At 50.8% G+C, this 69,166-nt stretch overlaps 1 protein-coding gene, 3 long non-coding RNA genes, 3 other non-coding genes and 2 pseudogenes across 10 annotated transcripts in view; 7 read left to right on the forward strand and 2 right to left on the reverse strand.

The window, feature by feature from the left end:
- Nucleotides 1–10,555, forward strand: part of LOC134509668 (NACHT, LRR and PYD domains-containing protein 12-like) — an 11,589-nt pseudogene extending 1,034 nt beyond the window's left edge.
- A 6,247-nt stretch (nucleotides 10,556–16,802) lies between these two features.
- Nucleotides 16,803–17,802, reverse strand: LOC134509752 (uncharacterized). The gene is made up of 2 exons (XR_010069407.1): nucleotides 17,227–17,802; nucleotides 16,803–17,095 (listed from the first exon to the last, which is right to left on the reverse strand). It is a non-coding gene; the product is annotated as an uncharacterized LOC134509752 (long non-coding RNA).
- A 124-nt stretch (nucleotides 17,803–17,926) lies between these two features.
- On the forward strand, nucleotides 17,927–33,904 carry LOC134509695 (medium-chain specific acyl-CoA dehydrogenase, mitochondrial-like; annotated as a pseudogene).
- Nucleotides 33,905–37,180: 3,276 nt separating this feature from the next.
- On the forward strand, nucleotides 37,181–48,100 carry LOC134509737 (uncharacterized). Of its 3 annotated transcripts, XR_010069390.1 has the most exons (6): nucleotides 37,181–37,323; nucleotides 37,877–37,962; nucleotides 39,433–39,498; nucleotides 40,994–41,129; nucleotides 42,483–42,702; nucleotides 47,184–48,100. It is a non-coding gene; the product is annotated as an uncharacterized LOC134509737 (long non-coding RNA). The 3 variants fall into 3 exon arrangements; XR_010069391.1 differs by lacking the exon at nucleotides 40,994–41,129 and having other exon boundaries at nucleotides 47,184–48,093; XR_010069389.1 differs by having other exon boundaries at nucleotides 40,994–42,702; nucleotides 47,184–47,907.
- LOC134509771 (small nucleolar RNA SNORD45) lies at nucleotides 38,387–38,471 on the forward strand. Its single transcript, XR_010069425.1, has one exon. It is a non-coding gene; the product is annotated as a small nucleolar RNA SNORD45 (small nucleolar RNA).
- On the forward strand, nucleotides 41,300–41,381 carry LOC134509767 (small nucleolar RNA SNORD45). Its single transcript, XR_010069421.1, has one exon. It is a non-coding gene; the product is annotated as a small nucleolar RNA SNORD45 (small nucleolar RNA).
- LOC134509761 (small nucleolar RNA SNORD45) lies at nucleotides 43,494–43,578 on the forward strand. The gene has a single exon (XR_010069416.1). It is a non-coding gene; the product is annotated as a small nucleolar RNA SNORD45 (small nucleolar RNA).
- A 1,124-nt stretch (nucleotides 48,101–49,224) lies between the features above and the next one.
- Nucleotides 49,225–66,066, reverse strand: LOC134509733 (major vault protein-like). The gene is made up of 11 exons (XM_063322341.1): nucleotides 65,974–66,066; nucleotides 64,820–64,994; nucleotides 64,017–64,212; nucleotides 63,195–63,318; nucleotides 62,989–63,120; nucleotides 61,951–62,046; nucleotides 61,036–61,268; nucleotides 60,177–60,302; nucleotides 59,560–59,718; nucleotides 58,327–58,662; nucleotides 49,225–56,959 (listed from the first exon to the last, which is right to left on the reverse strand). Exons 2-10 carry the CDS (start codon nucleotides 64,936–64,938, stop codon nucleotides 58,405–58,407), a joined length of 1,443 nt encoding a protein of 480 aa, XP_063178411.1. The 5' UTR covers nucleotides 64,939–64,994; nucleotides 65,974–66,066; the 3' UTR covers nucleotides 49,225–56,959; nucleotides 58,327–58,404.
- LOC134509751 (uncharacterized) overlaps nucleotides 65,970–69,166 on the forward strand; it is a 9,296-nt gene continuing 6,099 nt past the window's right edge. Inside the window, exons 1-3 of one of the 2 annotated variants that reach the window (XR_010069405.1) lie at nucleotides 65,970–66,091; nucleotides 66,548–66,640; nucleotides 67,872–68,031. This is a non-coding gene — a long non-coding RNA (uncharacterized LOC134509751). Of the gene's footprint in view, nucleotides 66,092–66,447; nucleotides 66,641–67,871; nucleotides 68,032–69,166 lie in introns of those variants that run through there. The other variant, XR_010069406.1, reaches the window with a different exon arrangement.

The following is a 69,166-nucleotide window of genomic DNA, read 5'->3' on the forward strand; positions in this document are numbered from 1 at the left end:
GCCCTACTTGGTTAAACTTAATGGAGCCGTGTGAGGAGGAGCTGGTTCCCCCCACCTTCCCTAAATAAGAGGTAGATAGAATTGCTCAGGTGGTTACTCAGTGCAAGCCATTGTAAAGGTCTTTGGAAATCTAAAACCGTCGTGTAGAACAAGTGCTGCATACTGGGAATGTGTTGTGGGAATAATTTTGAGAGGCTAATGCGAAGTTTGCCTTTATTAGAAGGTGGTGCTCATGTTTCTCATTGGTGTAGATTACAGGCAGAAGTACAGAGACCATGCAGCAAGAGAGTTCTGTACTTCTAGAGAGGTGAACACTCGCCAGGCTGGGAACATGTCTCTAAGCAGCAGATATGCCAAGCTGATGAAGGTTGCAAAGACTCAGAACAGAACTGAACAAGAACACAAGGTCCTGTGTTCTTGACATGAGACATGAGGAGGCCAGTAGGGAAGGTGCTGACCCTACCATCACTGTGGAAACTCTTTTTCAGCCTGATAAAAGAGGGCAAATACCACAGATCTTTGTGCTAGTGGGAGCTGCAGGGATTGGAAAGACGGTGACATCAAGAAAGATCATGTTAGACTGGGCAAACAGAGCCCTTTATGCGCAGTTTGACTATGCTTTCTACATAAGCTGTAGAGATCAACCTTTCCTAGCAGGAGGACATGCTGAGTCTGGGTGACTTGATGTCAGATTGCTGTCCTGATTGACAGGCACCACTTAGAGACATCCTGGCTAATCCCCAGAAGCTTCTGTTCATCGTTGATGGCTTTGATGAAATGAGGTTTTCCTTGGAACAACCAAAATGTAATTCATGCTCAAGTGCTGAGGAAAAGAAGCCCATGGAAATTATTCTGAGCAGCGTATTGGAGAAGACTCTCCTTTCAGAGTCCTCCTTACTCATCACCACAAGACCAACAGCTCTTCAAAGCCTGGAGCAGTGTTTAAAGACAGAGTGTTTTGCAGAGATACTGGGGTTTTAGGAAGCTGAGAGGGAGGAATATTTCCACAAGTTCTTCATGGATGAAGACAAAGCAAAGAAAGCCATTAGCTTTGTCAAAAGAAATGACATTCTTTTTACCATGTGCCTTGTACCCGTTGCGTGTTGGACCATCTGTGCTGTTCTTGAACAAGAACTTGATGAAGGGAAAGATCTTTCACAGGCTCCTACAACAATCACAGAGCTGTAGGTGTCCTACCTTTCCAGATTACTCAAGTGTGGGAAAGAAGATCTGAAGCAGGATCTGAAGAAGTTCCTGGGCAGACTTTGCTGCCTGGCTGCTGATTGAATCTGGAAGCAGGAGAGGCTCTTTGAGGAAAAGGAGATTGAGGAACATGTCTTAAATCACCCAGTTCTCTCCTCCCTTTTTATGAATGAGAGTGTTCTGAGAAAAGATTGGGAGTGCGTGACTGTCTACAGCTTCATTCATCTGAGTTTTCAAGAGTTTTTTGCAGTGTTGTTCTATGCACTGGGGGATGATGGGGATGCAAGGAGACACTCAAGGACTCCTGAGAAGACAATAAAGGTAGTGCTTGAAAATGAGAGTGAATGTAAAACACGTTTGATAGTGGTGTGATTCCTGTTTGGCCTGTTCAACAAGGAACTAAAGAAGAAGCTGAAGGAAATAACTGGATGTGAAACTTCACCTCAAATTGAGGAAGATTTGCTGAGGTGGATTCAGATAAGCCAAGGAGTAGCTTCAGGTTCTGATAGAGTGATTTATGACTTGATTATATTTCACTGTTTGTTCGAGAGTCAAGACGAAACATTTGTGAGCCGTGCATTGGAGCCTTTCACGGGGATTGCTCTGAGAGACATCAGCCTGACCCTGATCAAAGGGTTTTCTCCTTCTGTGTCAAACACTGGAAGGGACTGGACTCCCTTCATCTTGAATGGTACTTCCTTACATGGGAAGACCATGAAAATGAGGTTATTCCAGGACCCCCAGAGAGACCTTGTTTGTAAGTATTGTATTGTTTGACCACCACAGTGACAAAGTTCCTTGAGCCACTAAGTTGGTCTTCTCTCCCTTTTTAATAACTAAAAATGCTAGAAAAATGGTAGTTTGCTTTCCCGTCAAACTAATGCTATTATAGCGAAGGGACTCTTCTCACGTTCCTATTAACAAAACTCTTCCCCCGACCCCTTCCTCATTTTATTCCGGATTGACTAAGGCTGTTGTGGAGACCATGCTGATGGAGTTGAGACCTGCTTATGTGAGCAGCTCCATAAAGGACCTGCGGAGCTGTGTAGCCATCCACTGTCTCTACAAAGCCTCTTCTAGGTCCAGGAAAGGATCAAGCCAGAGTGGTTTTTCCTCTGCAGGAAATACAGGTGCTTATCTCCACCACATTGCCCTAGTAGAGGGAGGCACTGCAAAGATATTTTTAAAAGCCTTTTCATTTGCACTTCCTGAAAATGCAAACCTGTTTTTTTTTTTCACTACCCCTTTCCCTGTAGCCCTTGGTCTGAAAGGCTGGAAGGTTTGACTTGGATTCAGAGAGGGACCTAGCAGAGAAGCAGAGCAAAAAGCTTGGACCACCCTGTTTGAGTCTGGAAGGGGTTAAGCTGCAGGCTTCTCCCTTGATGCACTTGACTCTGTTGGCGTCGTGCAGGCTGGCAGTCTGTGGTGGAGATCTGCTCACAAGAGTGCTATGCTTGATTGGGAAAAGGGCTCTCGTACCCAGCTAGGAGAGATCTGTTCACCTCTCAGCAGTATGGCAAGGCAAGTGCCCACGAGTCCTGAGTGAGCTGGAAGAGATGCTCAGCACAGCAGAAAACGAGCCCGGACTCCTGAGACGGGGCAAGAGATGTCTCATGTTGCAGAAGGCTTTTCAGGAGTTTGGTACTGGAAAAACCATAACCCCTGTAAAAGCATGTTTTTTGCCTCTATCCCCTCTCCTCTGTGGGGTGCAACCTCCTCATTGTGGTGAGGCTTTCTTGTGGCATTGGGCACTATCAAAGCACAGTCTTCTTTCACGGCACTGTAGGTGCACTTCCAAGGTCAGCAGTGGGACTGGCGAGGAGTTTGAGGAGGTGTGGTAGTATTGGGCACTACCCTGCACCTGTTTCCCCATCAGTGTCAGGAAGAGAGATCCCAGAGTTCCCTCCCCAACACCGAGGAAGTGTGGTGAAGAATGCCTCAACAGCACAAGCAAGTCAGATGCAAGCGCAGTGCGAGAAAACAGGTCTGTTGTCCTGCTCCACGTTGCAGTGATCGTGTGTGGGGCTGGTGAATGGGTACGCCCAAACAGCATGCCCACCTGGATTCTGGGCCAGCTGGGGCTCTGAGTGTCCACAGACCTGGTCAGATACAGCCCCTCACGGGCTGTATCCCATAGCCAGCCTTCCTGAGGTAGCTTCTTGCCCTTGTACTGGGGCTATTGCTCATGGCACCAGCTGTCAATACCAGGCTGGACTCGACCCCTGTGGTTTTTCCCTGTGAGAGGTGTGTCTGTTCCAGCAGCTCTGATAACCCCCGTCCCCTCTTTGGTGCGTCTCCCTGCAGCCTGTGGCAGTGCCAGCTCACCAGCCTCGCGTGCAGGGACCTGGATGCAGCACTGAGCACCAGCTGGAGCCTGAAGAAGCTGGACGTGCAAGACAGGCAGATGGGAGACACTGGGCTGCGGCTGCTGTGCGAGGGGCTGAAGCATCCCTCCTGCTGCCTGGAGACACTGTGGTGGGAGACCCGGAGCTCCTCAGGGTATTTCCCTGGGCAGCACTCTGTGGGGCTGGGGCTGGGCAGCTACTTCTGCCAGCTGGGATGTGGAGATGGAAGCGGTGTCTCCCAAATGGTGCTCATCAGAGAGGTGCGCTGAGAGAGGATATAACACCTAAGAGGGAAGGCAGCTCTTCTGCGATGATGGGGTGGGTGAAAGTGCTGCTGAGCTTGAGGTCCCCACTGTTGTACTGGGACATGGGACATGGCTGAAGCTAGGGTGGTCGCATGGAGCTAATGTGGGAGGAAATGGATCCCAAAACACAGGCAGGTGGGCTGGACAACTAAAATGGTCTTGCTTGCCCTCTCTTCCATGCAGGAAAAGAACAGCTGGGCAGAAGAAGGATGTCCTGGAGAGGCCAGTGGAGGTCTTTACATCAGCCTTTGCATGGCGGGATTTTGCAACCCTGCCATGAATGAGCAAGCCCAGCAGTAAGGGTTGGGTTGGCAAAGGGGGAGTTAGTGTTGTCACGTTTTCGGTTGAAGGAGTGCATCCTTACGTGTATGTCCTGAAGGCAGGCAGGGTCTGAAGGATTGTAGGAATAGGCCTGTTTTCCAGACTCTCCACAGCTCCAGCCATTTGCAGAAGGGCAGTTAACCAGCAGGGTCTTGTCCAGATCCAGAATCATAAAGTACTTTAGGTAGGAGGGTCCTCCAGAGGTCATGTAGGACTTCTTCACATTCAAAGCTGGGCTGCCATAATGAGTTGTTCAGGGTCCTGTCCACTGGGTTAGGAATGTTTCCAAGGATGAGGATCCCACAGTCCCTCCGGGGTCTTGTTCCATTGTTTGACCACACTTATGGTGGAGGGACGGGGGGCAGAGAGATCTGAAGTCTAATGAGTTTCCTGTGTTGCGACTCGTGGCTGTTGCCTCTTATCCTTCCATTAGGCAGCACTGAGAAGAGCCCTTTGTTCCCTTCTGGAAAGAAATGGGTTCAGAGGAGGCCAAGGGCTGGGCTTGGAGCAGGCGGTGGCTCCAGCGCCGAGCCCTTGGCCAAGCACTGGATCCCATGAGTGTGGGCAGGGTTTCTGGCCGTGGTGTGTGGGCATAGGCCCTTTGAGAGGCACGTGGGTGGTTACATCTCTCCGGGTGGCTGTGATGGTCTTGTGGCTCCTTTTCCTGCATCTCCCTTGCAGCCTGCGACATTGCCAGCTGACCAGCGCCGGCTGCGGGGACCTGGCTGCCATGCTCAGCACCAGCCCACGTCTGCGGGAGCTGCACCTGGGTGATAATTATTTTGGAGATGCTGGGGTGCGGCTGCCGTGAGAGGGGCTGAAGCAACCCACCTGCCGGCTGGAGATCATGGGGTGAGGGACCCAGGGCCCCCTGGGGCATTTCCCGGGCATTTCCCTTGATGGGGTCTGGGATGGCACTGGAGCTGGGACGCAGGGATGGGGAGAGGCTGCCATGGAGGTGAGCCTGCAGCGCTGGCTCCCTGCTCATCCCATGCTCCCCACCTGCCTGCACAGGGAACGAGAGGAGTGTGTGAAAGTGGTGCCCTTCCAGGTGCCTGTTTCCCCAGACCTGGTGTCTGCTGAGCCCGGGGTGTTCAGTCCCACGTGAGCAGGCACCAGAGGAGGGCAGAGGACACATCCTTGTGAGAAGTCCCTCTTCTGCCATGGGCAAGTCATCCTGGGCTGGGCCACAAGGCTCCCTCCCCGTCCTTGCCTTTACTCCCATCTCTACATTGGCTGCTGTGTTGAGCGTTGGGGCTCTTGTGCAGGCCCTGTGCCATCTCTGCCACCTCTGCCTGGGTGTTTGAGCCATTTCGGGCATCTCCTGTGGCTCTAGAGTGCTCTGCCAAGCCATGGGAATGAGCGGCACAATTACTGCTTCCCTGGTGGGATCTTAGTGGGTGCCCACTGAGAGGACTTTGTGAACAAAACAAAGTGCCCAGAAATTCTAAATTTGTTTTGTCTGTAGCCTTGGGGAGAGCCCAGTGACTGGGGAAGCTCAGGGTCGCAGACTAGTGGGACTGAACTGGGAAGGCTGGTGGGTGGGTGGGTATGGCTTGTCTCCTGGTGGCTGTGACAGTCCCACAGCTCCTGTGTCCCTCCCCTGCAGACTGCAGTGGTGCCAGATCACCAGCTTGGCTGCCGTGCTCAGCACCAGCCTGAGTCTGTGGGAGACACTGGGGGGCAGTTGCTGTGCGAGGGGCTGAAGCATCCCTCCTGCCGGCTGGAGAGGCTGTAGTGAGGGACTCAGGGCTCCCTAGGGATTTTCACATGCTGTTAACACTCCCTCTCCCATCAGTCCTTTTTCCTCACAGCCTTCTTGGCCCTGGGGCTGCCATCACAAATTTCAGGGCTCAAGTACAGGCCTTGTATCATGATGGGCCCAAAGTAGTGGGAAGGATGGTTGGGGATAAGAACCAGCAGGAATTATTGAGAAGATGGGTCTGATGAAAGGTTGCATCCAAATTTGCAAGAAGAGAAGAGCTGGGACATTGGATACATGGGGAGTGTCGTGGTTTAGCCTCAGATGGCAACAAAGAACCACGTGCCGCTCGCACGTGCCTTCCTAATACAGGAATGTATTAGTTTGGGGAGGAATAATGAGGAGAAATAACTGGACTCCAGACGATCCAATGTGAATCAACAGAAGCCGTTTATTAAGCACAGATCATCATCTTTTATACCCTGTGTTGTAGCTGTACATGCTACTTGCTTATTTCTGATTAGCTAGTTACACCGTCCACGCGCTGTCCATGAAGTTCATTCACAGATCAGATTGGTTACAAGAATTCACATAGTAAATTGCTTAGTCATTAGCACAAGATGTTTTCTACCTTCTCAGTTCTCATTTTTCCCATATACTAATTCCATCTTCTACCACCTGTTTTGCTCTTAATCTAATCTCTCATAGTAGGGAGGCTGGCTCACATGGCCATTTTCTCTCAGACACATTCCTACAGAATAACCCCATGCATCATGTTAGGGGCTGACCTGCTGGAGAGCAGCTCTGTGGAAAGAGACCTGGGACTCCCAGTGGACAACAGGATGACCATGAGCCAGCAATGGGACCTTGTGGCCAAAAAGACCAATGGCATCCTGGGGTGCATCAAGAAGAGCGTGGCCAGCAGGTGGAGGGAGGTCATCCTCCCCCTCTACTCTGCCTTGGTGAGGCCGCACCTGGAGCGCTGTGTCCAGTTCTGGGCTCCCCGGTTCAAGAAGGACAGGGAACTGCTGGAGAGGGTGCAGCAAAGGGCTACCAAGATGCTGAGGGGACTGGAAGACCTCTCTTATGAAGAAAGGCTGAGGGATTTGGGTCTCTTCAGTCTGGAAAAAAGACGGCTGAGGGGGGATCTTATCAACGCTTATAAATACTTAAAGGATGGGTGTTAGGAGGATGGGGCCAGGCTCTTTTCAGTGGTGCCCAGCAACAGGACAGGAGGTAACAGGCACAAACTTGAGCATAGGAAGTTCCATCTCAACATGAGGAGGAACTTCTTTCCTCTGAGGGTGGCAGAGCCCTGGCACAGGCTGCCCAGAGAGGTGGTGGAGTGTCCGTCTCTGAAGACATTCCAAACCCGCCTGGACGCATTCCTGTGCAGCCTGCTCTGGGTGACCCTGCTCTGGCAGGGGGTTTGGACTAGATGATCTCCAGAGGTCCCTTCCACGCCCTATCATTCTGTGATTTTGTGAACAAAACTGCTGATGTAGAGGGCCTGATGTTCACTCTTGGGATGTTTTGGGTTGCTTTCCTTTCGGCTTACCTTTGGGCTTGTGCTATGGACTGGAAGCCTACAGACAGCCGGAGCGCATTAGTTGTGCTCCCAGAGTAGAACTTCTGGGGCCAGCTCATCACAGAGGCACCCAGTTCCCACCCTCTGAGGCTGCTCCACAGGGTGAAACGAAGCACAACAACTGGGCCAATCCACAGGTGTATCTCAAAAACATGCCACTGACAGGAGTGAAAAGACTCATGGAAATGCTCAAAGAGAAAGTGCCCCTGCCATTTCCTTCCACTACTACCACAGTCCTCTGTCGGCTGATCTGTGTGACTCCTGGCTACCTGGGCATGGCTACAGTTATCGATCTCCAAACACATGCCTCAGTGTTTCCAGGCAGTTCCTCTTGCTGGGCTGTGCGCTCTCAGCCATGCTTCTCTGTCACAGTCACTGCTGGTGGGGACACTCTCTTGGGATACCTTTGCCCAAGGAAGCTTTAAAACCCAACCCAGAAGAAAAGGTTCTCTGAACGAGGTGCCCACCTGCCCGTCTCTGTTCCCCATAGGCTCTGCTGTGGGCAGCACAGACCCCATCGGTGCAGTTGTACCTGCGAGCCAAGGCCTGGGCTGTCAGCCACTCCTCTACTTTTGTGTCACCTCCAAACTTGCTGAGGGTGCACTTGGTCCTTGTGTCTAATGAAGATGTTGAACAGTATCAGCCCCAGTGTTGATCGCTGGGGTATCCCACTGGTGACTGGCCTCCAGGTGGACCCAGTGCCACAAACCTTGAGTCAAGCCGTTCCGCCGGTTTAAAATGTTTTAAATCCATCTCATGTCTGCTTTCCTAGCCTTTCCTAGCCACTAGTGTGTCTAAGTGGGTGTTGCAGAAGACAGTGTCAAAATCCCTTCTGAAGTTCAGATAAATGACATCCAGTACTCTCTCCTCATCCACCAAGCCACTCATTTTAGCAAAGACAGCTGTCAGGTTGGTCAGACGTGGTTTGCCCTTTGCAAATCCATGCAGTCCTTCCAGTCACCTTCCCGTCCTTCCTGTGATCAGAATTGGTTCCCGGGATTATTTGCTCCATCACCTTTCCTGGGATGGAGGTGACTGACCAGCCTAGAGTATTGTCCCAAAGTGGGGTCATTTACCTGGTGTGCGACGCCAATATACGCACAGAGTAGCGGTATGAGCTATTTATTTAATGTCTGCAGAGATGAGTGCTGGGTGGTGATCCACAAAGCTAGCACACTGGCCTACAAACCCCTCCGAATATTTATATGGTCCAAAACACAGAAATACATGCCCTTAATTATAATAATTGGTTAGTACCTTATCATAACAATTTCTATTGGTTAGTACAGTCTCTCGCTTTCATTTGGAGTAACAAGGTCCTTTCATTGCTATGTGCATGCTCCAGCACCTTGGGGTCCAATCCAGTCTCCACTTGAGTTGGTGGTCGCGATCTCCCACTGCCACATTTACCTCTCCCCCCAGTTACTGCAAATTTTTGTTGACTTTATGCCTTATCCAGCAGCTGTCTGCTTTTCAGACGTTTTCGGCATCCCCTGTGATGGGATGTTCCTTATTATCAGCCTTCTGTTCTTCTTCAAAGGTATATACATTAGGAAGGCATTTATTGTTGATACCAAGCGTCTGGTTTCACAGGGCCTTTTTACAGCTCTTTATTCTTACTTACTTAATGAGAGATTCTACCTTCTAAAATATATTTTACCTTTTTAAAAGTACATTCTACCTTCTTAAAGTACATCAGTGGTTCCCTGGATCCTCTTTCTTGTCTCTCTTGAAGACAGGGGCAATATTTGCATTTTCCAGACCTCAGGAACCTGCCCTGACCATCATGACCTTCCAGACATTATCAAGAGTGACCTCGCAGTGACACCAGTCAGCTCCCATGGCCCTCGTGGCTGCATCCCACCAGGTCCACGGACTTACCTGTGTCCCATTTGTTTAAACACCAAGGATAAGCCTGCCTTACCGTGGACTCTCCCATTGCTCTCAGGGACCTGGAATTGCTGAAGGCCAGTCTTACCAGTGAAGACTGAGGTGAAGAAGGCATTCAGTACTTTGGCCTTCTGCATGTCCTTTGTGACCAGGCCCCTGCTCCCGTTCAGCAGCAGGCCCACATCTTCTGTATTATTCATTCTGCTGGGGATGTACCTAGAGAAGCCTTTCTTGTCGCCCTTCACATCCCTCACCACATTCAACTCCAGTTGGGCTTTGGCTTTCCTAACCTGATCCCTGCCCTCGGACAGCATCTCTGTATTCTTCCCAAGACACCTTCCTGTGCTTCTACCTCCTGTATGCTTCCTTTTCGTGTTTGATGGATGGTCTGGTTGTTGAGCCTGGAGGAGGTGATCCTTGATTGTCAACTAGCTCTCCTTGACCCTTCTTCCCTGGAGGACAGTCTCTCATCAGATTCTTCCATGCAGGTCTTTGAAGAGGCCAGGGTTGGCTCCCCTGAAGTCCAGGGCTGTGATCTGCTGCTCTCTCATGTAAAGGGCAAGTCCCCCACCCTTCTTTCCCAGCATGTCCATCCAAAAAAAGCCTGTATCCACTCGTTTTGAGCTACCCCAGTATGACTCTGTGACCCCGATGAGCTACTAAAGCCCTGAGACTGCACGCAGACCTCCAGTTCCTCTTGTTTCTTCCCTGTCCTGCGTGGATCTGTGTAACAGCACTTCACAGAGGTGCCCAGCTGGGCCGACTTCCCAGGAAGCGGGGGGAGCTCTCCTCATGGCTGTGTCCAATGGGCACTTCCTCTTGTATGTGGATATTCTTGGGCTGCGCTGGGAGCAGGGGTTGTCTCCAGCGCTGGTCCCTCACTGGCCAAGGGACGTGCATTTTGGGGTTATAGGTGGGATTTGTGGCCATTCCTTTTGGGCAACGGCCTAGTGAGGTGTGTGCACGTCTGTCATCCCACCTGTGACAAGACCCGTTGTATTCCCCCGGGGAATACAACCCCGGGGGGGGCTGACGGCACCCCTGGCTCCTCTTTGGGGCATCTCTCCGCAGGCTGTGGTGCTGCCAGATCACTGGCACCGGCTGCAGGAACCTGGCCAAGGCGCTGGGCACCAACCGGAGCCTGTGGGAGCTGGACATCGGTTTCGATGAGCTGGGAGATGCTGGGGCGCTGCTGCTGTGAGAGGGGCTGAAGGATTCCACCTGGCAGCAGCAGAGCGTGGGGTGAGGGACCTGGGGCTTCCCAGGGCATTTCCCTGGCTGCCCCACAGGCAGCGCTCGATGGGGCTGGGGCTGGGCCGCAGGGATGGGGAGAGGCTGCCATGGAGATGAGCCTGCAGCAATGGCTCCCTGCTCATCCCATGCTCCCCGCCTGCCTGCCCCGGGGACAAGAGGAGTGTGTGAAAGTCTTCCTCCAGGCATCTTCTTCCCTTGACCTGGGTCCTACACCCTTGGGGTGGCTTCCAGGTGTACCTTGTGTAGAGGAGTGGATGGATTTTCACTTAATGCCCACTGGTAGCTCTAATTTTGCTATTGCTTTGGTCCAGCCGCATCCAGTCAGTTCCTGGCCATGTTAGCCTCCTACCTGGAGAGTCATATCCCATTTCTAGAATTGCCATTCAGATATTTACCTCTTTCTTAAGGTTGTTGAGAGGTTGAACTATATTGCTGTTTCATGGTGTAAGATCTGAGGTTGGATTTAGATGGTTGTCCTATCCCCAGCCAGCACGGAGCAAAGACTCCACATCTCCAGCACTGGGAGATCTTTGCATTGCGAGCATGGGGAGGTTGTGTCTCTTCTCAGTCAAAGAAGGGTTCTGCTATGAAGGTCCTTATTCTGAAGGAAGGCCAGGGTCTGTTCAGAACAGGCTCATTCGTGGGGCTGCTGACGGAGTTTTTCCAAGACCACAAGGTCTTGTGCTGTGCTGTTTTGGCTGGAGGATCAATTAAGAGGGGCACCCTGCTGCACGAAAGGCGTGCTGATTGTGGTTTGCACGCTTTGAACAAAGAGGAATTGCCTTGGTGAAGGGTCTTCAGGGGAACAGAAATCCTCAGACCAGCTCAGCCTTTTAAGCTCCCCGCACCCCTCCCCATGACAGCTCCTGGGCAGGGGGAGCAGCAGTTGGGGAATGGGGATGACAGCAAGAGGGGGCTCTGGAAGGCACTTGGAGCAGGATGGGGTGAAGCAGAGGTCTTGCTGGTCCCTGCAGTGCACTGGGGTGTCAGGCAGTGGTCACTATCGGGCAGATTTAACAGTTGTTCTTCTCTGCTTCCCTCCAAAGGTTGATCAGATCTGGATTAAATGAAAGAACACAGCAGAATCTGGCTCCCTGAAAGAGGAAAAGCCCAGGTGGAATAAATGTCGCACTTCTTGAGCAGGCTGGTCTGCAGGCAAGGTCTCTGGCCTCATGATGCTCTCACAGAGACGGGCTAAAAGTTAAAAGTGATTTGGGAATGAGGGGATGTTCCCTGCATTTATGGATATTTCCTTTAAAGCCAAAAGGGGGTAACCAATGTGTATGGTTGGGATGTCGCTGCAGTCTTGGCTGGCCGTCATAAGGAGGGTGGGAGATGCTGGCCTCTACTCAGGCATAACAGCAGCTTTTTGGGTCCTGCCTGGATCTCCGTTAGGTTGGGAGGGGAGCAGAGGGCAGAGGGAGTGAGGGTAGGGATGTAGAGAACAGCACTGAGGGATTGAGTAGGCCCTCCTTGAAGTCTCTGAGAGCTTTGCATGTGAGGATGGATGTTTAGCCTGTTCCCAGGAATTTTTGATTTTGATCGTTCTGATTTGACAGCTTCCAAGGAGGTTGCTACTCTCTCTTTTGTTTATGTATGCTTTTATCCAGGAGAATTTTTTCTGATTTTTGCATAAAGGGCCTGACTCGGGGATCTCCTCAGGTTGTGCCATTTTCCTCCCTTCCTGTAGTTGGTGGCAGTCTCTGGGCTCTCCTAGTTCCAGACAATCCCTAGGGATGGCACCCAGGAAATCTTTCCAGGGTCTGGTTTTCAGTCCACGACAAACAACATCGCAGTGGCAAAGTAGGAACTCCCTGAGCCGCAGAGACGTCCTCTTCTTTTCTCCAGTAAATCCCTGTAAATACGTGTCCAGGTACTTCCTCCTCCTGCCTTGCTGTTCTTCTGTGTGTGTAGTGACAGGATTAAGGATCGCTTGTGTCGCACGGGGACTTTGGCATGAACAAGCAGCAGTTTGTACCTGTAACCATGTAGAGAAGCCAGGTGTGCCCGAAGGAGCCAGGGGGAGGATTCACAGAAGCACCAAATCACAGAACAGCTGCGCTGGGAAGGAACCAAACCCCTCGCGTCAGCTCGGGCAGGCTGCCTAGGTCACGTCCCATCAGGTTTTGAATACCTCCAAGTGCTACCTGAAATGAAAGCCCTCGAAACCAAAAGTAGTTCAGAGAGGAGATATTGCTTTATTCGCTGTCGGGTGCTAGGGGGAAAAACCCACAAACCTAGCACCCCTTACTGGGGATATTCACCCATTATTTATACACAAAATATTCTCATTATTCCGCCTACCTAATACATAACTCCACCTAAGCTTACATATTCATTAGGATGACTGAATAGTCTTTTTGTACACACATACCAAATTTTGCTACGTCAGCAAAACACTTCTGCGCAAGCATGAGTGTCTCGGTGGTCGTTTGGGTAAGGAGACCCTTCCTCACGTTATCCTTTTAAGGCATTGAGTCATCTCAGGACAGTAAAAGTTTGCTGTAAGTTTGCCAACTTCTTGAAGATAATAAGGATGTTCTTTCAAGTAGCTGTAACTCTATCCTAATTGGTACAGGCGTACATACTTGATGTACAGAAGAACCTTGAGGTGATTAACTACTTCTTGTGATCACACCCTTGGTGATGAGCTACTTCTGGCTGTCTCCTCATTATCGCTATCTGTAACATCAGCTCAGTGAATAACTGTTTTTTTGTACACAGTAAGAAGGTCAGTAATTAGCTACTTTCTCACACAATAAGAAGGTTAGTAAGAAACGATCATTTTAGAAACAAAGCAGAGGCCTGTCTTTAGTAACACAAGGACTGAGAATCCACAACTCCTCTGGGCAGCTAGCGTAGCTCACAGGAAAGAAAGTATTTTCTTATGTTTGCAAAGTCCCGAAGTGCAAAGTCCAGCACCTGGGGAGGTGTGACCCCCTGCACCAGCACATCCTGGGGGCAGGCCATTCGGAAAGCAGCATTAGATGGCTCCTGCGAGGCTGCAGGCTGGGATGGGGGAAGAGGGGGCTGTGTCTCAGCTGGGGACTGCTCCTGGCACAGGGCTGCACCACAGAGCGCAGCCCCTCCAGGCTCTCTGCCACCGCGGGGGGGGTCAATGCAGAGGAGCACATCCCTCCTCCTGCACCGCCTCTGCCACCCCCGTGTGTGTCACATCTGTCCCCGACGGCAGCAGCGGGAGCAGGGAAGGGGACAGGCAAGTGCCCTCCCTTGCGTGAGGGCTCCGATGGCCGGGGGAGCTGTGGCGGGGACACGGGATGGGAAAGAGGGGCTCCAGGTGAGTACAACCCCCCCCAGCACACACAGCTGGGGAGATACAGACCCTCACCCCCACCAGGCACAGGGGCTGTGACCCACGGTTCCGCTCCAGGGGCCGGCGCGGAGCCCCTCACTCATTCCACACCCGCCCAGTGTCTGGTTTTGGGGACACAGACCCGCCCTGCTGCAGTGGCTGGAGATTAAAGACTCCCATTTGCCCCCGCAGCTGCGCTGGGAGCCCACTGCTCCAGTACCTGCGCTGGGAGCCCACTGGCTCCGGTAGCTGACACCACAGCTCAGGGACACTCCACCCTTGGTCTGCCACCAGCAGCTGGCACCAAATTCCACTCACACACACAGGGGTGTCACCAGCAGCTGGCACTTGGTCCTTGCAGCACAGAATCACAGAATCATACAATGTGTTGGGTTGGAAGGGACCTCTAAAGGCCATCTAGTCCAACCCCCTGCAGTCAGCAGGGACATGTTCAACTAGATCAAGTTGCTCAGAGCCTCATCAAGCCTGGCCTTGGATGTCTCCAGGGATGGGGCATCTACCACCTCTCTGGGCAACCTGGGCCGGTGTCTCACCACCCTCACTGTAAAGAACTTCTTCCTAATGTCTAATCTAATCTAAACCCACCCTGCTCTAGTTTAAAACTGTATGTCTTTTAACAATTAACTCCTCTACGTTTCACGCAGGTGAAATACAAACTTAGATGGTTTCCTAAGTCCTTGTTCCTTAACGCAGTTAGTCCTGAAAAGCCCTACACCAAACTTCATCATATTTTGGAAAAGGTCAGGACCTTTCCTCCAGGGGACGAGGCAGAAGCTTTGTTCTGAGCCTTGCTCTGACCGTCCTTGTCTTCACAAAGCCAGACAAGCCAACATTACTACCAGACGCAACCAAATGGTATATCCAACCCTTCTTTTTCTTCATAGTTCATGTTAGATCGTCATAGAAATGTAACCCCGTACCTTCTTATGACATTAAAAAAAAAAATTCCATGTGTTTACATGCAGTAGTCAAATTAAAAGCCTCCAAGGCTAGGAGGAGATATGGATTTGTAATTAAAAATAAAAGACTGACAATTTGAAATGAAGTAATGTTTGTGATACTCAGGAATCGAACAAGCTAAAAACATACCTGAAAATATTTTAATTATATTTTAAAATGTTCTTTCATGGCAGTAGCTTCAGTAAATTGCACTACATCAGTCCCTGCATACCATTCAAATTGCGTTCCATTTCTAGAATAATGGTTCACTAGCAAATGACAGAATACAGTTTGTTCCTAATAATTTAAAAAAAAACAACAACAACAAACAAACTGTAAAACATTTATAACTACTACTAAAAAAATAACACTTCAGCCTAGATTAGAATTGCTAGCTTTAAGGAATGAAATATATTTTGTGGTGTAATATTTTTACTATGTTTTCTTGCTAATTTATACATCTCAGCAACAAGCGTGAGGTATCCTGGTGGTTGGTATAAAAGAGGATTCCAGTCTAACAATGCACGGGACTGCGGAGGTTGTCATTTACACTGCAGTAAAAGTAAATGGCAGAGTAATAAGGAATATTAGAGTTCTTACAAAAGAGTTCAAGAAATAAAAAGGAAAGAGAGAGGCTGTTATTTCCTTCTTCTGTAAGAAAGGCTACAAACACTAGATGTGCCTAACAGAAACGTCTAGTGTCATTTCTTCACTAAACAACTCGGGAAGTCAAGGTTCGAGCGGTTCAGGCTCTGGCAGATATCCCTTTCTTCCCAAATACTTAGCAGCGTTGGGGATTTTTTTAATGTACCCCTTGAGGTGAGTTGAACATATCTGGGCTTAAATATATATTAAAAAAAAATAAAATAATGAGCAACGCTTGGGGCAGAGTCCTACCACCACGAGCAGTTCTGTGAGGGGTCTGCAGAGAGGGGGCAGGAGCCGATTCCTTGTGGGCCCTGGGACCCTGCACCCACCCTGTGAGCATGGGGCCGGGGGTCCATCCCCAGCCCAGCGCTGCTGCCCGCAGGTGGTCCCTGGGCTGCCTCGTGCTCCACGGTGGCTGCAAGACCAGGCTGCTCCTTCCCTCACCACCAAGGGAAACCTCACCCGGGCATTCCTGCCTCCAGCCAGTTCAACCCCTGCCGCGGCTGGACCTTCTCGCCCTCTGTACCCCAAATTAAAGGAGCTTCTTTACTTGCCAAAGGGTTATGGATCCCAAGCTTGAAGACGCTTAGAAATAACAGTTCCAATCCCGGCTGTATCTAAATCCCTTCCAGCAACTAGTAAAGGTCCTTAGTCTATGGCATTCTTATAGGTGTCCCTGCAGTGCTGCCTCCAGCTCTGGGGCCACCAACAGCAGAAGGACATGGAGCTATTGGAGCAGGACCAGAGGAGGCCACGGAGATTCTGGGAGGGCTGGAGCCCCTCTGCTGCGAGGACAGGCTGAGAGAGCTGGGGGGGTTCACCCTGGAGAAGGCTCCGGGGAGACCTTCCAGACCCTTCCAGTCCCTAAAGGGGCTCCAGGAAAGCTGGGGAGGGACTCTGGATCAGAGAGGGGCGCCATGGGACTTGGGGGAAGGGTTTTACACTGAAAGAGGGGAGACTGAGATGAGATCTCAGGCAGAAATTCATTCTGAGGGCGTTGAGCCCCTGGCCCAGGTTGCCTGGAGAAGCTGTGGCTGCCCCATCCCTGGAGGGGTTCAAGGCCAGGTTGGACGGGGCTTGGAAGTCGGGTGGGAGGTGTCCCTGCCCAGGGCAGGGGGTGGCACTGGGTGATCTTTAAGGTCCCTTCCAACCCAAACCATTCTGTGATTTTGTGATACTGACCCGCCTACCTGTCTCTAGAATTGCGTTGTGGGTGGAATCCTCGTTAGCGTACTCACAGTAAAAGCTGCACTGCTCATTAAAAAAAACCCAAAACTGTTAAAACCTTTATTGGTAAAATGGGATGAATATATTTCTCTACATCACAGGGCTGTTGTGATGTTAAATGAACTGAGGAATACTGAGATATGAGGTATGCAACTATACAAATAAGAGATAAATAATACATGAATAAAAAGTGGTCTGCTCAGGAGTACCACACCATAGTCAGAAGAACGACCTATGGAGAACCACCATGTAAGATGCCACACAGAACGCAGGCTTGAGAGATGATATTTAAAAGCCCCAAAGCCACACAATTCCGTGTCCTTGAGACTCCATTTAAAGCTAGAAGAACACACAAAAATCTTCATGAAATATTTTAATAACAAAGTTACAAATCCCCTTTTACTCAACTGCTCTCAAAGTACAGGGAGAAAAAAAATCCACTGGTAATGGAGTGAAAAATCAGTACTTACTACAGTCAGTAAATGCCCGGAGTCACGTCAGTACAAAGCCTGTACGAGATTACCATCAGCTTCTTTTTAATCTCCTGATAAGTGTGCCAAAAAATAACTCTTACATGGCCAGCTTCCCCCTGACGCCTTTCTGCTGCGGTAGGTACAAAATCAACAGTTACAGCCGTCGGCAACAAACCCAGCAACCCAGAACCCAACACACCCAGGCAACAACGCAACTAAAAATACTTGGCACACCTTACCTGGAACCGTCATGCAAAATTAAAACGCTGCCCCAAAACCCAGCTTTCAGAGAAAGGGGCTTCACGTCTCAGTAATTCGGTTAAAAATCTCGTACCAAAGGAGGTTGCTCATAGAGAAATCAAATTTCTCTCCAAAGCGTATTTTAATAAAGCTTGAAGTAACACCGCTTTAATCCACTTAATTTTAATAATACAAAAAAAAAAAAAAAGGGCTGATAATTTGCAAGATTGATGATTTTGGGTGCAGCCGGAGCCGGGAGCGTTTTACAGCCCCGTCTCCCCCCCCCCGCACACCTCCCGGCGGTGCCTCAGACCGCCATGAAACCTCACGTTTTAAAACAAAAAAAAATAAAAATAAAGATGTTACCAGCGTCAGCGGCTGCGGGCGGGGAAATGGAGGGCGCAAAGGCCCCTCGGGCCCGCGGGGTCCGGACCCGCCCGGGCCGGGGCGGGCAGGCCCGGCCCCCCTCGGCCCCGCCTCCGCGGCCCGGCACTGCCGCGAGCCCTCCCCAAGATGTCGGCGTTTGCAGCCAGCCGGGTGAGCGGCCCGAGGGAGGGGGGGAACGGGGAACGCTGGAGGGTGAAGAGCCGGGGGGGGAGCCGGGCGGGCGCTGCCAGCCCCCATCGGCCCCGCGGGCTCCCAGTCCGCCATCGGCCTCGCGGGCACCCTGCCTCCCCTCACGGCCTCCGAGGCGGACTCGGCTGCGCCGCCGGTGGCATGCTTTGATACGCCGTCCGTGAAAGCTGTTTGCTGAAGTACTAACCCTCCCCCTAGGAATTAAGAGCGTTCCTGCCGTAAGAAGTTGTGGGTGACCTCCCCGCCCCGGGCAGCAGGGCGGCTCACGGCTCGGGCAGCCCCCGCTGCGCGCCCGCCCGCCCCCGGCTCCCCGCCCGGCTCCTGAACTGGGGGAAGGGTGAAGGGCGCTGGGACGGGGCGGCTGGGCAGCCGTCCCTCCTTCCCTCAGACAGCCGCGTCTGTCTCTCCTTCCCCGGGGCAGCCGTTTGCTCCCCTCAGACAGCCATGTCCCTCCTTTCCCCGGGCAGCCGTCTGCTCCCCTCAGACAGCCGTGTCCCTTCTTCCTTCCTTCAGGCAGCCATGTCCCTCCTTCCTTCCTTCAGGCAGCCGTGTCTGTCCCTCCGTCCCCCGGGTAGCCGTGTCCCTCCTTCCCTCTGGCAGATGCGTCCATCCTTCCCTCAGACAGCCATGTCCCTCCTTTCCCCGGGCAGCAGCTGTGTCCATCCTTCTCTCAAGCAGCCATTTTCTTCCCTCGGGCAGACATGTCCTTCCCTCGGGCAACCGTGTCCCTCCATCCCTCAGACAGCCATGTCCCTCCTTCCTTCAGACAGCCGTGTCCTTCCCTTGGGCAACCGTGTCCATCCTTCCCTCAGACAGCCATGTCCCTCCTTCCCTCTTTCAACATGGTCTCCCAAAGCATCCTCACAGGGAAGCTTCGAAAGTGTGGGTTAGGTGACTGGACACTGGGGTGGATTGAAAACTGGTTGAAAGACAGAGCTCAGAGGGTTGTGATTAGGGGCGCAGAGTCCAGTCGGAGGTCAGTGACGAGTGGTGTTCCCCAGGGGTCAGTTCAATACATTCATCAATGACCTGGATGAAGGGACAGACTCAGCAAGTTTGCCAATGACACAAAGCTGGGGGGGGGGGGGTGGCTGACACACCGGAAGGCTGTGCCGCCATCCAGAGAGACCTGGACAGGCTGGAGAGTTGGGCAGAGAGGAACCTTATGAAATTCAACCAGGGCAAGTGCAGGGTGCTGCACCTGGGGAGGAATAACCCCATGCACCAGGACAGGTTGGGGGCTGACCTGCTGGAGAGCAGCTTGGTGGAAAGAGACCTGGGAGTCCTGGTGGACAACAGGATGACCATGAGCCAGCAATGGGACCTTGTGGCCAAAAAGACCAATGGCATCCTGGGGTGCATCAAGAAGAGCGTGGCCAGCAGGTGGAGGGAGGTCATCCTCCCCCTCTACTCTGCCTTGGTGAGGCCGCACCTGGAGCGCTGTGTCCAGTTCTGGGCTCCCCAGTTCAAGAAGGACAGGGAACTGCTGGAGAGGGTGCAGCAAAGGGCTACCAAGATGCTGAGGGGACTGGAAGACCTCTCTTATGAAGAAAGGCTGAGGGATTTGGGTCTCTTCAGTCTGGAAAAAAGACGGCTGAGGGGGGATCTTATCAACGCTTATAAATACTTAAAGGATGGGTGTTAGGAGGATGGGGCCAGGCTCTTTTCAGTGGTGCCCGGGGACAGGCACAAACTTAAGCATAGGAAGTTCCACCTAAACATGAGGAGGAACTTCTTGACTTTGAGGGTGGCAGAGCCCTGGCACAGGCTGCCCAGGGAGGTGGTGGAGTGTCTGTCTCTGGAGACATTCCAAACCCGCCTGGGCGCATTCCTGTGCGACCTGCTCTAAGGTGACCCTACTCTAGCATGGGGGTTGGACTAGATGATCTCCAGAGGGCCCTTCCAGCCCCTACAATTCTGTGATTCTGTGATTCCCTCAGACAGCCGTGTCCCTCCTTTCCTCACGCAGCTGTGTCCTTCCCTTGGGAAACTGTGTCCATCCTTCCCCCGGGCAACCATGTCCATCCTTCCCTTGGGCAGTTGCGTCCTTCCCTTGGGCAGCCGTGTCCATCCTTCCCTCAGGCAGCCATGTCCTTCCCTTGGGCAGCAGCTGTGTCCTTCAACGCGGCCAAGCGCTGGGTCCTGCACTTGGGTCACATCGACCCCATGATTGCCTCAGGCCGGGGGCAGAGTGGCTGGAGAGCTGCCCGGCAGAAAAGGACCTGGGGGTGTTGGTCGACAGCTGGCTGAGTATGAGCCAGCAGCGTGGCCAGGTGGCCAAGGCGGCCAGCAGCATCCTGGCCTGTGTCAGCAATAGTGTGGCCAGCAGGACTGGGGCAGTGATGGTCCCCTTGTACTAGGCACTGGTGAGGCCCCACCTCGAGGGCTGTGTCCAGTTTTGGCCCCTCACGACTAGAGAGACATTGAGGTGCTGGAGCGTGTCCAGAGAAGGGCAACGGAGCTGGTGAGGGATCTGGAGCACAAGTCTGGTGAGGAGTGGCTGAGGGAGCTGGGGGTGTTCAGCCTGGAGAAAAGGAGGCTGAGGGGAGACCTTCTCGCTCTCTACAGCTCCCTGAAAGGAGGGGGTAGCCAGGGGGGTCGGTCTCTTCTCCCAAGGAACAGGCCATGGGACAAGAGGAAACAGCCTCAAGTTGCACCAGGGGAGGTTTAGGATGGATATTGGGGAAAATTTCTCCACTGAAAGGATTATCAAGCATTGGAACAGGCTGCCCAGGGCAGTGGTGGAGTCACCATCCCTGGAGGGATTTAAAAGCCGGGCAGACATGGTGGTGAGGGACATGGGTTAGTGGTGGTTTTGGCAGTGTTGGATTAATGGTTGGACTCAATGATCTTAAAGGTCCCTTCGAACGGAGACAATGCTATGATTCTAAGATTCCTTCCCTCGGGCAGCCTTGCCATGTCCCCCGGTGGGACGCAGATGCTTCCCAAAGCGTCACAGTGATGCTGGAGGTCAGAGAAGGCAGCTCCACCTGACGGCAGCCGGTCCCTCACAGACCAAGGGTGATGCTTTGGGCATCAGTGGTTGGAGTTCAGCCCCCACCAACCATCGTGCCGCGGCCGCATTTCCAAGGGTGGCAGAGCTGGTGTAATGCGCGAGGAGTTGGCTTTGAGCATGGCCACCGGCGACATTGGCCACTGGGGACTTGTCGCTGAATCCACCCAACGACAGGGAGGTTGGCAGAGCGGGCAGGTCGTTGCCCAAATCCCTACATGTTGTGAACTGTGGTCCTTTGTCACCCCTTTGTGCCACCTCCAGGTATGAACCCCCCTCTCCAATCCGTATTTCTATTTGTTGGGGGCAGTGTTGGGTGTTGGGTGTTTTCAGAGTAACCGTCAGTGTTGCCCACCACTCAGGTACGAAAACCATGATCGACTTGGGTTTTCTAGCATGAATTTGGCAGCTTCTTTCTTGTAGGGTGTCACCTTTAGCATTATATTGAATTTAGGACTTTTGCTAGTTTAGACAAAACTTTTTGGTGACAAAGTTATATGGGACTGGGTCATCCTTAATTAAAAAAAAAAAGTCATTACAATTACCTGGCTTTTCCTCAACCTTATCTTCTTGTCTGTTTCCAGGTAAAATAAGGTATGAAAAGTTGGGAGGACTGAGGTCTCTCTAGGTGTTTGTGGGTATTGTTTGATTGGTTTGTTTTTTTCTATGTAGTGGTGGTAACAGTTAGGTAAGAAAGCTGAGGCAAGAAGGTAAAACTTAGGTGAGAAAGCAACGTACCGTTTTGTAATGGCTGTGGCTTGGGAAAACTCCAGATGAGTAATACATTGCCTACTGGAAAATACAATCCTGAACCATTAATACACTCACTTACCTCTTCAGTATTCAGAGCTTCTACGCCTAGCAGTGGTCTTCCTGCATTTCTTCACCTTTTAGCTTTATAGATGTTTTCGGTATTTTCTGAAAATACTTCTTTTTCGCTGTGTTGATACTTGTCATTGCCCGTGTTCTTCATGCTTCGTTCTGCAGTTGTGCTGCAGCCGGGCTAGTGGCTTTAGGAGACTTGAGCTGCAAAGATCTTACACCTCATCTTCTCTTTCTCTTTAGCAGATGCTCCGAACCATTGCAGGCCACGGATGGAGAGCACGTTCTAGTAAACCTGCTCAAAACGTACACATAAGCAAACCTGGAGCTGGCTTTAGCTTTGGTAAGTACTGCAGTTTTTACAAGAAGTACAATGCTTAAGGACAAATTGCAGTGTTAGGAAAAAACCAAACCAACTGTATTGCCGTTTGGCATGAATTTACAATGAAGGTGTTTATTCTGAATAGATTTCTATTCTTTTTTTTAAAAGTGTTCGCAAACCAAAATTATGTTTTTCTCCAGGTATGCGTGTGATATTTATGAGATTTTCTTCCTTTTTAAACTAACATCTGTCTTGAGCTTTTTTCATTGCCAAAGTTGCCTTAGCTTTGCATAATTATCTCATGCTGGCTTTTAAAACGTTAAAATAACTGTATGTAGCCTTAGTTGAACTTGATTGTAAAGAATTCATCCTCATCTTGGTGTATTATGTATGTAAAAGTGAATTTAGTGGGTCAGCAGGTAGATGTTTGGAACTGGGTAGCCAGAACTGTCAAATAAGGAACATTTATCTGCCTCCGTCTCCTTCATTCAATTAGCACAGCCAGCTTCTCATTTCTGTTGGTACTGCATTTTATGGTACATGGTACGTCCTTCTGCATTTTCAGTATTTTGTGAATAATTGCGTCAGAAGTAATTAAGTGCACTGTACATGTTCGTTAGAGATGAGTGGAGGTTTTCTCCAGACGAAGGAGGAAGCTGAGCTTCTCTGGTTTCTGGAGAGGCCCAGGACGGTGGGTCCTCACAGTTTGAATTGTCCTGGAAGGACCTGAGACTTGTCGTGTTTTTTTTTCTTTTCTCACAGTCTGACAACTGGCAGAGAATACAGAATTTGTGACTTTATTTTTTACTTTTCTTTTTTTAATAGAACTTACTGATGAACAGAAAATTTGCTTTGGAGGAAATTATTCCTGTTGCTGCACAGTATGACAAAACTGGAGAGGTAAATTTACCATAGAGTAGAGGAAAAATAGATTTTTATCTTAACCTGTGTAAAATTTAAAACATCAACTGTGATGAATCAGGCAGTGACATTCCCTCTCTATTTCAGTATCCTCTTCCGCTCATAAAACGGGCCTGGGAACTCGGTCTTATAAATTCACACATACCAGAAAGCTGTGGTAAGTAAACATTCTTTTTAATCTGTAAAATGAAACAAAGAAAAGGCCTTGGAGGATTTTTATATGTGTAATTATGCGTTCTGTATAAAATGAAGAGTTGCATGCTTGAGCACTGTAAATTTAATCAGTAGGCGGGTTGACACATACAAATGTTATTAGGGGTGGATGTAATCCGGCAACAAATTAGACAGATCACGATTTAGTAACTTACAACCAGTTTTTCTACCACAATTACAACTGACTGATGTTCCCCTGGTGCACCGCCTCAGCTGTGGAGGCAGAGAAATTGGAAAGTCGTATTTTGATCTAGTCTCTGACGCAGGCTGCAGCAATTTAAGAGTTTTTTCCAGAAGGACAGTTTTCCAGTTTCGGTGACATGAGGTACAGCTGTGCTTTGGCAGTGCTTGGGTATGTGACTGACCAGGGTAAAAAATGTTAAAATTTTTAGATTTTCTTTATTGCATCTGTATTGTGTGAAAAAGAATTTGTGGAAATGTCCATAGCAGACCCTATTTTTTTTTTTGAAGACTCATCAGAGTGTATAACTTGTATCAAAAATGTAATTAATGAGGCTAAGGCACAAAGAGACGAAAGGAGCAATTGTGATGATGACATTTACTCCATCACAAATTCTAGGGAAACTCACGGCTGAAATAGCTGGATTATTGCAATGTGTAATCGCTCCGTTATTAAATTAAAACTTAAAAGTGACAAATTGGACACCATTTACAGGCTCTCCCGAGGGAGAGCTGGGAAAATACCAATGAGCCTGATACGCCGTGTAAATAACGAACACATAAGGTGAAGTACAGCTAGAGTGGACATACACAAACGAAGGGTTTTTGTAAAAGGAAGTCATGGCACAAAAAATAATTAGGGTTCTCTGAAGTAGCTAATAAGTGTGTGAACAGGAGCTGCCTGCTTGGTATAAAAATGCTGGAACTTCCAAAATGAATTTGAAAAATCATCAGGTTTCACAGCAGAAAAATCAGCGGCATGGTCTTGTTGGTGCTTGTGCTATTTGGAATATCTAGAAATAATCTGGAAAAGGACATCAATAGTGAGGCCACAGAGTTTACTGATGATCCTAAATTATTCAGTATAGGAAAGGTGAGGCTGGTGCAAAGAGCTGTAGAGAAGGTTGTGAAACCAGGTGACTGTTAAAACGGCAGATGTAAATTCAAAATAGGAAAAATGATGCACACAAGGAAGGAAAGAAGCAATCCAAACTTCCTAAATAAAACAGTGTCTTCTGAACAAGTTACTACCTCTAAAAAAAAAAAAACAAAAAAAAAAAGAAGATATTTTTGGTTTGTTGAAGATGTCAGCATGATGCCCAGAAGTGGTCAAAACCGTAACTGTAAGGTCAGAAATTAAGGAGGGAATGACAAAAAAAAAGCAGAAGCCATAATTCTGCTGCTGCTTGAATCCAGACTGCTCTTGCCTCTTTAATGTGTTGATCCTTCCACCCCAAAAGGGTGTTGTGGGAGTGGAGAAGGTTCCTAAACGGATGACAAAGATGATAAAAGACAGAGAACAGCTTCTGTGTGAGAAACACCTGAAACGCCAGTGTCATGGAGTGCGTGAAGAGGGATCCATGGCTCGTTGTCCCCTTCACACAACCAGAAGGCAGCAAACGAAGGCAGCAGGCTCAGGATAAACGAAAGGAGATGGTTTTACGCTCAGTGCAGGGTTAATTTGGGAAACTCATTACCCCTGGATGATACCGATGCTAAAATTGTACACAGGTTCAAAAAGAGGCCGGGCAAATTCACAGAAGTGTCTATCAGGGGTTAGCTGACAAAGACACCGAAGATCCTTTTGGCTGAGGAAGTCACCTGAAGGCTGGGGAAAATATTTTGAGGGAGTATTGCTGTAGTGTTACTGTATTTTTATGCACTTCCCAAAGTGTTGGCTTGTGTCAGAAACAGACCACTGGGTTGGTTTTCTGACCAATACAGATGCTTTGGGTTTTTATTTCTAAGCGCTGTGGTAGCCCCTGTGGCCCTTTCTCTGCTTCATAAGAACTCTTAAAAAAATTCTCAGATGTAAAGTAGTCAAAAGATTCCAGTGGTACATTCTTGCCGTTCAGTGCAACATGGCCCACAGCAAGAAGGCAAGCAGCCTGGCACGGCGAGCTGTCCTTCCAAAGTCACCTGTTAACTAATCTGACGAAACTTCATTTAGAAAGCTTGGATGGGAAGGCCTAATCGAACACCGTGCTCAATTAAATGGACGTGGGGGAATGTGTTTTTGATAAGTAAATTTTGTAAATCACTGATACCATAATGGTATCAGTGGGTTGGGGTGGGTTGAGAATGGTTTGGGTCGGAAGGGACCTTAAAGACCATCTAGTGCCACCCCCTGCCCTGGGCAGGGACACCTCCCACCAGCCCAGGTTGCTCCAAGCCCCGTCCAACCTGGCCTTGAACCCCTCCAGGGATGGGGCAGCCACAGCTTCTCTGGGCAGCCTGAGCCAGGGGCCCAAGTTCCACTTTTAACTAATTTTAGTCAAATATTTCAACTGTAGGTGGCCTTGGCCTCGGCAGTTTTGAAGCCTGCCTTATTACGGAAGAGTTAGCCTATGGATGTACGGGCGTCCAAACGGCCATCGAGGCGAACTCCCTCGGGGTGAGTTCTGTCTTTTCTTACCTCCTCTAAACTAGAAGCAGTGCCCTTTGAAAAGGTGAATGAATGGTCCATTTTCTTGCAGCAAATGCCAGTAATCATTGCGGGAAATGAGCAGCAGCAGAAGAAATACTTAGGAAGAATGACAGAGGAGCCAATGATGTGTGTAAGTATAGCTTAGGAACACTGTGGAATGTTCCTAAATCATATTAATCAGGTTGGTTGGTTTGTTTGTTTAAAATACTGATACCTACTCACAACTTAGCCTGTTTTAGTTTGTAAATTAACAGTGGTATTTACTGAAAGACAAGGAATATTGAACTAGATATATTCAATAAGCAAATGGAAGATGTTACCTGGAAAACTATCCTAAGTCACTTACTGAAAATTAATACCTTTCATTTCCCTTTCAAGAGAAGGTGTAGGAGTTTAAGAAAAATGCAAGGCTTATGTGAGCACACACTCAACTCAGATGGGCGTTAAACTGCAGTTACGAACCTTAAATATTACCTAAGCAGTACTTGTTACACGGGAAGGAGTAAAGATTCACGTGCAATGGGTTAAAATCTGAACAACTAAGCCTCATAAAATGGAGCGCACAGTAACCGTAGAATGTTACCCTGTGCTCTTATTTTCAGATTTTAGAGATCCTTAGCTTTTCTATCAGAGTTTGCGAAGCATGAGGAAGTGATGACTTGTTAAAAAGTACAGAATGGTCCTGTATATCATTAAAGTAAAAGACAATTTTAAGTATTATTATGGATTTATAAGGAAAATTAACCTTAGCGTGTTTGGATTCTTGCTCAGACAGCTGTTGGGGTTGTTTGCTGTCATATTTTGGTGTTCTCCGTGCAGTTAATTTAAAACCTTTGCAGGTCAGTTTGGTGCATGTAATTCTGCAATAATTTGTGGTTGCTTAAAATGAAAATTTTTATTCCTCCAGATTTTGTGTTTTGTTTTCTTTTAGGCTTACTGTGTAACAGAGCCCGGAGCAGGCTCTGATGTGGCTGGGATAAAAACAAAGGCTGAGAAGAAAGGAGATGAATACGTTATTAATGGCCAGAAGATGTGGATCACAAATGGTGGGAAAGCAAACTGGTGTGTTGACTTTTGACTCACCTTCCACTTTCTGTTATTCTGTTCTATACTGACATGTGTCATTCCCCCCCCACAACCCAAGGTAGATGCTGGTGTTTCTTTAAAGATCTGCTATAAATCCGAACGCTCATTATGTTTCATCGCACTGCGCTTTAATCAGTGACCACTTTGTCAGGACAAGGTATGAGAAAGCAGTCCCAAGTGCTGTGCAGTGCCTAAAAAGGAAACTGAGCGATGACAAGACTCCCTTCAAAAATGCCTCTCAAATTTTGCTGCTATCAAACAAAATCAATTCCGCTTTCTCTTCAGGGAAGGGCAGCAGCAGTATGAGTTAACTCGCAAAGTGCTCGAGAGGCTCATGTTACCAGCGACCTTGCTTTGTGAGTGTGCTGACCCGGACCAGTTGCTTCTGATTCTACTGGAAACATCTCTCACTTTTAGTGAAGATAGGCAACACCACAGTCCGGGAGTTTGTCTTTCATTTTCTTAAGGAAAGATATTTTCCAAGTGTCAAAGAATCCAGATTTTGCTGTGGTGCCTATGGATCGTGCTTTACAATATCGACCTCTTTCATCATGTCTCACATAAGATCGTGCTCATCCCCAACACATAAATTCTTTCGAATTCAAGAGGAAAAACTTTATACATTTATGGATAAAGCTGAATTTTCTCGTTATTTATTTCCTGGTTTAAGGCAGAACCATCAAAGAGAATCTACCAGCTATCTTTTCATCTTACTGAACACCATAAATGTGATTTACAACTGTTTAACTTCTAACAGAAAAAAACTTACTTAAAGCTTATACTGAGAAGAATAAAATTATGATGTTTGAAATCAAGAGGATAACATAACATTCTGTAAGCAATACTGTATTTCCTAAATAACAATTTTCACGTCTGTGCTGTGAATGCGTTTCTTTTGTACTATTTGTGAAGCTGATCGTATTATTAAGACTTGGATTACATGGAAAAGGTGCAGAACCTTTGCACGTTGATCTGAAGTAATTTTTTTAAATCTTGACTTTTGTGGTAAGAGGTGCACTGCCACTTCCTCTCCCTCACTCCCTTTCGCTTTATTTTTGGAAGGTCCAAGAAAGAAGGGTTGTTAACTTACTGATAGATGTATTATATGGTACAAACGCACATAAAAATATTTAACATACGAGCTAAAAAAGTATCTGCTTGTTAATTGTGAGGATAAACTGACTCCCTTCTTCTTTGTTTTCCACTAGGTATTTTTTGCTAGCTCGTACCGATCCAGACCCAAAAGCTCCTGCAAGCAAAGCCTTTACTGGATTCATTGTGGAAGCAAATACCCCTGGAATCCAAATTGGAAGAAAGGTGAGCAGCGATCTCTGATTTGACAAGCCAGGAATTACTATTCACTTCCAAATCCGTAATGCATCAAATTGCCATCAAAGAAAAAAGCCTGTTAAGCCACCGAATGTTTTCATGTGCTCAATGATCTTTCCATTTCCACAGCACACAGAAACTATTCATGAGACGTACTTAGTAATTACATTAGTTCAGATAAGGAATTACTCAGAGTGGTCTCAAGTAAGATGACTTTGCAGAGCTGCAAAAGAATCTTTGCCACCCACTTAATTGACAAGTGCCAATTAAAATGAAGTAGCAAGCCTTGAAAGTGTAAGCAGCAAGGTGGACAACTAACCGTAAACATGGCGTGCTTTAATGTTAGCTTCTCCTGCTCAGGGAACGGGCCTCTGAGACACTGGGCGAGTTCTTGTTTGAGGGGGGAAAGAAAGAAAGAAAGGAAAGAAAGGAAAGAAAGGAAGAAAGGAAGAAAGAAAGAAAGAAAGAAAGAAAGAAAGAAAGGAAGGAAGGAAGAAAGAAAGAAAAGAAGGAGAAAGAAAGAAGAAAGTACTATTTTTGGTAGCAGGGAAAATTGGACATTGAACATTAGGAAAGGAGTCGGAAATCTTGAACATCTCATTTATTTATTTGTGTGTTTGTAGTGCAGCTGCATTTTACTACTGCCTGCGTTTTAGGTTCTTTACTTTTTCCTCTCTCATCTCAAAAGGATATAATTGAACTAGAAAAACACAAACGAGTGATTACAGCTACAGAATTAATTTCACAAACGAAGAAAGTAAACTGCCCGGCTTTGAGAAATAAAGGGCATGCGGATCAGTAAATGCAGAACTAGTATTTGGTGTGTATGTGGTGATTTTTAGATAAAAATGTAGTGTTTGACGGGGGCGGGGAGGGGGGAGCTTTCTTTATGCTTTGAGGAAACTAAGGAATGAAAACGTGTTGTACCTTGGAAGAATGTAATTTAGTTGCCCGTCTGTAAACTTCCCTTTTCAGGAAATGAACATGGTTCAGCGCTGCTCTGATACAAGGGGTATTGTCTTTGAAGACGTAAGAGTGCCAAAAGAAAACGTGTTAATAGCTGAAGGAGCTGGCTTCAAGATCGCAATGGGAGCTTTTGATAAGACCAGACCACCTGTAAGTATCAGAAATAAGTTACTTCATAAATATGATAGGAATTTCTGATTTTCACTCTGTACTGTGTTTAATTCAGGTAGCAGCTGGTGCTGTTGGGTTGGCAAAAAGAGCGCTCGATGAAGCTACTAAATATGCTTTGGAGAGAAAAACCTTTGGGAAACCAATTGTTGAAGTAAGTTAAATATATGAAAATGAATATATCGAAAAGCTCTGTTTTCATACCAGATGCACTACTAGTGAATTTTCAAGGTCATTCCTTGATATTTAGTATGTGTGATTTATTATCTCTGCCATTGCTTGTTTTCAAGTGCATAGGTCAGTGCTATCTAAGTAAATGTAGCTTTGCAGTAACTCCTGGGATTCTTCAATAATTTATTAATGACAATAGTAAAATCACAAAGCAAACTCTGCCCCAAACCCTGAAACTCGTGGACTGTCAGGCCATACTTAAGTTCTTCAACGCTAATGCACAGGGAAGTTCAGGGAAGGAAAAAACCTCCTTGAGGTACGTGAAACAAGACTCAACGGTATTAAGACTAATAGAACACATCGCTGGTCACGCTGCTTACCAGGCCGAAAGAAATACCAATAAACATCAAACTAAATACAGATCTCATAAAAAGTAAAGCACAACTTCATAATTCAGTACTTGATCTCTGTGACTACATGAATTTTAGAATTAAAAGTCTAATTCAACATACAGTTATGAGAGCCTGATCCAAATTCGGTACAACTCCTCAAGTCGAATCTCCCCAGCGTGTTAAATTTGCAAACTAAGAAATTGAGAAGACTGTATTCTTCTCGGATGCCGTGGAATTTTCAGCGGGCGGTGTTAACCCAGTGCATTCCATCACCCGCAGCACCAAGCAGTGTCTTTCATGCTTGCTGAAATGGCCATGAAGGTGGAGCTGGCTCGCATGGCTTACCAGCGAGCTGCCTGGGAGGTGGACGCTGGTCGCAGGAACACCTACTACGCCTCCATTGCAAAGGCCTTCGCTGGAGACGTCGCCAACCAAGTGGCTACAGACGCAGTGCAGATTTTTGGAGGGAACGGATTTAATACCGAATATCCTGTAGAAAAACTAATGAGAGATGCTAAAATCTACCAGGTAAGTAAACAAGAGAACGTCATCTTTATAGTAATGCATCCATGTTATATAAAACAAACTAATGGCTGCTTACTTGCAATCATGATATACGTATATAAAAAAAGTTTCATGGATGAGAGCAATAATCCATTTAAAGAAAGGGCGTTCAAGTCAGGCAAATTCTTTCATGCAAAACTCTTTGCGTTAGATCAATAACTTGACCCACGCAAGATAAATAAAGTTTGTGGTGTGGGTTTGTTTTTCTGATGTGGTAACTCTTGGAAATTCTCGGACTCGAGAATTCTTGCACTTGATTCAAATTCTTGCACTCTTTGTTCCAAAGCTTTTGGACCCTTAGGAAACAACACTGCAGAGAACACTGATGAAAACAGCAATGCGTGCTGGGGGGTTCTGTAAGTGCAGGTGGTTTATGTACGTTCTCGTCATCGCTTCTTGCTGTGCTTTAACACTTCTGTCTGAAACTCTGGTGTCATAAGCCGGGCAGATTACTTCAGTGAAGATATCACCAGCGCTGTCTGTCATGGATTAATTATCTTGCACGTATTAGCAGAGGTGTGACACAGCCCGGAGCGCTGCGCCTTTTTTTTTAAAAAAAAAAAACAAAACAAACAACAAAACTCAACAGCAAAATGTGCTCATATTTACTGATGTTTAGCCCGTAGTCACCCATAATCCCCAAATCTTTTTCTGCAGTTTTATTACCAGGAAATTATTCGATGTCGTAATTCTGCTCTTAGCAAATACTAAGCTACAGTGCTTTATTCAGCAAACGCGATTTAATTATGTTCAGGAAACCCGGTAATTTTGTATCTTTTCACCTCTTTCTGACATTACTAGTGACCGGATAAAACATATAAAAATAGACGATATCAAGAAATGCATGTGGCCTGTGCTCTGTAATGTTGGTTGTAACCGCTGCCATCCGTGAGATTCTGGGTGGTTGAAGTTTCTCTTACAGCTGACTTTAAAATGAAAAGTATTCTCACTGGCCACGAATTTTTCTGTTCTAGGATAGAAAACTGCTGTTTTGGAATCAAAAGGTTCTTAGCCCTAATTGCGCTCCTGCAAGCGAGGAAATGAATGAGCAACTGAACTTTGTTATGATCGGGCTTTTTTTCCTGGGGGGTTCCATATGTTTCTAGAGAAAGAGGGTGGGAGGGTTAGAAGTTTTATTTGAAAGCTGAAACTCATTTTACAGGATCCCAGTTACTTAGAGTTTCCATTACACTGATCCGTCATGAATGCCTGGCTAGATAGACTTTTTTGGTTTTGATTGTTCAAATTAATCAGATTTAGTATTACTTTTTTTTTTGGTGTTTTTCTGCTCCCCTTCATTCCCAAAAGAATACAGGAAAGGCTTTTGTCTTTACAATTATTTCATCCGTGTCTCTTGATTGCGCATCACTATATTTCTGCCCAGTTCCAGACGGTAAATGCTTTTGGCCGTATGTTTCCTGTAAAGAAACTTTGTTTTCCACCTGTTCTTTTCTGCCGTATATTTGGTATTTCTCAGGGTGACACAGTTGTGCTGCGGCGCTTACTGGTGACACTCTTACACGTCCAGGCTGGGCTCTGGGCGTCTGTCTGGCCGCAGATCCAGGCTGCTGGGACAGGCCCTCGTGACTTAACTTCTCCAATTCAGAAAACTTCCCGTCTTTAATTGGCAGGGATTCTTGCAGCTACTCCCATCGCCTTACAAACCAAACCCCTTTGTAAAGCCTAAATTAGGTATTTTCTTCCCCGGATAAGACATTTTCCCCATTGTTCTTCACCCACTGTGTCCGTTAATTTCCTGAGAGCCTCCCTGAGCTTTGATGGGGGCGTGTGAGAGCATGACTGTCTCTCCATGTCTCCTCTGGGATTAGCCCACTGTCATTACTCAAGCCACGCTGGATTTTTTTTCGGTTTTCTCTGTCTTTCTGCACACACTAATCGACATCGGATTAGTGCTACAAAGGCTTACAAGCGTAGGAAGACCCATTAAAATATTTTCTTAAAAAATGATCAGCTATCGTTACTTTAATTCCACTTTGCAGATTTATGAGGGAACTGCTCAGATCCAAAGGATGATCATCGCTCGTGAACACGTTGGCAAATACAAGGCTTAAAGATGTGTTTCAAGCACGGCTGGCGCCGCTGTAGTCCTGTGTTCTCATGGAAGAAGACTTTTGTGCAGTCCAATTAGAAAGGCCTGGAAAAACGCCTTTTCCTTCGAAATCTTTCTGTTGCGTATGCAATTAAGCAGCACTTCTGTACTCCCCGCCCCTTCCCTCACTTCGTGCCTCCTGACCAGCAAACTTGGTGTTTTCTAAACGTTTCTGAATTCCAAAGTGATTGGTGGTCGTCTTTCCCCACTCACTCTCTTTCACTCAGATCTTTGGCTTTTGGTGGGAGAAGAGGTAAACACCTTCCCTGGAAAATTTATACGATCAAAAAAGTGCACAAAAGTCAGATTTTTTTTTAATCTCTCTTTTTTTGGTCTGTGAAGGAATTGGATTTTAGGTGTTTCTGTATTGTTTATAATGATACAGTTTTGCTCCCCCTCCTTTAGCCCTGGAGTTTGGGCGGATTTCAAATTAATAAATCTCAGGGAAATCTAAAAAAGCGGTTCTGCTTCCTCGGGAATGCCATGCTGCAGCACACGGTCTCTACGTCACCACTTGCTAAAATAAATATGCTTACAGTGGGGGTTTGTGGCCTTTAGCAACTTGCGTCTTTTAAAAAAATTGGAAGTGACTATATACTGACTTATGGACCTTTCAGAAACGTACAGTCTCATAAATTACAACACAGATTGGGGTTATTTTTCTCAAACAGTGGTGTTATTACTACTTGCAGATTATCTGTATTTTTACCTGCGTCCAGAAACTAGTTTTTGTTTTCAAAACATACAGTATAATAGGGCTGCTTTTCTGTGACTCAGCCATCTCAGTCCTCTGAATCCGGCAGACAGAAATTGTCCTTTAACGCATTTATCTCTGTGCCTCCAAGAAGGCCGTAGCGTTTATGAAGAAAACATCCGTTTGCTTGTGCCTTAAGCAAGATTTCTTCTTCGTGGATGAACGTTAAGGGCAGCTCTTGAGAAATTCAGGTACGTGTTTTTATCAACGTAGGAAAAAAGAAGTATGATCGTTCAATTTTAAGTGTGTTTTCATTTTAACTGGTCCCATGTGGGAGAACCTGTAGGAAACTGCCTTATGTTCAGTTATAACGGCACTGTTCTAAGCTCAGGTATTACCCCAGATACAATAAGCGGCAAGAAATGAGAACCTCGCAACGCAGTGCTTTTCCACTGTAAAATTAGATGATCAAAATGTTGTTTCCAACAGGCATCACTGCATTGTAATAAAAAAAAAAAAACACAACTACTTTTAAGCAGAGAGGTGCGGTTGCTTTTATTCGCTTTGCTTGCCCCATCGTTTAAATTGTATTTCAGGCGAGTTGTGCAGTGTCCGAGGCGCGTTCCAGCCCTGCTGCTCTCCGCCACAGCCCTCCCAGCTCAGCGCCCCGAAGCCCTGCGCTGCCGCCCTCTCTCCTCAAGGATTTAGATGCTGCCCAGTAACAGAATACCGGCTTCCCGGAGCGCGGCCCCTCTCACCACCTCGCTTCCTGAGCAAGGCAGTGCTCTGTCAGGGTGAGGCAAGTGGAAGTGCGTAGCTTTTCCTCAGGCATCGCGTTTATTTCAAATCCAGTATATTTAAACCTATTATTCCTTTCCATTAGTACATGTGTATTATAGTTTGAGAAACCCACAATTTAGACAATATATTTAGACAATTATTCTGTCACACGGTGACCCCTCCCCACCCAGGAAGGAGAACTGGGGAAAAAACAAGGAAACCCGAGGGCTGAAATATAAACAGATTTAATAGGCTAAGACTAGATAACTGACACTAAAGAACAGTATTGATCCTGATACCAACATAAAACACACAAGGTTTGTACCCACCTGTTCCATCATCAGGAAGCCGTGCACTCCCCGCAGGGGACAGCAAATGTTGGACACTGCCAGCGCTGCGGCTTTGGGAGGAAGGGAAGGGCTCTGGGCTCCGGCACCGGGGCGAGGAGTTCTCAGGATCGCAGCCATCAAGGAAAAGAGAACTCCTCAGCAAATTTCCTAATTTTTATTGAATGTGACGTTCACGGCATGAAATAACCCTGTTGGCAGCTTGGGTCAAGTGCCCGGGTCTCACTCCTCCTCATCCCCGCACCCAGTGAGCTCAAAAACACTGAGACCTTGAAACCTGCCCACCAGAGCTGGCTCTAAAGTAAATATTTTCAAAATTCAGACACTAGAGTCTTGTAAAAGTGCAGTTTTCCCAAGCGTTAGAAGAGAAATTAGACCTGTGTCCCTCCAACCAGGACAATGTATTTAACGACATCTGCAGCAAGAACAGCTGGGAAGGAGGAATTTTTCTGAGATTTTTTACCATGGATGGCCCTTCTTTCAGCGCTGGCAGAACGCACCTTCCCCAGACCTCCTGGAAATGGCTGGCTGCTGGTGAGTGCAGTGTCCGGCACTGGGATCCCCGTGTCCAAGGCCTGGATGTACTGGAGAGAGTCCGTGGTGACGGCGGAGGGTCTGGAGCATGAGGCTGAGATCTGGGACGGTTCGGGCCATGGAGGCTCAGGGGGATCCTGTCAATGCGCATCAACACCTGAGGGGATGGAAGGAAGCGGAGGGAGCCCACTCACAGCGCAAGAGGCAACAGGCATGAATTAAAACACGCAAAATCCCACTAGGAACACAAGGAAACATGCCTTTTTTTTTTTTTTTTTTTTTTTTTTTTACTGCCAGGGTGGGTCAAAACCTGGCACAGGTTGCCCAGATGGGCTGTGGAGTCTCCATCCTTGGAGACAGTCAGAGCCCACCTGGACGTGGTCTGCTGGAGTAGGTGGCCTCCAGAGGTGCCTCCCCACCTGAACCCCTCTGTGATTTCCTCTGCAGCTGCTCACCAAAACGCCCTTGCTCCACCATGGTCCCTGTCACCCCCACTCTGGGCAGTAGACATCCTGTCACAGCTTGCGTTCCGCTTGCCTTACTGAACCACAGAATCATAGCACTGTCTCGGTTCGAAGGGACCTTTAAGATCATTGAGTCCAACCATTAACCCAACACTGCCAAAACCACCACTAACCCATGTCCCTCACCACCATGTCTGCCCGGCTTTTAAATCCCTCCAGGGATGGCGACTCCACCACTGCCCTGGGCAGCCTGTTCCAATGCTTGATAACACTTTTAGTGAAGAAAATTTTCCTAATATCCAACCTAAACCTCCCCTGGTGCAACTTGAGGCCGTTTCCTCTTGTCCCATGGCCTGTTCCTTGGGAGAAGAGACCGACCCCCCTGGCTACCCCCTCCTTTCAGGGAGCTGTAGAGAGCGAGAAGGTCTCCCCTCAGCCTCCTTTTCTCCAGGCTGAACACCCCCAGCTCCCTCAGCCACTCCTCACCAGACTTGTGCTCCAGACCCCTCACCAGCTCCGTTGCCCTTCTCTGGACACGCTCCAGCACCTCAATGTCTCTCTAGTTGTGAGGGGCCAAAACTGGACACAGCCCTCGAGGTGGGGCCTCACCAGTGCCTAGTACAAGCGGACCATCACTGCCCCAGTCCTGCTGGCCACACTATTGCTGACACAGGCCAGGATGCTGCTGGCCGCCTTGGCCACCTGGCCACGCTGCTGGCTCATACTCAGCCAGCTGTCGACCAACACCCCCAGGTCCTTTTCTGCCGGGCAGCTCTCCAGCCACTCTGCCCCCGGCCTGAGGCAATCATGGGGTCGGTGTGACCCAAGTGCAGGACCCGGTGCTTGGCTGTGTTGGCCCTCACACCATTGGCGTGGGCCCATCTATCCAGCCTGGCCCGATCCTTCTGTGGAGCCTTCCTGCCCTCCATCAGACCCACACGCCCGCACAACTCCGTGTCCTCTGCAGACGTACTGAAGGCCAAGCGCTTAATGGCTGTAACCTGCCACCTCCTTTACCTGCGGGACGATCAACACTGTGACAGGCTGGACAAGTATTTGCTCTAATTAAAAAAAAAAAATAACACCCACCCCCCCCCCCCCCCAAAAAACAACCCCACCACCACTCCATAACCCCTCACACCCATAACCCAGACCCCCCCAAAAAAACACCCACCCCGAACAAAACAAAACAAGAGACCTCATTTTCAACTGCTCTATGCCAGCCAGCATTACAGATATATAGGCTATATATTACACATACATATATATATATACACATAAATATTATATATTTATAGATTTCTTGTATAGTCTCAAAATGGCGTTGCCGCCCGGCAAGGATCACGGCTGCCGGTGCCCCACGTTGGTAATTAACAGCGCAATCAGAGTAATCGCCTTTAATGCGGGACGAAAAGGGTCTGTTTCCCAGGGGAAGCTCCCGGGGCTGAGCTCCGCCACCGGCTCCCCCACAGGCCGCGGGGCGTCCTCCCGGAACGCCTGCTCCCGCCCGCCCGCGGCGCCGCCTCAGCCGGCCGGCGCCAGTCAGGCGAACGGCGCGGACAGCTATGACGGGGTCCTGCCGGGCAGGTACCCATAGCCCCGCCCCGGGACGGGACACTCTTTTCGGCGCGGGCGGCGAAAGGGGCGGATGTTGTGCACCGCGTGGTGCGGACGGGCCTGGGACTGGTGGGGGCTCCAGGCCCTGGGGGCTCTAGGTCCAGCGGTGCGATGGGCCCGCCCGGGCCGGGCCTGGCGGCGAGGGGCGTCCGCCGGGGTGAGGAGTGGGGGAGCCCGTAAGAGGGGCACGGCCTCGGAGGGATGGGGGGGTGGGTAGCGGGGTAGCCGGGGGTGGGGGGGTGGCTCCGGAGGGGGAGCCCGTAAGGTGGGGGAGGGCGTCTGTAAAAGGAAGGGGGACTATTCAGCGGGGGGGGGGGGATTGTCCATAATGGGGGAAGGAACGGCCTTGGCGGGGGGGGAGGTACGGTTCTCAGGGTGGTGGCGGGGGGGAGCCTCCGTGAGGCGGGGTAGACGGTCCCGGAGGTGAAGAAGGGGGGCGTCCGTAAGGAGGGGGGACACAGCTCCCGGGGTGGCGGTGGTGGGGCCTCCGTAAACGTGGGGGGTCGGCCCCGGAGGTGGGGGGAATAGGCGTCTATGTGGAGGGGGGGGCGGTCTCCCACTGGTAGGGCCTGCCGGCGGCGAGCTGGTGGTTCGCCTCGGCTCCTCGGGGGGGTTTCCAGCGCGAGCTCTTCCCGGGGAGGGTCCGGCCAGGCGGGGATGTGCCCGCGGCCAGCGCTGATTGGCGGCATTTGACCTCGTTTGTGTTTCAGCCTCACTCTTGGGATCATCACCAACTTCTCCTGAGCCCCACGTTGGACCGAGACTTATCAACGTGTGGCCTGACAGAGGCAGACAGGTAAGTAAATACCGACTGATCACAGCGCAGCTGTGCTATTATGAAGAGTAACAAACCTCACTCAACTTGTTGAGAGTTAGGGGTTCTTTTTTCCTGACAATTACACTGGTCTGTTCAGTGACTATTTATTTAGTATGTCCTGTTCCCCACAAAAAAAAAGACTTAATCTCAGTCTTATTTGTTTACTGTAGCTATTTCCATTGTAAGCTAAATTTCTTACCATCATGGTGAAAAACAATACCCGAAAGGCTCCAGTGCTTCCAACCAGTGGCTTGATGGCCTGTGTAATGTATCTCTTGTCCCATCTCAAGAAGAAAGAAACATATTGATGGTGTTACAAATAAAGCAGGTAGCGTCCCGTTTTAGGAAGAAAGTGTGTTGTGTTGGAAACCCTTGGGTAGAGCAGAAGGAGGTGTCCTGCCTGGGTCAGTGATGAGTGTTGGCATGTATTATCTGATCTAAAGTTGATGTCCATCACCACTTTAGCTCTAGAATTACTCTGAGACCCAGACAACTCCAGTTTTATGTAAAATCTCTGTAAGGAGAAGGGGGCACAAGTTTGAGTTCTCTCTCCTGGATGTGTTAGCAAGGTGTGGCTCTGGCTGTCACTCAGAGATGCTTCTGCGTGACCTGAGAGCAGCTCAGGATAGCCGGAGCTGAGCGGTGCCAGCAGATGCTGAGGGAGAGATTTGGGGGTAAGCTCAACCTGCCTGTTTCAGCGAGTGTGTTGTTGAGTTGCACCATTTCGTGCCACCTGCAGCTGCAGGATGCTTAAAGGGTGCTCTCCCATCTTCCTTTGGTCACAATGAGCAGTCAGCTGTTTGGAGTTGCTTTTTAAAGAGAAAAAGCAATGATGATATTGTGTTTTCTGTTGGGGCTGTATGTTGCATTTTGCAATTCTGTAAGACATAAATTTTAGCTAGCTGGCGATTAGAAGATTCCAGCTCTCTCCAGGCATGGAAAGCTAAAGTTGTTGAGGGTAGCCCCAGGAGTCTTCCGTAGTTTCATCTGTTCCTTCTATTATGCTTTGTATCATAAATTCTTAATTACTGTCTTTGCTCCCAACTTGTGTAATGTGTAAAGACACAAAGGCAGCTGGGGCTGAGGAGCAGCGCTGTTGTATTCACAGGACGTTTTGTCACAGGGATGTACTGGCTCCAGTCAGTGCTAGCTCAGAAATCTTTGTATTCTCTGCTCAGACCTTTCTTTTTCCTCCAGAATATATTTCCTGTGCGGTTTGTGTCTGACCACATTGTTCGTGGGGTTTTGTTTTTGTGAAGTTTTTAGGCAGCAATAGATGAACTGCAGTTGAACAAGTTTTACTTTAACAGATCTTACCAAAGAGTATTCACAATCCATTTAATGAAGTCTTGTACAAATCTAGGGGTTTGATTTTCCTTTTTTAAATAACTAAATGTTAACACCCTTGCCCCTCTGTGATTTTTTGCTGTGTTTTTTTTTCCCCCCAAGTTCCTTTCTGATGTCTCCGTGATGTAAATGAAATTGTTGAATCTATAAAGAAGTTAACCAAAGAAGGTGAGTTGCTTGCTGACCACAAATGGGTTACATTTAGATGTTTAAAACACAGTGACGAGGCTGAGGTGTGTAAGCTTATGAACTGAAGTTTGCTTGGGTGGTCTCTTTGCTTACATATTATCTGTGAACGCTTGTTCTTTTGCAAAGGACAGAGTTGGGTCTCTCATTCCTTTCTGAAAGATTCTAAACTTCATGTCTCTTGCATGAAAAATAAATCGTCCTGCTCCTAAGGAAGGAATCCTTTGGGCACTTGCGAGTGCTGGCTGATGTACCAGTTATGCCAGTCCCTAGGGAATGTTTTGTGTTTGGTTATTAATGGCCATCAGTTGTGACTGTTGGCTGTGAAGGACACTGGTCTTGCTGTATGGGAATGAGAAAGAGAAGAACTTTCTGTGCTCGTCAAGTGTGGTTGCTGGTAATTTAGTTTGTGCCCATGACGAACTTCTGTGTGACCACAGGCAGTGTTTATCAGCTGTAGCATGAATATTTAGCAACTCGGTCTTTCCGTGGGGATAGGGTTTCTTCCAAATCTACTGTATTTCCCTCATGTTACTGTTCTAGCAGAATTCATCAGTCAAGACTCTGACAGTGGATGTTTGCGGCACTAAAGCTGGCTGTTTTGATGCTGAGTGTTGAAATGGCTCATTATTCGCAGCACCCTTTTTGTTAGCGCACTGAAACTGATGTGCCGAGCGCACAGTGGCTTTGTGTTGTTTCTGAAAAGCGATAAAAGCTCAACTGAAGGAGGGTGATACCTGATACCGCAGAGAAGAGTGTGTGTTTTGTTGCTTTCAGTTTGTGGATTTCTTAAGGAGAAAGGCCTTGCATCAGTTTTACCCCAAAATTGCATTGGTTCAAAGTTCGTCTCTGGGTTGAAGTCGAAATGCTGACTTGAAAATTAATTGCTGCCAGTGTGTGTCACGAGAGCTCCGTTGGTGCGGGCGTGCTGAGCAGTGGTTCGTCTGCGTGTGTGGTGTTTTGGGTTTAGCTTCCAGGTGTGAGGATGCCGAAGAAAACTTGCAACTGGAGTCAGTCTTGCTCTAAAACCAGGGATGGTTTCCACTTGTGCCCGGGCGTCTGAGGGAGCTGTGGCCATTTCAGGTGGGCCAAGAGTTGTGCCCCAGAGTTTCCCTGGGAGTCCCCAGCTCTGCAGTTAGCCAGTGGAGGCTAAAATGGCATAGCTGTTAGCAGCTTACGCTCGTTGAGTTGTGGGGAATGTGGGGGATGTGTGTCTGACTGTATCCCCAGCTGAATGGAATTGTTTGCTTTTATGTGCCCTAAACCCTCAGGTCACTTGTGTGTATGTGTCAGTTCTTGAGGAAGCTCTCTGGGGGCTGGAAAAGGAAATGGTGCAGGGAAACTGTTTATTTAGTTTTTGCGTTCAGTGTAAAACCTGGAGTTTAGCTTTTTGTCCCTTATTTTCAATGCTGATCTAAATGTCTTTTTATTGTTATTAAATAGTATGTATTTCATTCCCTCCTCTCTTATGTTTTAGGAGAAATAGCTACAAGGTTCTCCCTCTGCGCTGCAAGACAATGCTGCGAAAGGACCTGATAAGACAGCCTGCTGCCCCGAGCATGTTTCTTTGGGGAAGCACGTGCCCTGTGTAGCTTTGTGAGGGAGAAGGAAAGGTGACTACACGAGTATTGACTTGTTTCAGCCCAGCCATGCTTTTCTCTAGAGGAATAAGCCTCAGGCCCTTGTTGGGAGTTGGGGGCTGGGTGTGGGTCCCCAGCTGCTCCTCTCTTGCCCTGCTGTCCCCTGTGACACACAAATGGGAGCTGCTGTGTTCGTTCTCCTGGGTCTGTGATGGCTGTTGGCATGTATTACCTGAGCAGACAGCTGAGGATGATCGGTTGGATCTAGAATGACTCTGAGACCTGGGGAGCAAGCTTCTTGGTGCTCCTTTACCTGCCAGGAGACTGCAGCTGTATTTCCTCCTGGCTCTTTTGGTAGGAGAAAGCTCTGAGTGTGGCCGCAGCGCTGCTCTGTGCTTGCTGGAGTTGAAAACCGCTGCCACTAGTGTTGGCTTTGAAGGTGTGGGGTACCAGATGTAACCACAACAACTGGATTGCAGTTCCGGGAGGCGGGAAGGGTGGATAGCTGCTTATGTCTGGGGGAGAGAAAGCTGCAGTTGTTTTTGGTGTCCCAGAAGAACTGGAGGCACTCTTGCTTATGGTTGTTGTTGCTGTGCTGAAAACATGCAGGTTTTAAGTACTGACTCAAGAAAGAATGCTTGTGGGTAGTTGTGGTGGTTTAATCCTATCCAGCAGCCAGGACCACACAGCCCCGCCCTCTTCCTGCAGAAGGGCAGGGAGAAAAGGAGGGGAAAGGAAAAGGGAAAAAACGGCTTGTGTGTTGAGACAAGGAGAGTTTAATAGAACAAAAACAGAAAAGGAAGTAGCACTAAGGATAATGATGTACTCGCCACCTGGTGAATTGGTCCCTTCCTGAGCAGTGATTGTGGGTTACAGCCCCCGGCCAGCCCCCATCTGGATACGAGCACGATGCCTATGGAAGGGAATATTCCATTGTGCTGTCTGTGCTGCTTCTCAGCTTCTGTGGGAAGCTGAAAAGTGTCCTTGAAAAGTACATAAACATCTGCCTACCACCAATTAAAGCAACATGCATTCTTGACATTCCTTTCACCGCAATCACTGCAAAGAAAATTAACTCTTTCCCAGTTCAAACTGGGACAGTGTGTAGGTAGACAACAGGAGAGAGAGAGCTCAGTGTATGAGTATTCCCTTCCTCGTGCCCCCTCCGACGGTGGGAGCAACCAGAGGGGAGGAAGGAAATGCGGTAGCGCGGGTGTCTGCATGCACGTGTGTGTATGTTTGTGTGCGTGCTGCAGGTCGTGTGTGAGTGCTCAGCACATCTGAGCTGTTGACGTGTTGGAAAATGTTGGAGGCACCGTGAACTTTGTAAATGTTAAGGAAGGGCTTTCCTTGTCTCTGTTTCACTGCTGTGCTTCTCTGATTCAGAGCTGAAGCCATGCGCTGCTCAGGGGCACAGTGTGTGGCGGTATTTGAGGAGGAGCTGTGTTTCCTGGGGGCAGGCAGCAATGGATCTCCTGGGACAGCTGCAGGGAAGGGAGACGGATGGAATTCTGGCCTTCATCCAATCCTGTCAGCACAAACGTGGTGCAGGAAGTGACAGCACAGGTCATGGCGCTCCTCCTGTGTCGACCCTCGTCATGCCCAGGTAAATGTAATGGGGTAACTGTAGAAATGACCACTTTTGGTTAACGATCCTGATGATTGCAGAATAATGAACTGGGTGCTGTTGGACATCGATGGCCAAAACTCTGTCAGGACCTTATTGGAAAAAAGGAATCATGCAATGTGCAAAACTTTAAGATTCATCTAAAAAACATTGTCAGATTTGGGAACGCTATGCTTTCAGTGTTGCTTTACTGGCAATTTTGTCTGCATTCTTCATGAATTTTGTAGTGGTCTTCCTGAAATACTTGTTAGCTACAGGTGTTTATATAAACAATTTGTTTATGCAGTACCTATAAATTGTGTGTGTTGTGTATTTATGCTTTAGTACTATACAGAAGTGTTGTGGTAGTCAGCTCTTAGGTTGTCTTCCTCAAATCTGCTTTTTTCCTGTAACTTAAGAATTATACCAGGCTTTTGTGCACTTGATTTATTTGGTGTGCTCTTCCCCTGGGGGGAAAAAAGCCATGAACAACGAAACCAAACGAAGAAAAGGACTAAGTCTGAGCTTTATTGTTTTCACCAAAGCTGTCTCCATCTAGTCTGTCTTCAGTTTTCTTTCTCATGCAAACCATGGTGAAAAACAATACCCGAAAGGCTCCAGTGCTTCCAACCAGTGGCTTGATGGCCTGTGTAATGTATCTCTTGTCCCATCTCAAGAAGAAAGAAACATATTGATGGTGTTACAAATAAAGCAGGTAGTGTCCTGTTTTAGGAAGAAAGTGTGTTGTGTTGGAAACCCTTGGGTAGGGCAGAAGGGAGGTGTCCTGCCTGGGTCAGTGATGAGTGTTGGCATGTATTATCTGATCTAAAGTTGATGTCCATCACCACTTTAGCTCTAGAATTACTCTGAGACACAGGCAACTCTAGTCAGCTTTTCAGATTTGATTTTTAGGGGGGGAAAAAAGCAATGATGATACTGTATTTTCTGTTGGGGTTGTACATTCCTTTTTGTGTTCGCAGTTGGTGTTTCCTGGAAGGGTTACATTTGTTGGGCATGTTCACATACCTCTTAGAATACTGTAAAATGACAACTGCTTTGCCTGCACAGGAGTTCAAAAATGTGGGAATATTACATGTTCTTGCAGTGTTCTTGGATATGCACATCCCTGTTGGCGGTTGCTTTGGGTTTTGGGTTTTGCTTGGGTTTTTGGAGGGTGTTTTCTTATCAGGGGATTGTGAGCAGCCTTTGGTCAATACTGTGGTTTCCTGCAATTTGTGTTTCCTTAGTGACTGCCTGAAATGTGGCCAGAAGCACCACAAAGGTTGTCTCCCAGGGAAGATGGAGGGGTTTGTCGATGCCTAGGTATTATGTGACATGTTGTAAATGAGCCTGGTGGTTGATCTATGTGGGATTGCCAGGAATCAGAACATAGGAATCTAGAACATAGGAACATAGGAAGTTCCGTTCAAATACACGGAAAAACTTCTTTACAGTGAGGGTGACAGAACACTGGAACAGGCTGCCCAGGGAGGCTGTGGAGTCCCCTTCTCTGGAGATTTTCAAGACCCGCCTGGATGCAGCCCTGAGGGATGTGCTTTAGGCAATCCTGCTCTAGCAGGGGAGTTGGACTAGATGATCTCTAGAGGTCCCTTCCAACTCTGAAGATTCCGTGAATGTTAACAATTGGGGTTAACCTGTTTCTGCCAGAGAGCCCATTTGGCCTTCAGCTTGCCCTCCTCCGTAAGCCTTAGGGTCAGAGGAATGGACAGGATCAAACCACAGGCTGGATGCAGAATCGTCTTAAGGCTGTATCCAGCCTCCAGGAAGCAGTTTAGTACTGCTGTGGGGATTTTTGAAGAAGAGAGTAGTGCTCTGCTTATCTTTTAGGATCTTTTTTCCAAACTTTCTACTAATGTAATATATTAGTTAAACATTACCATTCTATAATTGCATTGTGTAACTGGAACTTCCATACAAAAGCAACATTAATCCAGTGGAAAAGTAAAACTAATTTGAAACTAAAAGGTGAGATGTGTGCTTGTTTTGCATCATGTGTGCAGGACTGCTTCTAGATCTTCCTGCATTTACTCTGCTAAATATACTTATTTTTTCAGTACAAGCTTACTTCTGTAATTTTGGATCTGGATAATAAGTGCAACATCCCACACTGGAGTCAGGTGCTGTTCCTTGTATAATTCTGGTTCCCAAAACACAAACCATGAAAATGGCTTCTCATGAGGCCACTTAAAAGATATCTGTAAAAAATATTATTTTTTAAAAAAACCCCAACAATTTGTAAGCTACTAGAGACCATGGTGGGTTAATTAGTCTTCAGCTCTTGGTGCTTTTGCCTGATCTAAATGAGTCAGAAATTGCTGTTAAGAATCCCTATGCCCCAGGGTCGGCTCCATGCCAGCCCACCTAGTGCAGAAATCCTCTCACTGCCATTTGTCTCGATGAAGGAGGAAGAAGATTTTGGGGTGACATGATGAAAAGGAAGTGGAAGTCATTCAGATGGTCCAAGTAAAGTGGCGTATTAAGATCACGTCTTTCAAGGGCGCTGGCCAGATAAAAGTGTTATGAGATCTCAGTGGCACTCCTATAGAACGCTTGGCGGCTTATTTGTCAAAGGTTGGGGGGAAATTGTAGCTAGTTTTATTACGGCTGTCCATGTCTTGTCCTTTCTCCACGTGAGTGTAAACAACTGATGCAGTTTTCTCTTCCTTTGTAAGCTGATACATTCCTCGCGCTGGTGGGGCAGGGGGTGTCTGTTCTGCACTGTCACTTCGGAAGGGTTTGGGGGGAGTTAAAAAATTGTGGGTTGTTTTTTTTTTTTTTTTTTAAATTTCTGAGGACTCATAAAAAAAAAAACCCCAAACCCAACAAACATTTTCTCTTCAGAATGCCCTAAGAAAAGCTTAACATCTGAAGTCCTGATGCTTTTCTGAGATTGGCATTAAACTTGAGCTATTTCTGTCTTGCTGGAAGACCAAGTTGGCTGAGTTCTTCCATACCTAATGCAGGCACCTTTGGGGGCTTTTGCATATTATATTTAGCAGGCGTTTTGTGCTATTTTTACTTGCCATATCTATTGTGGAAGTGGGCGCAGCCATAGAAACATCGGTGCTTACAGGTCTTCCCTTTCTTCCTGCACTAACCCATTCCTAACAGATCCTGTTAGGTTTTTGCTTGTTTTATTTTTTTTTTAGATTAGTTTTAGATCGTAGTCTTTTGACTTGACAATTGTGGTTGTATTTCAGGTTTTGAACCATTCGACTGTTAAGATTTCTGTCTTTTAAGTAGCTTGGAACCTAGTGTAGTAGTTGTGCCTATTAGCAGGTTTTTCCTTTTGTATTTGCTTTTAAACAAGAATTGCAGAGAGGAGCGGGACGTGATGTGGCTGTAGATGCATCTTCTCGGCATTCATGCTTCCCTGAAAACACATACAGCTCACCAGAGCCTGAGTCTGCAATTAGTAACTTCATTTGCCCACTTGCCAGTGGGGAACATGCCCCTCTCTGAGCATCCCATCTGTACCAGGGAAGCTTGTCTTCTTGTTCCGGAAGTGTACTGACTTTAATTATTATGTTTTTATACTTCTCCTCTATAGCTACGTATTGGTTCTGGGAAGGAACAAGTAAACATACACACCGTACCTGTGTTTGCCAGACCCCTGTGGGGCAGGACTTGTTGTGCCAGTGTAGTTTTAACCCTCTGTGATGAATGGTGGGGGCTCCTGTCTGGTTGTAACACGGTGATTCCCCTCGGCTTGCTGCGATTTACAGCCTTTGCGATGAGATCCAGCAGTTCCACTTGCACACGCAGGATGCACCCTGCAACCCGACCCCGTGGGGGATTTTGGAGAGGATTTTGTAGAATGACTGATGAACCCCACTGACGGGATGCTCAGCTCGTGAGCCTTTCAGTAGCCTCGTGCAGTTGTGTGGTGACAGTTGCTTCTGGGGAAGGTTCATGTGGTGAAGGAACACTGGGATGCCAGATAACTGCTGCCTCTTTGGGGTTGTTTTTTTTGTTCCTTGTATTTTTTTCCTTCCAGTTCTATAGCACAGTAGGCTGCTGCTCCCCTCGGGGGTTTCCAGGAAAGCTCTAGTCGGAGACCATCAAAGAACATTATGCTGTTGCTGAAGAGAAAACGGGGAATTTGGGGAAGAGGCACTTGGAGGTGATCAAATTTACCTTTTCAGCCTTGGTTATCTTTGCTTCTGCTGCTGATGCCATCAGGTGTGATTGGGGACACATCAGTGCTTCCTGCTGAAGGCAGAGTTGGAAGCTGTCTTACAGCAAATGATCTACAGGTGTCTCTGAGTATATCATAGGGCTGTAAATGCCACAGAAATTGCTCTGATGGGTGTTGACAGGCAAGACAAATAAAAGTTTATTCAGTTGCAGCAGCATCTTCAGCCATGGAGGTTTGTGTTTCTCTTGCTGACAAAAGCTCCATCCTGTACAAATGACGGCTGGGCGGCTTTTTGGAGATGAACCAAACTTTCTTTTCCCAGGTGGTTCCATTTCACAACCTGTTGGGAATTGCTGGACCATCTCTTTTCAGAAGAACAAATGAAGGCTGTCAGTCCTGTCTTTTGTATGCCAGAAGATGCCCTGCAAGAACAAAGGCACGGCGAGAGCTGTCTCACAGAGAGAAAAGGTGTCTGCCCTCTCGCCGTGGTTTGACTGCTAGAAGGTCATCTCCGAAACCATTACCGTATTCTCTTTTTAAATGTGTTTATGTTACTGTAGTAGAGCAAAACTTTGGCCTGGGCTTTGTCACTTTGGAAGTTGTGTAGAACAGGCTTGTTCTAATCATCGGAGCGTAACGTGTTGTTTCGTTGTATACGAGGTTTAGAAACCTTTCTAATCTGTATCCAAATGTGGGGCTTTGGATGTTTTTCTGAATATTCAAGTCAAAGCAAGAGTGTGATTGGCTTAATTTTTGTATCCCTGTGATACCAACTGTATTAACCATCATCTGTCTTTATACGAAGGTGCTTTGATGATGGATTAGAGTGTACTTCAAAAGAATCTGAAAAAAGCCCTACCTAAGCTCTGCGTTAATGCCACACACTTGCATATTCTTCCCATTCATGCTTGACATGGCTTTTACACGCTGAGACACAAGCTGTTTCTTCTGATGGTGTGAAACCAGCGAAAACAAAAATTATGGTTTCAATAAGTGTAGATAAATGTCTTCATTGATTGAAGTCCCTCAGACAAGATTTCCCTGATATTTTGAATAAAGCATACTTGAGTGTGCGTGTATGTAGTGAAACTAGCTAATGTTTAGCACTCCAGAGAAAGTCTCTATAGGAGAGTGGCTTGTTATATAGTGTTGATCCTAAATTTGCTGGGTTAAAATTCTGCTGTCATGGCATTTAAGACAACATCTAATAACATGTTGGCAATTAAGAATAAAACTAGCCCTGGAAAACACTTGCTTTCTGAAGGTTGGAGTCCTCTTTGTCTTCAGGAGTCTTAAAATTGCCTCTTACTTTACATCTTGCACGTTGTTTTTTGAGACTGGGTGGTATTCCAGATGAAATATAAGGTAAAAGATAACTGCAAAGGGGAAGGAGTTGCTAATAATCTCTATACATCTACTCCCACCCCCTGCCCTGGGCAGGGACACCTCCCACCAGCCCAGGTTGCTCCAAGCCCCGTCCAACCTGGCCTTGAACCCCTCCAGGGATGGGGCAGCCACAGCTTCTCTGGGCAACCTGGGCCAGGGGCTCACCACCCTCACAGCAAAGAATTTCTTCCTAATATCTCATCTAAATCAAGGCTTAAATAAAAAAAGTTACAGTAGGCTTTGTGTGCATGGAATGAGAGCACTGGCCAGGTGTTCCCTAGACTTTAAACAGAAACTTTAATTTTTGTGGTTTTTTTTTTTTTTTTGTAACTCCAAGTTACCTTTGCAAGTGCTGCTCCTCACAGTGCATAAGAATTTGCCAGATTTTTTTCCATGTGTAGGAATAAAAAATCCTCTTCTGAGCCTCTGGTATAGAAGGAGAGACTGTGGGAATTAATATGTGGGTAACGCTACATGACAATGTAGACCATGGTAGGTTGAAATCCCATTAATATTACTGGAGGTTTTCTCTGGAGCGGGTCTGGTTAACTTCATTTCCTGTCAGCTGTGATTTTTTTAAAGGCCTCTGTATAAGATTTACAGGTTAAAGGAGAGTAAGTATGTGTACGAACAGAAAACTTAAGAATATTCATGCATTTTTTTACATCAGATCTTTAAAGAATACTGAATTTGTAAAGGGTCGTCACACCTTAAGTGAACAAAATCACTTTTTTTTTTTTTTTAAAATGAACTGAGAAATAGTTGCCCAACGTGTGTGTGTGTCAGCCGCCACAGGCAGGGCGCAGGAACAACTACAAAACCAGGGATGAAATGCGAAGAGTAAATATAATCCTGATGCCTTGCGAACTGGGGGATCTTGGAAGCAGCCCCCAGGCGGAGGCACGCGAGCGGGAACACAGGCACTGTGGTGCTCGGTCCTTGTTAGAGAGTGATGGAATCTGCTGTTCTCCCCTGTATTTCAGGGACAGAAGCAGGCCCAGTTTTCCACTGTGCTTTGATCTTTCCCGCAGCAGGGCAGGAACCTCAGGCAGGTTCGATGAGGTGCCTCAGAGTCCTTCGCAGGCCGATGGTACCCAAGCACAGATGTTCTACTTGGCGAGCGCACAAGGCTAAATGATCATTAGTGTGAGGTATGGGGTTTTTCGACACCTCAGCTGCAAGTCACTCGAGCATGTTAACACTCCTCCGCGCCGATCTCCCGCTGTTTTCCCACTGCGTGTTAAAACACTTGTGTCATTGTGGTGCAGAACACATTGCTATTGCCTGCCTCTACTATTTTGTTAAATGTATTTCTTGATATTTCTGAGCTTTCATATGTAGAAACCTTGCAGTAATTAATCTGCTGTTCTCAGTCTTCGGTTGTGTTTGAGAAGCGGAGAAGGTCTACTGCCAGCTTCAGGAGCCTGACTGCAGCTGGGAGTGTCGGTGTGGGACTCGGCAGGGGACCAGCACTGCTGTCTCCCATCCCGTGCTCCGCGGTGACACTGAAGTTCCCGATGCTGGAATTTTTAAAGCCGGGTCTGTCTGACCCGAGAGTCGGTTCCTCCGTGGGGGCTGGGAGGGAGCAGCACTGCTCAGGGCTCTGCTGAGGAGCTGCCACCCGTTGTCATCTCTGTAGGGCTTGTGTGGCGAAGCCAAGGAGGTGTCAACCCACCGCTGCCCACAAGGTGCTGTGTCCTGGTAAAGGCTGGCGGCAGCTTGGGGTGGCTTTTAATGCAGGGCTGCTAAGTTCAAGAGGCAAAACGTCTGGTTGAAATGTTTTGTTTCTTAATTGAAAGAGTTTTAGTGGTGGTAATACGTGCTAATACACGGAGCAGCGCACTCTAAAGCGTGGGTAGAAGCACATTGTGGTGGGCTGACCTTTGCTGGCTGCCAGCTGCCCTCAACATCGAGAGGTCAGACAGAGCACTGGCAGTTACCGACGTGGGCAAAACAGACTCCATGGGTGGGGAAGGCAGGGGGAACTAATTTAATTTATTGCTAATTAATTGTAGCAGTAGGATAGTGAGAAATAAGAGCAAGTCTTAAAACACCTTCCCCTCTTCTTCCCCTTCCCTTCTTCCCAGGCTCAACTTCACTCCCCATTTCTCCACCTCCTCCTCAATGGGGAATGGGGGTTGCGGTCAGTGCGTCACACGTTCTTTCTGCTGCTCCTTCCTCCTCACGCTCTTTCCCTGCTCCAGCGAGGGGTCCCTCCCATGGGAGACCGTCCTCCATGACCTCCAGTGTGAGACCTTCCCATGGGCTGCAGGTCTTCATGACCTGCTCCAGTGTGGGTCTTTTCCATGGGGTGCAGTCCTTCAGGAACAGACTGCTCCAGCGTGGCTCCCCCCATGGGGTCACAAGTCCTGCCATCAAACCTGCTCCATGGTGGACTCCTCCCTCTCCATGGGTCCACCAGTCCTGCCAGGAGCCTGCTCCAGCGTGGGCTTCCCATGGGGTCACAGCCCTCTTGGAGCGCATCTACCTGCTCTGGCGTGGGATCCTCCATGGGCTGCAGGTGGATATCTGCTCCACCACGGACCTCCATGGCCTGCAGGTGGATTTCTGCTCTACCACGGACCTCCATGGGCTGCAGGGTGACAACCTGCCTCTCCATGGTCTTCACCATGGGCTGCAGGGGAACCTCTGCTCTGTGACCTCCTCCTCCTCATTCTTCACGGATCTTGGTGCCTTTTTAGTTGTTTCTCTCACACATTCTCACTCCTCCCGGCTCCTGGGCAGCAGTTTTTACCCCTTCTTAAATACATTACCATGGAGGTGCCACCAGCTCGCTGATGGGCTCAGCCTTGGCCAGCAGCGGGTCCCCCTTGGAGCTGGCTGGAACTGTCTCTGTAGGACACAGGAGAGGCTTCTGGTGTCTTCTCACAGAAGCCACCCCTGCACCCCCCACCCCCTACCTGCCACCAAAACCTTGCCATGTAAACCAAATGCACACATTTATTTCAGACAACGTCTAGATCTTAACAAGCACCGTGGGTTTTACTGGGAGCTTTCGGTATCTACACTCACAAGGAGGAAGAGGGAGACAGTGTGTGACGTCCTGGCTAAAATAGTCCCTGCCTGCTGTGTCAGGTGAAGAAAAAAATGTGGCACAAGCCACGTGTAAATGCTCCACTGGTGTTCTGAAGAGCAGCAGCATTGCCTTCTCTTTCTGGGTCTTTTTTCCCCTCTTTTTTCATCCTCCTGCCCTCTCCGCTGGGGCCGGGCTTCGAGAGTCCTGCTGTAAGCGGTGCTTGGGCTGAGCAGCGGCATCTCTACATCTCTTTTTTCCTTCCACCCCCTCAAAAAGAATGGAGGCGTCCTTCACTTGTCTTTAAATAAAACCTTATTTTCTTTGCCTAAACCTTTTTGATTGCACTGCCTCAGTTCCCTGCTGGGGTCAAGAAACTGGTTTGATTTGCAACACGATGTTTGCATTAACCGCCTGGATACAAGCTGGTTTTCAAAGCAGACTTATTTTCTATTTAATTTCGTACTTGGGCTACTTCAGGGAGCTTTTACAGAATGGTGGTGAAGTTTATTGCTTGGTTATCTCTACTCCTAGTACGAAAAATGAACTTTTCTGAGGCGTATTTTTACGTATTGCTTTCTGAATAAAAAAGCACTTATTTTTCCCCCCCCAGTTAGTGATCTACAATTTAATGCGTCTCTTCTGAAAGATTGATTCCCCCAGCCCCTCAGAACCGTATTTTGGGGACAGGCGTTGTTGTGTAGGCAATGCTGGCACCGCACATGGACCTCCACACGTTCTGCTGCCCATGTCCCAGAGAGCAGGAGTACAGGGAAAATGCTGCTCTCCCCCAGGGGATCCGATTGCAGGAGCCATACCCCTCTTATTTGGGTAAAACTGGCAGTTCTTGCAGTAAATAGTCCAGCTTAGCATCCATTAATTTACCAAGCATCTTATTTTTTACCATGATGCAGTGAGATACTGAAATATAATCAAAACGCGCGTACCACTGAGGATGCCTGCCAACCAAAGATGCATCTGTAAGGGCAGATGCTGTTTTACGCGTAGATGTTTTGGCGTTGCAATCTCCTGTTACGTATTTTGTATTCATAAAATATTCATACAGCTAGAATTCAGATTTTTTTTTCTTTTTTTTTTCCCAAATTGTCCAACACTGTATCAGATTTGTGAATGTCTTGGTTTCTGCGGTGACTGAAGAGCCCAAGTCATATGCATGCACAACTTTTCTCGTCAGGGTCTCTTTTGATGCCCGTGACGCATCATACCACACGTATCATGATGTAACACTCACGGGTTTTTTGACCCAAGTTCTGTGCGTTTTTGTGTTGGCATCTTCAGAGGTGCCAAGCACGGGGGTCTGTAGAGGAGCACTCTATCAGACACAATTGGACAGGATTCAAAGTTGGTCTTTTCACAGTCTGACTTGGCATTTTCAGTTCAGTCTTTTGTGATCTTTAAGGTACTTATCGTTAGTTCTCTAACCAATTAAACTTTAAAAAACATTTATTCCCGATAAGACTACAGATTGTCTCTCCACTTGCTACTGAATTGAATGAATTTGTTGCAAAATTTATGTAGCATGAAGCTTCTCATTTCCTACAGCCATTTGTGATCCTGTTTTCTTTGCGACTGCTCCAGGAACTGGAGATCGGAGCGGCTGCGACACTGAGAGCCGCAGGGCCGGCTTCTCAAGCCTTTACACAGCTCAACAACGAAACAAAACCACAGCAGCTGTCTCCTTCGATTTCATTAGTGTGTGCGTGTGTATGTACGCTCATGTGTGTGCGTCTGTGTGCTCGTTCACACCTGCTGCATCGCGTGGGACATCCTTGGGTCACCCTTCCATGGATCTGTGTTGGAGACGGCACATCCAGATCATCGCATTTGGAAGAACGGTGCTTGGTCACGGCATTTTTTTTTTCCTGTGTGGCACGAACGGAAAAACCGTCTTCAGGATAAAATTACCGTACCGAATTTAAAATACTTCAAGGAAAGCACAGAAGGACTGTTCTTCCTTCTGCTGGCCTCTCCCTGCCTCCAGCAGCTGGAGGTTTTGGGGCTTGTGGCCTGAAGGCGGGTGTGTGTCATGGTGCTGAGGGGCCGGTGAACCTCTTGGATGCCAGTTTGGTTTACCCTCCTTGATCCCATTCGCACACTGACCACCGCCCAACACTCAGAGGAGCAGCAGGGTTGTGTGAAGGAGGACTCGAGGGCACATGGCGGCACCAAGCCTTGTGGGACTTTGCTCATCGCCATTCCTCCTAGATGGTGGTTTCACCTCTCCAGAAGTGCCCCCAGTTGCTGCTGGCCTTGCTGGGAAGGGTCCCACTGAACCCGTGTCTTCACAGAATCACAGAATTATCGCAGAGTCATACAATCCCAGGTTGGAAGGCACTTCAAGGATCATCTGGTCCAACCTTTCTTGGCAAAAGCACGGTCTAGACAAGATGGTCCATCTGAATCTTAGAGGCATCCAATGATGGGGAATCCCCCGCTTCCCTGGGGAGATTATTCCAGTGAATGATTGTTCTCACAGTGAAAAATTTTCCTCTTGCGTCCAGTTGGAATCTCCCCAGGAGTAACTTGTACCCGTTACCCCTTGTCTTTTCCACGTGACTCCTTGTAAAAAGGGAGCCTCCGTCTTCTCTGTGGCGACCCTTTAAATACTGGAACATGGTGGTAAGGTCTCCCCTGAGCCTCCTTTTCTCAAAGCTGAACAAACCCGGTTCTCTCAGCCTTTCTTCACATGCCAGGCTTCCTAGTCCTTGGATTATCTTGGTGGCCCTTCTCTGGACCCTCTCCAGCCTGTCCACATCCGTTTTGTATAGCGGGGACCAAAACTGAACACAGTGTTCCAGGTGACGTCTGACAAGTGATGAATAGAGTGGGACCAGGACCCCCAAGTCCCTGTCCACAGAGCTTCTCGCCAGCCAGGTAGATCCCAGCCTGTGCTGCACTCCTGGATTATGTTTTCCCTGGTGCAAGACCTTACACTTGTCCGTGTTGAACTTCATAAGGTTCTTGCTAACCCACTCTTCTCGGCCAATCCAGGGCTTCCTGCTGGGTGGCTCTCCCTTCCCAAGTGGCCACTTCCCCACTCTGGTATCATCAGCAAACTTCATCAGGGTACACCTGATCCCATCTTCCAGCTCACTTATGAAGATATTAAACAGCGTTGGCCCCAGTATCGATCCCTGGGGGACCTCACTTGTGACAGATTGCCAGTTCGAGAAGGAACTATTGACCACCACCGTAACGCATCAGTTTCTCTGGGAGGAGGCTGCAGGGAACCGTGTTGAAAGCCTTGGAGAAATCCAGGCAGACAATGTCCACCGCTCACGCCACATCAACCGAGCAGGTCACTTTGTTGTGGAAGGTGATCGGGTTTGTCAAGCACGATTTGCCCTTGGTGAATCTGTGGTGGCTTTTCCCAATCACGTGCTTCATTTGACTTGTGGTCACCCCCAGGAGCATTCATTCCATAACTTTCTGAGGGACTGAAGTAAGACTGATGGTCTATAACTTCCTGGATCCTCCTTTAAGCCCTTCCTGTAGAAGACATTAGCCTTCATCCAGTCTTCTGGGATGTCCCCCAGTCTCCACAACTTCTCAAGGATTATGGAGAGCGACCTCACAGCGACATCAGCCAGCTCTCTTCACACCCTTGGATGGATGTTGTCAGGGCCCATCCATTGGCAGGGCTCAAGCTCCTGTAACAGTTCACCCACCAACTCTTCCTTCACTGGCGGTGGGTTTGGGTTTGCATCAACCCGAATTGTTGTTCCCAAGGCCCAAGTTCACACCAAGGTGAAAGTGCTGAGAACCTCTGCCTTTCCAGTGTTGGTGACTAATTCACCTCTGCTGTTTAACAGCGGGACAATATTTTCCTTCCATTTCAGCTTGTTGTTCGTGTACCCGAAGAACCCTTTCTTGTAGTTTTTGACATCTCTGGCCACTTTCAATTTGAGCTGAGCTTTTTGCTTTTCTAACTGCATCTCTGCACGCCCTGGCAACACCCTTGTAGTTCTCAATGGGCATTTGTCCACTTTTCCATCTCTGGAACGCTTCTCTTTTGGTTTTGAGCAGACTCAGAAGCTCACAGTTAAGCCAAGGGGGTGTCTTGCTCCTCCTACTTCCCTTACCTTTAAAGGGGACATTCTTGTGCTTGCAGGAGTGTGTTCTTGCTCTTGATGGGAGCGTCTTCACTGTGAAGGTCTTCAGGAGCTATTTCATGGCTGTTGGCATAGGGCTCGTTAGCCCTGAGCCAAGCCCCAGGAGTTCTGAAACCTCTTGGGAGATGGCTGGGCGGGGCTGGTGGCTGCAGCAAGAGCCTGCATGGGGGCGGGGATCCCATGTGGCTCGGGGGCAATGGGGTAGCCGGGATTCCTGGGTCTCCTGGCTCTGTGCCTGGCTGTGTGTCCTGGTGGGGGGTTTGTTTTGGAGCCATCTGGAACCGGCTCCACCTGATGTGTGGGCAGCCCCTGGTCTCTTCTGTCCGGGGCCACCCCTGCAGCGCCCCCCATCCAGACCTCCCCAGGTGAACCCCATACAACACGTCTAAGCCTCACTGCTGGATGGACATTGAGGCTGTGAAGCTGTGGCAGCCTTGCCTGTCCCAGGCTGCCATATTCGTATTGTCCTGGCCTCTTGAAGGACTCACAATGTCTCTTCAGAGCTCTGCCTCAAAGAGTGCCCTTTATGGTCTGCTGATTCTTTACCTATTTGAATAGTTATTGCATCTATTTAGATAGACGGGCATATGCAATCATGGGCACTGAGGAGACTGACCGATAGTCCAGCTTACACCTAGGTGCTGTAGACAACCCTGGTGACGCACATGCCGACCCCAAGCGCGATGCAGCCATGCCCACCTGCATCTCTTGCAGGTCAGGGCTGGCTGCCTGGAGGACGCCACACGTCGTCTTGTGGCAGGTGATACCAGGCTGAATGGCACAGGTGATTTGCCAGAGGGGCGGGATGCCGTTCAGAGGGACCTGGACACGCTCAAGAAGTCAGTGTGAACCTCATGAGGCTCAACCAGGCCAAGTGGAGGGTCCTGTCCTGCACCCGGGTCAGGGCAAGCTGCAGTCTCAGCACAGGCTGGGGAGGGAGAGATGGAGAGCAGCCCTGAGGAGAAGGGCTTGGGGGTGCTGGGGGGTGAAAAGCTGGCCATGTGCTGGCACCGTGCGCTGGTATCCTGGAAAGCCCCCCGCATCCTGGGCTGCATCCAGAGCAGCGTGGGCAGCAGGGCGAGGGGGGGGATTCTGCCCCTCTGCTCCGCTCGGGGGAGACCCCACTGCAGGACACCAGCATCAGAAGGACATGGAGCTGTTGGAGCGGGGCCAGATGAGGCCCCGGAGATGCTGGGAGGGCTGGAGCCCCTCTGCTGCGAGGACAGGCTGAGAGAGCTGGGGGGGTTCAGTCTGGTGAAGAGAAGGCTCCGGGGAGACCTTCCAGCCTCTTCCTGTCCCTAAAGGGGCTCCAGGAAAGCTGGGGAGGGACTCTGGATCAGAGAGGGGAGCCATGGGACGAGGGGGAAGGGTTTTAAACTGAAAGAGGGGAGATTTAGATGAGATCTGAGGCAGAAATTCTTTGCTGTGAGGGCGGTGAGCCCCTGGCCCAGGTTGCCCAGAGAAGCTGTGGCCACCCCATCCCTGGAGGGGTTCAAGGCCAGGTTGGACGGGGCTTGGAGCAGCCTGGTCTGGTGGGAGGTGTACCTGGGAGGAGAGAGGCTGGAAGTTACACCTGGAAGTTGCGGGGGGGTGTCAGCTGGTGTGATAAAACCTCTGCACACCCTCAACGGAGAACGGCAGGTGGAGGACCCTTCCCTTCCCCAAAATCTACCCCACGGCATCTTTGTGTCCCACCACAGGACTCATGGGCCCACGCATCTTCACAAGCCCAGAGGAGGGCAGAGGCAAGGGCACAGCAGCAGGAACCCAAAGGAAGGTGCAGCCCACCCAGGCTCCTGTCCTGGGAAGGGCCTCAGCCCCACGGTGCAGGTAGAAACCTGTCATGGTGAGTTAGGGCCAGCACACCCATGGGACACCTCGAGGGATGCTGGGGATAAACGTCTTGGCATCACGCAAGATGTTTCGCAGAGGATCCAAAGGAAGAATCCAGAGGATTTGGGGAAGAACAAGTAGTGGAAAAATGGACCAAAAGGGCCCACCACGCCTGCTGGTTGGTCACGCCGTGCCCTAGGTGTCACCAGCGCTGTCCGTCCCACCTGCTTGTTGAACCCCTTCCTAACAAGCGCAGCACCTGCAGCCAGCCCATGGGGTCGTGGGGGGTCCGTGGGGCAGTGACTGGGGAGAGCAGAGCAAGGACTGGGGAGAGCGGAGCAAGGGAAACCACGTGGGAGAGGAGCCAGAGGCTCACGTGGGCTCCCGGATCCGGCCTGACGCCTCTGTGGCAGCCCCCACCCCCGTCATGGGCAAGTGTCCATCTTTGGACACTTGTCCCAGTTGCCATGATTGATCAAAGATTATCGAGTGTCCTCTTAATGACATCAGCCAGCTCCTTCAGCACTTGTAGTTACATCCCATTAGGGCTCATGGACCTATACATTTGTTTAGGTGTAGATGTACCAAGGGTACATCTTCTTTGCTCCAGACTCTCCCCCTGGTCTCTGGAGCCTGGGATCCCCAGTGTGACTTGTACTGAAGCCAAGGATATACCATGACACAAGAGTCCCTGCACCGTCACTTGCTTTCCAGGGCCCTACACGACCAACTCTATACCCAGCACCACTCTGCAACATGCCAAAAACACATGAAGGACATGGGTCACATGCCAAGGACGCACCAGTCCCCACACCGTCAGCTGCTCCCTGGGGCTCAGCACCGCCTGTGCTGGGCCCAGCATCAGCCGGCCACAGACATGCCAAAGACACTGGTCACACGCCAAGGACACACCATGGCACAGGGGTCACAGCAACATCACCTGCACCTGGGTGCCCAGCACCCTCCTCGGTGTCCCCTCCATCCCCACGTCCTCCTCCCACGCCCCCCGTACATCCACTACATCCTCCATGCCCTGCCAACGTCCCTCCTCCCCCGCACCCAGAACCACAGGTGCTCACTGTGCCCGCCGCTCCCGGTAGTCGTAGACCTGCATGGCAGCATTGTGGGGCACCTGGTAGGTGATGGCGCGGGTGCAGTCACGTTGGGGGACCCCAGCATCCGGGCTGGAGGAAGACTGGACCCCAATGTCCGTGCCGCGGATGTCTCCATGGGCTGCGGCCAGCAGCGCCTCCACCCCAGGGGGCAGCTCCTTCTCCCACAGCTCCTCGGACTCCGTCAGCATGTAGGTCTGGCCCATCACCACCCGCACCCGCAGCCAGAGCCACCTCAGGGTGCTGCCAGGCTCTGACAGCCGCTGGAGGGCTTGGGGGCACTGGAAGGGGGTGTCTGGGTGGCTTGGGGGGCAACAGGAGCACTTGGATGGGGTTCAGGAGTACCGGGAAGGGGTGTGGGGGATACTGGGAGGGGTTATGGAGGGTGTGCGGAGGCACTGGGAGAGGGTGTAAGGGATACCAGGAGCACTGAGATGTGGTGGGGGGGTACTGGGGGCACATTGGGATGGGGTTTGGAGGCACTGGGAGCAGGTATATGGGGTACTGGGAAGACTGGGATGAAGTGGGGGGGTGCATCTGGGGGCACTGAGAAGGAGGCTGGGAGACTGGGACTGTGTTTGGGGGCACTGGGATGGCATACATGGAATACTGGGAGTGGTGGGAGGCAGCGAGTGGATACCGGGATGGGGTATACAGTTACTGAGAGCACCGGGAGCGGTCTGGGAGCACTGGGACGGGGTATGGGGAGCACTGGCAGGGATGTGGAATACTGGTATGGGAACTGGGGGCATGGGGAAGGGTATGGGGGGCTAAGGGGGGGGTTGCATGGTTATGGTGGGCTGTAGGTGTTAATGGGGACTTATGGGGGACCATGGGGAGCTATGTGGCTTACGGGAAGCTACAAGGGGCTACAGTGGGATTCGGCAGCTCTAGGGGTTAGGGGGGAGCTCCCGGGGTCTATGGGGGGCTGTGGAGGAGCTGTAGGGGGGCTATGGAGGATGATGGGGGTCTACGAGGTGCTATAGGGGGTCTATAGAGAGCTGCAGAGGACCATGGGGAGCTCCACGAGTCTCTGGGGAGCTCTAGGGAACCGCAGGGGAGCTGCAGGGAGCAGGAACAGGGCTACGGGGAGCCACCGAGGTGGCTGTAAAGGAGCTACAGGAAGCCACAAAGGCCAGGGGGGCGCTATCGGGGGCTACGAGGAGCTGCAGGGGACGTACAAGGAGCCAGAGCGGGCACCTTGCCAGTGCGGATGTCACGCACGTAGATGCCCTCGTTGTCAGCAAGGGCCACAGCCCAGCGGCGCTCCAGCACGGTCACCTCAGCCGGTGGCACGTACTCGAGGGGCCCCCAGGCCAGCCAGCGGTCACCTGCCTGCTGTGTCACCTCCTTCCCCTCCTAAGAACGCAGGGATAGCATCAGTGACCAGCCTGGGGATGCAGAGACCCCGCCACCCCCTGGATGGGGACACGGGGACATAGACATTCCCCCATGGCCCTCTGCCACCGGCTGGCCTGAAGACATGGTGACAGGGACACCCTCCCTGTGTGGGAGGGACTCCCCCCGTGGCCCTCTGCTACCCACCTGGCTTGGGGACACAGGGATGAGGACAGGAGTCCCCACAGGTGCCCTCTGGGGCCTCCATAATCCTCCAGGAGTCCTTCATGTACCCTAACTGTCCCCAGGTGCCCTAACTGTCCCCAATGACCCCCAATCACTCCTGGGTCCCATCCCCCTCCCGTCATCCCCGTTGTCCCCCAACCACTTCTGGTTGCCCCAGTCATCCCAGGCTCACTGGGCCTCCCCCCCTAGTTTCTCCCAGGGGATCCTGAAACCCCAGGTGTCCCCTGGGCCACCTCATTGGTGTCCTTGATGGTCTGCAGCGCTTGGAGCAGCAGCCCCTCATCCTCAGAGAGCACGTAGACATCCTGGATGCCAGCCTGGAGCCATTCGCCCGGCTGCAGAAAGAAGGACTTCTCCCCCTGGGGACACAGGGACATGTCACCAGCAGGACAGAGATGTGGCAAACCTGTGGGGACATGGGGACACAGTGGAACATGAAGTAAGAGCACAGGCACACGGTGGCACAGGGGAGAAGGACATCAGGTCATGGCAGCACACAGGGCAGGGACATGAGTGCATTACAGTCCCTCAGGGATGTCTTAGGGTCCCTGTGGGCCACCTTCAAGACCTTTGGGGGTATGCCAGGGCCAGCTTCTTCTGGTTCCTGGTGTCCACCCATGGGTTCCTATGGAAGCTTAGGGTCCCTCAGCAAGACATCAGGGCTCACATAGGTGTTTTAGGGTCCCTTAAGACCACCTTTGCGACCTTTGGGGATGCATTTGGGTACACCAGGGCCACCTGTGGTCACTGGGGCCCTCAAGGGTACGTTAGGATCCCTCAGGGATGTCCTAAGAACTTTTAGGGACACCTCAGGGGTACATTGGAGTCCCTTGGAGCCACCTTTGAGACTTTTGAGGACACCTAGGCATAGAGAAGGTTCCATCAGAGCCATCCAGGTGTCCCTTAGAGCCACTCTCAGGTCCTGGGAGCCACATTTGGGTACCTCGGGGCACCTTAGGGTTCCCCGGTGACACAGTAGTGGTACATCGTATATCTTAAGCCCCTCAGGACCACCTTTGATACCTATGGGACCCTACATTAGGTCCCTTGGGACCAGCTGCAGGTCCCCAGGGGCCACCCTTGTGTGCCCACCTTGACAACAAGCTGCTGGCCCAGCTGGGGCTGCCCATTGGGCCCCATGGGGTCGAGCACCATGCAGTACTGCCGGGGGCCCAGCGTTGTCACCGCCACCTCCGCCACCACCTCCTCAAACACCTCTGGGATGTAGGCCTTGCTCTCCGCCTGGGTCACCAGCCACTCCTCCCCCGTGCGCCGCACCCGACCTTCTTCATCCTCAAAGGTCCACGTTGCCCGCAGGTGCAGGGCTTTCTGCAGGGAGGGAACACAGGGGGAGATGGTGAGTGATGGGACACCCAAAGGTGGCCCCAACTGGCCTTGTCACCCAGAGGTGCAGGGAGACGGGGTGATGGGACCCCCAAACCTAATCCTGAGGGACCTCATCGCCTGTGCATGCAGGGGGACAGGGATGGGGTGGGTGGAGAGAGCACAACCCCCTGGAGGGTCCTTGTCACCCATGAGTGCAGCAGAACTCATATGCCCATCCTGGGCATCCTTATCCCCCGGCGGGTGGAGGGGGCACAGGACCCCCAAACCTATCCCAGGGGGTCTTCATCACCCATGGGTGCAGCAGCAAAGGGGTCATGGTGGGCTGCAGGAGGGCTGGAGGCTTTTCATCATCCACTGAGGCAGGAGGAACAGGGACACCATGGGTGAAGGGGATGGGACCTCCTGGAGAATCCTCATCACTCATGGGCACAGGGGCCACGGGAACACAGTGGCTTGGAGGGATCCCCAGGTCCCACTGGAGGGTCCTTGTCACCCATGGGTGCAAGGGGTCAGGGTCATGGTGGATCAGGGGGTGATGGGACCCTTCACCCATCCTGGAGGGCTCCTGTCACCCATGGGTGCACAGGACCCCCAAACCCAGCCCAGAGGGGCCTCATCACCCGTGGGCACCCAGGAGGCGAGGGGTAGGATGCCCGGTACCTTGTCGGGTGAGGATGTAGGCGTCCACAACATCCACTACCTCCTCATAGACACCGGGCAGGTAGGCACCCACCTGCTTCACCAGCCACTCCTCACCTGGGAGCAGGGTGATGGGTGCTGGGGGAGCTGAGGACACTGGGGGAGCTGAGGACACTGGGGGGCTTGGGGAGGCAGGGGACCGGGAATCCCAGGGGTGCTGGGGTGGGATGTGGGTCATGAGGGTGCTGGGGAACAGGCAGCACGGGGTGCCATGGAGGTCCTAGGGGTGCTGAGGGTCCTATGGATCTCAAGTGTCCTTAGGGGCGCTGGGGGCAAGGGGTCCTACAGGTGGGATGGCAGCCCTGAGGGTGCTGGGGGGTCCGAAGGGTGGGATGGGAGGATGCTAAGGGTGCTGGGACCTGGAGGTTCTGGCGGTTCTGAGAGTCCTCTGGGTGCTGGGGGATAAGATGGGGTCCCAGGGGCGCTGCAGGGCCGGATGGCATTTATGGGGGATGAGATGGGTGAGCTGGGGATCCCAGGGATGTGTGGGGGGGGGTCCCATAGGGATCCTGGGGGTGCTGTGGGGTGGGATGGAGGTTTATGGGGGGGTGGGATGGGGGCACTAGGGATCCCAGGGATGCTGTGGGGTGGGAGCAGGTTTATGGGGGGTGGGTTGGGAATATTGGGGATCCCAGGAGCGCTGAGGGATGGGACAGGGCTCCGGGGAATGCTGTGGGGTAGGAAGGGGGTGCTGGGGGTGCCAGGAGATGGGATGGGGGTGCTGGAAGCCCCAGGGGTGCTGCTAGATGATATCGAGCTCCCATGGGTGCTGGAGGGTGACAGAGGGGTACGAGAGGTGTTGGAGGGTGAGAAAAGGGTCCCAGGGGTATGGGGTGGGGGTGTCCCAGGGTACGCCAGGGGTGCCTTCAGGCAACAGAGGGGTGCCATGGGTGCCCAGGGGTAGCACCAATGGTACAGGGTGATATCATGCCAGCTGACACCAAGGCCACTGAGCAAGGGCTGAACCCAGGAGGCCACCGGGCTGTCACCAGGTGCTACCTGTGATGTGGCGGGTGCCGTTGTGGTCGAGGCACTCCTTGCGTGCTCGCAGGTGGATGGCCTGGTTGTGCCCAATGACAGTGGCCTGCAGAGTCTCGGCCACCTCTACCTCCTTACGGGGGATGTAGGTGTCTGTGGGAAGGTGGCACCATCAGCCCATGGGTCCCCCAGGTGTCCCCAAAAGGGAAAATCCCCCCTGTGCTCACTGGGACCCTCGAAGAGCCACTCGTCTCCTGCCAAGAACTTCTTCCCGTCCTCGTCCGTGAAGTCAAGCAGGGCCCGCAGGCGCAGGGCAGTGTCAGCCAGCACCATCTGCAGTGGGGTGATGTCCTGGGGACACACAGACACGGGGTTGAGGGAGAATCCCCTGGGGACACAGGTGTCACAGCAGAGGTATGGCAGACATGGGGACAAAGGTGCGTGGGGCACTTTGGAAGATGCCCTGGGGACACTCTGAGGACACAGGCGGCACGGTAGGAGACATGGGGGCCACGGGGGAGTCACAGCAGGGGACGTGGGGATGCATCTGGGGGGTCACCATGGGGGATGTGGGGACATGGGGGTCATGACAGGGTTGCGAGGGTAAGGGGGCACAGGGGTGACAGTGGGGGACATGGGGGGTGAAACCCTGGGGACTGGGAGACAGGTTTTTCGCTGCGGGGGATGTGGGGGACAGCCTGGGGATGGAGAAACAGAGAACGCTCCAGGGACAACCTGGGGAGAGGTACATGGGTTCAGAGCAGGGAGAGGGATGAGATGCTGGGGGCTATAGGGGGCCATGGGGGGAGGTTACAGGAGCAATGGGGGGGCAATGAGGAAACTATAGGAGCTATGGGGAGGGCACCAGGAGGTATATGGGCTATAGGAGCTCTGAAAGACGACAGACAGATCAGAGGAGCTACACGGGCTATGGGGGGCCATGGAAGGCTACGGCGGTGTTACAGCGAGGTTATGGAGCCTATAGGGGACCATGGAGGGGCTACAGAAGCTGTGGGGAGCCCTGGGGCTGCTATAGGGGCTACAGGTACCTGTTTGATCTCCTCGCCAGGGTATAGGGGGAAGGGCTCCTGGGCCAGGTGGATATCGAGGTCGGCGTGCCACAGACAGGCCTGTCCCGCTCCATTGATCACCACGGCCCCAGTGGGGCCCCGCGCCATGGGATTGAGCACCACGCAGTAGTGCCAGCGGAGCACCATCACCATGCGCCTGGGCATGAACACCACCCTCTGGCAGCCCCCCGTTGGTCCCCTCAGCCCTATAGAGCCCCCAGGGCCCTACAGAACCCACCAGCCCCTCGATCCTCCAAAGCCCTATAAAGCTCTATAGAGCCCAAGTCCCCCAGTCCTATAGAGCCCCAGAGCCCCCCTATGGCCCTCTACAGCATGATGGATTCCCCATGACCCTATAGAGCCCCTACAGCCCTACGGAGCCCCCAAACACTGCCCACAGCCCTATACAACCCCAATGCTCCCCAGGGACCATAGAGTCCCCATAGTCCTAAAGAGCCCCCCAGCATCCCCCACAGCCCTAAAGGGCGCCAACAGTCCTACGGATCCCCTCAAGCCCCTCATGACCCTACAGAGCCCCCCAAACATCCCCCACAGCCCTACAGAGACCCCACACACCTATAAGTCTAGACTGCCCCATAGCCATGGAAATCCACCCCCTGCCCCGTAGCACCCACATCTTGTAGTCCTACCAGACACAGGGGTAGGACCCATCATCCCACAGATCCCCACCTGGCCCATAGCATCCACTCTTTGTGGTCCTGCCAGAGGTGGGAACCGGACCCCCCCAACTCATAGGTGCCCCCCTGCCCCATAGCACCCACCTCTCGTGATCCTGCCTGATGTAGGTGTGGGGCCCAACCTCCACACGGGTGACATTGCTGTTGAGGTCCAGCACATGGACATAGTGGTAGGGGGGTATGCAGATCACAGGGTCCTCCATGGGGCAGCAGACTTCACTGTGGGGCAGGAAACCTTCCCAGGGTGTAGATGAGTTTGCTGTGGGACAGAACAGCTTGTTAATGGCTCACAGACTTTGCCACAGGGTGGAAAAGCGTGCCGTGGGGCTGACGGAAGTTGCCATGGGGTGGATGAGCTCATCAGGCGGGGGAGGACGAAGGACAGAAGACATCACCATGGGGCTTATGGTGGGATGGGAGACCTCGCCACAGGGTGGAAAAGCTTTCTGTGGGGCAGACCAGGTCGCTGTGGGGCAGAAGACCTCGCTGTGGGGCTCATGGTGGGGTGGGAGACCTCGCCACAAGATGGAGAAGCTTGCCGTGGGGCAGATGAGGCTGCTGCGGGGCAGATGGGGACGCTCAGGCAGGGCAGGAGACCTCACCAGAGGGCTCACGGTGGGGCAGGAGGCTTTGGCACGGGGTGGGAAAAGCTTGCCATGGGGGTGAGACTTTGCCATGGGGCAGAGGAGCCCCCCCGCAGGGTGGGATGCCCAGGGTCCCTGCCGTGGGGTGGGGAAGCTTGCTGTGGGGCAGGCGAGCTCGCCATGGGGCTGGGGGGAAATGGAGGCGGGGCGGGGGGGAAGGAGACCTCGCCGCGGGGCAGAACACCTCTCTGTGGGGCAGGACACCTCGCTGTGGGGCAGGACACCTCCCCGCGGGCGAGGAGAGCACGCAAAAGCCTTCGCCCTCGCCCAGCCCCGCCCGGCCCATCGGGGCCCGCCCCACAGGCCCGGATTCACACCCCACACGGCTCCCCCGGGCAAGATCTACCCTCCCCGGGAGGATCTACCCCACCCAGGGCACAACCTGTCCCCCCGCCACCCCCCAGGGCTGTATTTGCCCCCGCCCGGGCTGCATTCAACCCTCCCGAGGGCACGGTTCGCCCCTGCTCGGCGCCGGGATTTTCCCAGCGGGGCCGGGCGAAGCGGGAGCGGCCACAGGGTGCGGCGGGGGCGGGCGCGGACAGAGGGGTCAGCGCCGCTCCCAGCCCCGGCCCCGGCCCCGGCCCCGGCCCCGACCTCGGTGCCGGTCCCAGTCCCGGCTCCAGCGAGGACCCGCCGGGCGCAGGCCCGAATCCACCGACCCGGCGCCTCCATCGGCAACCGGCAACCGGCGCCTCCATCTTGCCCGCCCGCAGTACGCGTGCGCCGCTTCCCTCCCGCCCCCGCGGGGGAGAGGCCCGGGGAGGAGGGTGTGAGGGCACCGGGAGGAGTGTTGGGGGGGACAGGCCCGGGGAAGGGGGTTTGAGGGGACAAGAGGAGGGTCGGGGGGAGACAGGCCCGGGGAGGGGTGTCTGAGGGGACAAGAGGAGGGTCGGGGGGAGACAGGCCCGGGGAGGGGGGTCTGAGGGGACAAGAGGAGGGTCGGGGGGAGACAGGCCCGGGGAGGGGGGTCTGAGGGGACAAGAGGAGGGTCGGGGGGAGACAGGCCCAGGGAGCGGGGTCTGAGGGAATGGGGGGATGAAGGGGGTGAGCTCTGGGGGGACAGGCCTTGGGAAAAAGGGGACACAAGTCCCCCAGGATGAATCCACGCGGGGGTGTGTTCCCGGCCCCCCCGGGTGACCTCTAATCCCGGCACCCCTCTCGCCCGCAGGTCCTGCCCAGCGCCTCGGTGGCACAGCCTGCAGCACCCGGGGCCACCGCCATCGCCCCTGGCCGCGGCTTCATGTGTCTGTTGTGCGCCTCGGTGCGCCCCCCGCTGCCGCGTCTCCTGGGGGGCTTGGGGAAGGGGACACAGTGGGGATGATTAAAGGGGATGGGACCAGGGGGAGCAGCTGGGGGACATTAGGCGACGGGTAAGGGGGGGGTGGGGAGCCCCTGGGACAAGGGAGGGGACATGGAGAGCTGTGGTGGGCATGTAGGGACCAGGAGGGGACAAGGTGAAGGTGGTGGTATGGGGATGTGAGTGGCCCCGGGGTGATGTGGGGCAGAGCAGGAGATGTGGGCACGGGCGTGTGATTTGGGGTCTGGGGGAGATGGGGCACTGGGAATGCTGGGGGGGGGGTTAGGGAAGACTGCTGGGGGACACTGGGGGTGATGGTGGGGAAGGGTGAGGGGATGTGGGGTGCCCTGGGCACAAGGGAAGTGGCATGAAGATTGGCTGGGGGGACATGGAAACTGGTGAAGGACGGAGGGGGCGTGACACGGGGATATGGGATGAGGATGGTGGGACCCAGGATCAGGGGGGAATGTGGCGGGACAGTAGGGGATGAGATGGGGACCCGGGGGGTATTTTAGAGCTCCTCTCTGACACAGCACCCCACCCCCCATGTTACACTGCCACCAGTGCTACCCTGGAGCCTGGGCAGGGTCCGATAGGTGTGGGGGGTAGCAGGGGCCCCTGGCGTGTCCTCTGGGTGACAGATCCCCACCCCACGACCCCCAAGAAGGGGGATGTCCCAGTGTTCAGGGTGTTTCCAGGTAAAAGATGCCACCCTCCTCTCTACAGGCTAACCTGCCCAGCACCCTAGGGACACTGCTGTCACCTCCCGCCCCCTCCCAGGCCCAAGGCTGCCTGTCACTGGTGGCACCAACCTTCTCCTGTTCCTGCCTGAACATCTGTGTCCTTGGCACAGGGGGAAGCAGGGCACCCCCACGCAACTGGGACCCTTGGAGGCCTGGGTCCTCCAGATGTGGGCAGAGGGGCTTGCAGGGATGGGTTCCCTGGACTCCTAGGTCCCACAGACACAAGCTGAGAGGGTTTGGAGGGCAGGGGGCAGCTGGACACCTGGGTCCTTCAGAAACTGAGGGGTTCATGTGGGAGGTGGAGCGTGGGTGGCTGGGTCCCTCAGTCACCTGGGTAAATTGGACGTGAGGCACAGGATCGTTTAGGTTGGAAAGGATTTCTTGAGATCATGTGGTCCCACCTCCTGCTCGAGCAGGGCCACCTAGAGCTGGTTGCCCGGAACCATGTCTAGGTGGCTTTTGATCATCTCCATGGATAGGGACTCCTCAGCTTCCCTGGGCAACCTGTGCTGGTGCTTACAGTGAAAGTGCTTCCTGATGTTCAGAGGGAACCTCTAGTTTGTGCCCGTTGCCTCCGGTCCTGTCACTGTCCTCTCTGCACCCAACCGTCAGGTATTTATATACATTGATAAGATCCCCCGGAGCCTTCTCTTCTCCAGGCTGAGCAGTCCCAGCTCTCTCAGCCTTTCCTTGTAGAAGAGATGCTCCAGTCCCTTCACCATCTTTGCGAGCTTTCCTTGGTGTGTCCGTGTCTGTCTTGTACTGGGGAGCCCAGCACTGGACACAGCACTCCAGGTCGGGCCTCACCAGTGCTGAGGGGAAGGACCACCTCCCCCAGCCAACACTCCTGATGCAGCCCAGGCCATCCTTTGCCACCAGGGCATGCTGCCGGCTCGTGGTCAGCTTTGGTGTCCAGCAGGATGCCCAGGGCACATACAAACACACGTACACATAACGCCCACACGTGTGACCACAGAGCACAGACGCTCTCCCCACACTACGTGTCCTTCCTATAGCATGAGTACAGCCATGCGCTTTTCATGCCCATGGGACCCTGACCCAGTGTTGATGCCACATGTTCACTTTCTGCTGGGCTGAAAAGATAGCAGCCTTTACGAGACTTGTGGAGAAAAGAGATGATGGTCATCAGCTGAAACAAGCGCAGGTCAGACAGGATGTGAAGGACAGAAGTCAGTAAGGATTATGAAGCATTTGAACGGCTCTGGAGAGGTTATGGACTCTGTTCTTCAAGGGTTTTAGGACTCTATTGGACAAAGCCCTGAGAAACTTGGGGTGGCTTCTGTGTTGATCCTCATGTGTGCACACGGTTGGGCTGGAGACCACCCAAGGTCCCTTCCCACCCTGATGGTTGAGTGATTCTGTCACCTCTGATGATCCCTGAGTTCCTCCTCTGCATGTGGGTTAGCACCAGGTATCCCCAGAGCTACATCATCTTGGTGGTGGGTTCTTCCCTTTTGGGCCCGAAACATTTTAAGTTCACAGTTTAATTACGCGTGACTACTTGCTCAGAACCATCCCTCCTCACAGCCTGCACCACCAGTGCATGTGGTGACAAACCAGAGCGATATCACGACAGGAGAATGACTACGTTTTAACGTAGGAGAGATGGAGGAGGAGATGAGGAGATGGAAGATGATCTCCAATGGCAATATGGAGGCTTTGGGTTAGAATCAGCTTTCTCAGAGGAAAGACAGGCTGACGAGGAAGCTTTTGCCCCTCCCAGCAC

Source organism: Chroicocephalus ridibundus, unplaced genomic scaffold (assembly GCF_963924245.1).
Source record: "Chroicocephalus ridibundus unplaced genomic scaffold, bChrRid1.1 SCAFFOLD_26, whole genome shotgun sequence".
NCBI lineage: Eukaryota > Metazoa > Chordata > Aves > Charadriiformes > Laridae > Chroicocephalus > Chroicocephalus ridibundus.

Excerpts from the sequence above, each read along its gene's own strand:
- LOC134509733 (XM_063322341.1), bottom strand. The coding sequence starts at position 64,938 with ATGGAGGACCCTGTGATCTGCATACCCCCCTACCACTATGTCCATGTG. Across the intron at positions 64,213-64,819 it reads ATCAGGCAGGATCACGAGAG|GGTGGTGTTCATGCCCAGGC; the intron begins GTGGGTGCTATG and ends GGGCTGCCAGAG. Across the intron at positions 58,663-59,559 it reads GTGACATCCGCACTGGCAAG|CCACCCAGACACCCCCTTCC; the intron begins GTGCCCGCTCTG and ends TTGCCCCCCAAG.